Source organism: Scleropages formosus, chromosome 3 (assembly GCF_900964775.1).
Source record: "Scleropages formosus chromosome 3, fSclFor1.1, whole genome shotgun sequence".
NCBI classification, from domain to species: Eukaryota; Metazoa; Chordata; class Actinopteri; order Osteoglossiformes; family Osteoglossidae; genus Scleropages; species Scleropages formosus.
In genome coordinates this window covers 34,018,694-34,090,028 of record NC_041808.1, presented here as the reverse complement: position 1 = coordinate 34,090,028, position 71,335 = coordinate 34,018,694, and the positions used below count along the sequence as shown (strand labels likewise).

General features: G+C 43.1%; 3 protein-coding genes and 1 long non-coding RNA gene across 5 annotated transcripts; 3 read left to right on the top strand and 1 right to left on the bottom strand.

The window, feature by feature from the left end:
* Window positions 1-16,256: 16,256 nt before the first annotated feature.
* Window positions 16,257-21,274, bottom strand: LOC114910249 (uncharacterized). The gene is made up of 3 exons (XR_003797567.1): window positions 21,197-21,274; window positions 16,557-16,708; window positions 16,257-16,448 (listed from the first exon to the last, which is right to left on the bottom strand). It is a non-coding gene; the product is annotated as an uncharacterized LOC114910249 (long non-coding RNA).
* Window positions 21,275-25,734: 4,460 nt separating this feature from the next.
* On the top strand, window positions 25,735-28,749 carry LOC108940888 (centromere protein X-like). 2 transcript variants are annotated; one of them, XM_018763294.2, is made up of 5 exons: window positions 25,735-25,806; window positions 25,977-26,028; window positions 26,146-26,199; window positions 26,338-26,426; window positions 26,868-27,078. In XM_018763294.2, exons 1-5 carry the CDS (start codon window positions 25,771-25,773, stop codon window positions 26,937-26,939), a joined length of 303 nt encoding a protein of 100 aa, XP_018618810.1. In that variant the 5' UTR covers window positions 25,735-25,770; the 3' UTR covers window positions 26,940-27,078. The 2 variants fall into 2 exon arrangements, with proteins under 2 accessions (XP_018618810.1, XP_018618817.1); XM_018763301.2 differs by lacking the exon at window positions 26,868-27,078 and adding an exon at window positions 28,527-28,749 and having other exon boundaries at window positions 25,740-25,806.
* A 2,561-nt stretch (window positions 28,750-31,310) lies between these two features.
* Window positions 31,311-37,248, top strand: LOC114910258 (uncharacterized). Its single transcript, XM_029250640.1, has 5 exons — window positions 31,311-31,435; window positions 35,047-35,332; window positions 35,903-35,976; window positions 36,102-36,478; window positions 36,806-37,248. The coding sequence occupies exons 2-5, from the start codon at window positions 35,289-35,291 to the stop codon at window positions 36,932-36,934; spliced, it is 624 nt and encodes a 207-aa protein (XP_029106473.1). The 5' UTR covers window positions 31,311-31,435; window positions 35,047-35,288; the 3' UTR covers window positions 36,935-37,248.
* Window positions 37,249-46,108: 8,860 nt separating this feature from the next.
* Window positions 46,109-48,105, top strand: LOC114910267 (uncharacterized). The gene is made up of 3 exons (XM_029250689.1): window positions 46,109-46,255; window positions 46,649-46,819; window positions 46,904-48,105. Exons 1-3 carry the CDS (start codon window positions 46,148-46,150, stop codon window positions 47,459-47,461), a joined length of 837 nt encoding a protein of 278 aa, XP_029106522.1. The 5' UTR covers window positions 46,109-46,147; the 3' UTR covers window positions 47,462-48,105.
* Window positions 48,106-71,335: the final 23,230 nt, after the last annotated feature.

Genomic DNA, 71,335 nt, shown 5'->3' with positions numbered 1-71,335 from the left:
TAAGGTATTATTACGTATCGAGAACTGAACGAATACAAGTGAACACTACTAAACTGCAGGAGCTGAGGTTTATGATTATGTTAAACTGACACGGATGAAAAATATTATTTTTAGTTTCCTTTGTGGTTACTTGCTCTTGCTTTATGGCTAAATTTAATAGCTGACTGAGGTTCAGATGTCTAAAATTGATAAATATCAAAGAGGAGCGCAGAGAATTTTAGTTGGCTGTTGTTTAGTTTACTCTCTCTCCTTAAGATGTAGAGAACAGCAATGTGTTTTTTGGTAACACGTTATTCCCCTGCTACTTGTTTGGGAGGTGGCAGGGGGTAGGGTGGGTTAATGTTAAAAAGTTTAGAGTTCTTATAGGGTTGAATGTTATTGTCTGTGTATGTATTTATCAGGTTTTTTTTTTTTTTGCACTTCTCTTTTGGGAGGACACAAGGATATTCATTCGTTTATTCTACCCTCTACCATTATAGAATGTTGTTAGAAACATGAGGGGATCAGGAACTTTGAAGACACTCGATAAGACGAATGTGCAGTTCGTCACCTGGAATTGTAAAGGCCTGAACGGGGCTGTGAAGAGAGGCAATATACTGGCTCATCTCGGGAAGCTGGGGGCGGATGTTGCCTTTTTGCAAGAGACACACCTTAAAAACCAAGCACATAAACAACTATATAGAAATTGGGTTGGCCAAGTGTTTCATTCAAACTTTAATTCCAAGTCACGTGGAGTAGCTGTCATAATAAAAAAAAATATCCCTTTTACCACTTCAGATATAATTTTGGACCCGAATGGTAGATACATTATCGCAACTGGAAAACTTTATAATACTCCTGTAACTCTGGCAAATATTTATGCCCCCAACTACGATGATGAGAACTTTATAAGGTCAATATTAGCAATCCTTCCTAACCTTCATAACCATAACCTAATTCTAGCAGGAGATTTTAATTTGGTGATGGACCCAGTATTGAACAGATCATCGAGCAGGCAACAACATGTGTCTAAGTCAGCCAAATTGATCAAGAACTTTTTGAAATCTGCAAATATAATAGATATTTGGAGACATTCACACCCAATTCAGAAAAAATATTCCTTCTTCTCACATTCACACAATTCTTATTCTAGGATTGATTATTTTTTTTTGGATTCTAAATTGCTTTCGTCAGTGAATTATATTGATTATGATGCTTTTGTTGTATTGAATCATGCCCCATTAAAATTATAACTAACCTTCTCTTATAGATATACTTCCAGAACCTGGCGAATGGATAATAGCATATTATCAAATGAAACACATGTTGAGTTTATAAGGTACCAAATAGAGTCATACTTGCAAATTAATAGAACTCCACGAGTCTCTAAAAGCACGTTGTGGGAAGCTCTGAAAGCTTACTTACGTGGTCAAATTATTTCTCTTCTTGCTTATCGGACTAAGATATAGAAAGAGGAAAGACAAAAATTATTAGAACGAATTTCAGAAATCGATCACCAGTACGCAATGTTCCCTACTACTGAACTTCTGACAAAAAGGATAACATTGCAAACGGAATTTAATCTTTTATCATCGGCCGAGACTGTTAAACTAATAAATCGCTCCAGACATAAATATTATGAATATGGGGACAAAATAGGAAAATATTTGGCCCATCAGATAAGAATTTCTGAGACATCAAAATTAATAAGGGAAATCCGCACTGATTCTGGTTGTATAACAAAAGACCAATTAGAAATTAATCAAGTATTTAAGCAATTTTATGTTAAACTGTATTCAACTGAGTCAACAAAAGATGTCAAACTCTTGGACGACTTCTTTAATAATTTAGATATCCCTTCCATTTGTGAAGGAGATAGGAAGTTATTGGAGGAACCTATTACTCTGGACGAGGTTAAATTTGCTATAGGTAGTTTACAATCCTCAAAGGCACCTGGTCCAGATGTGTATACACCTGAATTTTACAAGATGTTTCTTGCAGATATTGCCTCTCTCCTTCTAGATGTGTTTAATGAATCTTCAGAGAAGAGTCTTCTTCCAGCTACATTCTACCAGGCGTCAATTTCTTTATTACATAAACAAGGAAAGGACCCACTTGATCCAGCTTCATACAGACCGGTAAGTCTGCTAAACGTAGACAACAAAATATTACCTAAAATAATGGCTATTAGGTTAGAAAATGTGCTCCCAACAATAATTCATGAAGATCAGACGGGCTTCATTAAAAATCGACAAATGGCTCATAATATCCTTAGATTTTTGATATAATCCCGTCCTGGGTGTGTCCCCTCCCCCTTCGGCCTTACGCCCCGTGTTGCCGGGTAGGCTCCGGTTCCCCGTGACTCCGTATGGGACAAGCGGTTCTGAAAGTGTGTGTGTGTGTGTGTGTGTGTGTGTGTGTGTGTGTGTGTGTGTGTGTGTGTATTTGATATAATGTACTCCTCTCATTCAAGATGTCATTCTGAGATACTTATCTCTTTGGACGCAGAAAAGGCCTTTGACAGGCTCGAGTGGGATTATCTCTTCTCGGCCCTGTCAAGGTTTGGCTTTGGCCCAACATTTATTTCATGGATAAAGCTTCTGTATGTATCACCTATGTTGTCAGTACAGACAAATAATCTCAGGTCAGATTACTTTGTGTTAACTTGCTCTACTAGACAAGGTTGCCCATTATCTCCGATGCTTTTCGCGTTAGCAATTGAGCCTCTGGCAATCTGTCTGCGAAGCTCCACTGTTTATAGTGGGGTCTCTTGAGGTGGGGGGGAGCACAAGGTATCTTTATACGCGGATGACTTATTGTTATATATTTCTGACCCGTCCAAGTCTATTCCTGGGATAGTCTTTGCTTTAAAAACATTTGGACGAATATCAGGGTACAAATTTAACATGGGAAAAAGTGTACTATTTCCAATTAACAACCTGGCTGACCAAAATTCTTTTGAAACCTTCCCCTTTAAAACTTCAACTCAGTTTAAATACTTAGGGATCAATGTCACTAAGGTCTTTGCAGATTTCTACAAAGAAAATTTTTCGAAATTACTGGATCAAACAATACGGGATTTGCAAAGATGGTCTCACATTCCCATCTCGTTAGTAGGAAGAATTAATATAATAAAAATGACCATCCTTCCTAAGTTTTTATTTTTATTTCAATGTATACCAATATATTTAAAGAAATGTTTTTTTAATGACCTAGATAAAATCATTTCAGAATTTATTTGGAATAGAAAGATTCCTAGAATAAGGAAGGCTTTCTTGCAGAGGCCCAAATCAAAAGGAGGAATGGGATTGCCAAATTTTCAGTTTTATTACTGGGCGAGTAATATAAGAATGATGGCCTACTGGCTGCAAAAACAACCCCAATTATGGGTAAACTTAGAAGGAGCATGCTGTTATCCTTCTTCACTTTCAGCTCTACTGTTTTCACCTTTACCTATTATGTGCCTTGATCCATTGGATAATCCAGTGGTTTTGCACACACTCAGGATTTGGTCTCAGATTCGAGGATTTTTCGGTTGGCAAGCTGGTTCTCTCCAAAGCCCTATTACTAAAAATCATTTATTTGTTCCCTCATTTAGAAATACTATATTTGATGATTGGGTTGGAAAAGGAATTTATAGCTTTTCAGACATGTTTATTGACAAAGTATTTCCATCATTTGAACAGCTACAAAGCAAACATACCTCGGTCAAACTTTTTTAAATATTTACAGGTACGAAATTTTATTATACAAAATAATCCATTATACCCCAACTTGCCAAATCAATCTGTAATGGAATCGATACTGACACGTGATCCTCACAAGAAAGGGGGTATTTCATATATATATGAAACACTATTCCAGTTGACAAGTATATCAACTTTAGAACACTTAAAGTCTTCCTGGGAGGAAGATTTGGGTGTAGAAATTGCAGAAGAGCAGTGGGAGGCAGCCCTTAAACAGATTCATAGCTCATCGGTGTGTGCTAGACACGGTCTCTTACAATTCAAAATAATACATCGTTTACACTGGTCTAAACAAAAACTGAACAGGATATTTCCAGATATAGACCCTTCATGTGACCGTTGTGGGCTTGCGCCAGCTTCTGATCTGATGAGGGAGGTAATGAAGCATTTGGAGTTAGAGAAAATCAGGTTCTCCTTGAAAAAGAAAGAAGAAAAATTTTATAGAATTTGGCAGTCCTTCATAGATTATTTCAAGGAGATTAATTCTACAGGTGACAGCTAAACAATACAACCCCTTAATACACAGTGATCAAACTAAGAAGTGGAATTAATGAATATATGAGGTATTTAATAGCCTAATGCCCCCCATCATTCATTACTATTATTTTTATTATTATGATTATTTTTTATTTATTTACTTGTTTATTTTTTAAGGTTTTTTTTTTTCCCTTGAATATTTTTTAACCTGTAAAGGGGACTAATGTCAGGAAAGTTTACGAATCTGCAATGTAAATTGCTTTTTGATAGATTGTCAATTATGCAGGCTACTCTGATAAATTTAGCCCTTTCTGTTGAATAAAGAATAGGTTCAGGGAGAAGGGATGCTGACACTACTATGTACAAGGAGAGGTTTTTTTTTTTTTTTGTGAGATTATTTTGTACATAGTTGTGGATGTGTTGGTTTATGTGTTGTGATGTTTTGATATATTTGATAAAAAATCAATAAATAAAGTTTCAAAAAAAAGAATTGCAGAAGCATGTGGAATGAAGATGGCCCCATACTCCTGTTGTTTATATTCTGTCTGGGTGTGCTTTGCCACCAGTTAAAAGTAGCATTCAGAAATTTCATACTGCAACAGACATTAATTAAAAAAGATGGAAGAGTGGATTAAATTTAGTGAAAAATAACCAAAAAAGTTAACATCTTTGAAAATTTTTTAACTTAAATGTTCATAACCCCGGTCGGGGAGTGCGGTGGCGCAGTGGGTTGGACCACAGTCCTGCTCTCCAGTGGGTCTGGGGTTCGAATCCCGCTTGGGGTGCCTTGCGGCGGACTGGCGTCCCGTCCTGGGTGTGTCCCCTCCCCCTCCGGCCTTACGCCCTGTGTTACCGGGTTAGGCTCCGGTTCCCCATGACCCCGTATGGGACAAGCGGTTCTAAAGATGTGTGTGTGTGTGTGTGTGTGTGTGTGTGTGTGTGTGTTCATAACCCAGGCAAACAGCTCATCTATTAGAACAAACAAGGACAGGGAAGAAACCAGACAATACTTGAATCACCATAGTCCTGGCTGTGAGAATCCACCATGTCCCTTTCCATCAGCCTTATATAAAGCTGCTATTCATGGGCTCACCATTGTGCATGGAGGCCGACTGTCCTGGCATCAGGGCACAACGGGTTACAATCCTCTAGCTCAGGGGTCGGCAACCTTCTGCATTAAAAGAGCCATTTGGGCCTGTTTCCCACCAAATAAAACTCATCTGAAGCCGCAAACCCAATTTGATCCCTAAAATGAAGAAAACACAGCACATATAGTTTCACTACACTTATGCTATGTATATAAAGACTATGATTTGTTACATTTATGAAATAAAGGAACTACAAAGAGAAAACGACTGACATTTTATTTCTAAATTATTTGTAACAACCAAAACAACAAATTCTTTTGAACTCTACAAGAAAAGACACTGGCACCTATAAGTTTATTTATCCCTTATTTGTGGATTTTTTAAAAGAAATCAAAAGAGCAAACAAAAAAATGCCAGTTTATTTTAAAGGTTGCCGTCATCGGTTGATTTCCTCAGTCGCGTAGCTACAGCAGTCAACCGCCAACCTGAATATAAAACATAACTACATCAGTTCAGGGTCCAATATAAAAATATATATTTGCAAAATAATAACTCATTAAATGATTTCATTCACTTGGTTAATGTGACTTCTGCTCCTGAACCTCACTGCACAGCTGATTAATATCAGGGCTGTAAGACGTCACTTTGATCTTCACGCAGGATTGCAAGCTGTCATCCGTGAGGGGGTCAAAAGTTTAAGACGAGTCGCTTCCCGGGTGGCGACAGGTGACGCATACAATGGTATCAACCAATACAGAGCTGGGATGCAAATTTTGATGGACAAAATATTACGTTTTATTTTAATGCTACAAGATCACCTTAATCCCCAAAATAAAAACTATTACATTAATAAAACTAACTAAATAACAAAATAATTTAAATAAAATAGCCATTTATTCACATTATTTTTTCAAAGCTGCGGGGAGCCACGGCAGAGGGATGAAAGAGCCGCAGGTTGCCGACCCCTGCTCTAGCTATTCATCCTCCATAAGCTGCAACTTAGGCTATATTAAAAGTGAAAACTACAAAAATAACACCGGTGCCCAGTGAGATCAGATGTATGCAGCACCATGTTACTGACACAGGCCAGCTTTTTTTGTGTACAGGAGTAAAGCTGTAACTTACTGTCACACCCCCAGGAACGAGCAGCGCAGCAACACCTGCGGCTAATTGTTGACACACTGGATAAAAGGAGTTCTGAAGCACACCACGACGTGGGTTCTTGCAAACGCCCTCTTGGCTTTGCAGTTTCAGCAGGTTCTTGCCTTGTGCTTACAACTTCTGTTCCCGTTTCCTGACCATCGTTTGTTTCCCCACCACTGAGTTTGTCTTTCCCCTGTTGTGACGTTCGGGCCTCGAAGACCTTCGCCTGTCCCTGACTGTGATCTTGCCTTGCCCTTCAAGCCTTGTGTAAGAATAGAAACCAATCCACAACTGGGTCCTCAATTTACATGTCTGTCTCCTGTCAGCCCGTCACTGTGACAGAAGAATCCGTCTCTATCATGGACCCAGCGGAGTTGGAGTGGCTGCACGCTACGGTGTCCGTGCAGGGAGCCCTGCTCGGCTCCCATGATCAGACCCTGTGGCAGATCCTGGAGGTGCTGGAAAAACTGGTACGTAAACCACCGGTCTCCCGACCTGCAACGGCGCCCAAATCAAGAGCCGTGAACGTGTCGGCGACCTCTTCCGCTGTTCCGCCCGCATCATCAGATGTCGCCTCGTGCCAGCCAACAAAAGGTTCCCGGTTGGCCATGCCCGAAAGGTATGACGGCTCACCTGAGAGATTCCAGTGTTTTATTATGAAATGCGAGCTGGTGTTTGCTAGTCAACCCCATGTTTATAGCTCAGATGCCAGTAAAATCACCTAGCTAATTGTGCTGTTATCCAGACCTGCACTGGACTGGGCTACGGTGGTCTGGCACAAGTGGGAACTCACCACCTATGAGCGCTTTCTTAAGCAGTTTCAGGCGCTGTTCGACCACTCGCTGTCGGCGTGTTCGGCCAGCGACCGCCTGATGGTGATCCAGCGGGGGAATCGGACCGTGGCAGCCTACCCCCTTGAATTCTGGATCCTGGTGGAAAAGAGTGGCTGGAACGAGGCAGCCCTCTTGGCCTCCTTCTGCCGTGGGCTGCACCTTCGGGTCCAAGCGGAATTGGTATTCTGAGGGAGGATTGGACCCTGGACCAGTTTATAGAGAACGCTATCATGATGGATACTCTTGCATGGGAGCATTTGCCCTGTCCCTGGCTACCCCCACAGGAGGCACTGATGCTCCCTGAGGCTCCGGAACTGAGGCATCGGGGAGCAGAGGTGAGTGCGCTGACGGTCCCCTTAGAGGCCTCCTGGGGAGGTTCTCAGGTACAGGCCCATGCTTTGGTAGATTCAGGGGCCACCAGCTCCTTTATGGACACGTCCTTTGCCGAGTACCACAACATTGTGGTACACCCATGCGTAACCACACACCAGATCTGTGCCCTGGATGGCCAGCCACTGGGCACGGGAGTGGTGGATAAGCAGACTGTGCAGCTACAAGCCCGGGTCGGGGCATGTCACACTGAGGACCTAGAATTCTATCTTTTCCGGTGCCTGGAGTCCCCTGTGATTTTGGGATTCACATGGCTGGAGAAGCACGACCCGGTCTTTTCCTGGAGCCGGGGGGAATTAGTGGTGTGGGGACCACAGTGCTCCGCCTCTTGCCTAAACCTCCCCTGTTGAGCCACCACCGTAGAGAGCCCGGAGACGGCCGAGGAGTTCATCATACCACCTGAGTATCGGGACCTAACCGAGGTGTTCAGTAGGAGTAAGGCGGCTACCTTACCCCAGCACAGGCCATGGGATTGTGCCATTGATCTGCTGCCAGGCACGACTCCCCCTAGGAGTCGGATTTACCCGCTGTCCTGCCCGAGCAGAAGGCCCTCCAGGAGTACATGAAGGAGGGTTTAGCCTCTGGCATCATTAGACCATCCACCTCTCCAGCAGCCACCAGGTTCTTCTTTATTATGAAAAGGGACGAGGGGCTGCGACCTTACATTGACTATCGGGGGCTGAACGTGGTCACGGTCAAATACCTGCATCCATTGCTACTCATCACCGCGGTGCTGGAGCAGCTCCACGGGGCTCGAGTTTTTACTAAATTGGACCTACGCAGTGCGTACAACCTCATCCGAATCCGAGAGGGTAATAAGTGGAAGACTGCGTTCCGAACCTCCTTGGGACAATACGAGTACCTGGTCATGCCGTTTGGCCTAGTTAATACACCATCCGTGTTCCAGGTATTTGCCAATCATGTGTTGGGAGACCTGATGAACAAGGGGGTGCTCGTCTACCTTGACAACATTCTCATACACTCCCAGACCATGGACCAGCATTTCTGCCTGGTGAGGCAGGTGCCACAGAGGCTGCTGGAAGATTGGCTGTACGTTAAGGGAGATAAGTATGTTTTCCATCAAAATCAGGTCTCCTTCCTCGGGTTTGTCCTCAAGGCCGATGGCGTGGCCATGGATCCGAACAAGGTCCAGGCAGTGCTGGACTGGCCCCGGCCTACATTGATCAAGGCCCTACAGCGTTTTTTGGATTTTACTAACTTTTATCGCCGCTTCATCCAGGGATTCAGCTCAGTGGCAGCCCTGCTGACAGCACTGACACGGGGAAAAGGGACGAAGCTGGCATGGACCAACGAGTCCCAGACCACCTTTCAGACCCTTAAAGAGCGGTTGATGATGGCACTGATCCTCAGCACCTGGATCCCTTGCTTCTATTCGTGGTGGAGGTGGACGCCTCGGAGGTATGAGTCGGTGCTGTCCTCTCCCAGAGACAAGATAGTCCCCTGAAACTTCACCCATGTGCCTTCTTCTCGGGGAAGCTGATTCCAGCCGAGAGTAATTATGATATTGGGGACCGGGAGCTATTAGCCATCAAATTGGCATTAGAAGAATGGCGACACTGGCTGGAGGCCAGTAACTACCCATTCCTGATGCTCACAGACCACACAAACCTAGAGTATCTGCAAAAGGCACGGCGGCTGAACCCCCGGCAGGCACGCCGGGCCTTGTTCTTTACCCGTTTTCAGTTCATGGTGTCTTACAGGCTGGGGTCCAAGAACGTCAAGGCAGATGCCCTCTCCCGCATCCATGGCTGGGACCCGGACAGGGTGTTGCCCGCTTCCATCTTGGCGGAACATTGCGTCGTGGCTCTGGTGAGGTGGCAGTTCCAGCAAGAGCTGCAGGCAGCACAAGAAGAGGACCCAGGACCTGCGGGAGGGCCAGAAGGGAAAGAGTATGTACCCGTCCGACTCCGACCGTCCCTTCTGCACTGGGTTCACGACTCTCTGGCGGCTGGACACCCAAACCACCGGACACCCAGGCCACCGAAAGGCCCTGTCCCTACTCCAAGACTATTACTGGTGGCCGTCCATGAGGGAGGATGTGCAGGAGTACATTGAGGCTTGTGATGTCAAACATGTGCCCAAGCCCAGACTCCCACTCAAAAGCCTGCAGGTCTGCTGCAGTTGCTCCCTGTCCTAACGCGGTCCTGGTCACACGTGTCCATAGATTTCCTGGTGGACCTCCCACCTTCCGAAGGTAACGCCATCATTCTCACAGTCCTCGATCAGTTCTCAAAGTCCTGTCGCTTGATACCCTTGCCGCAGCTCCCCTCAGCTTTGGAAACTGTAGAAGTCCTGTCTCACCAGGTCTTTCGCCTGTATGACCTTCCGGAGGACATAGTCTCCGACCATGGCCCACAGTTCACCTCACCGCTCTGGAAGGCCTTCTGGTGGAAGCTGGGAGCTGCGGTAAGTTTTAACATCTGGGTATCATCCACAGGCTAATGGACAGGTCAAGAGACTCCATCAGGACCTGAGATGGTTTTTGAGGTCTTATTGCAGCTGGATTCAGCAGCATTGGGCCAGGTATTTGCCGTGGGCTGAGTATGCCCACAACTCCCTGCCTCATTCCCCCACCAGAATCACACCTTTTCAGTGTGTTCTAGGGTACCAGCCTACCCTATTCCCCTGGCATCCGGAGTGCACTGAGATTCCCGCTGTTGACGCCTGGTATCAGAGGGGTGAGGAAACCTGGAGAGCGGTCACAGCCTGGCTACACCACAGCATGCAACAGTACAAGCATCAGGCGGCTCGCCACCGGAGGGTCATCTCTTTTCGTCCTGGCCAGTGGGTATGGCTGTCCACGAAGGACCTGAAGATGTGGCTCCCGTCTCGGAAACTCAGCCCCTGCTTCATAGGCCCATATCAGATCATCCGGCAAGTGAATCCAGTCACTTATCACTTGCGTCTACTCTTGTCTCTCCGGGTCCATCCCTCCTTTCATGTCTCCCTCCTGAAGCCATATCGAGTGTCGCACCTCCAGGTCCCGCAGGCTTCAGAGCCGCCCCCGCCGGTACAGGTGGATTGAGCCCCGGCGTATCAGGTTGAGAAACTCCTGGACTGCCGAAGGCGTTGCGGCCGGCTACAGTACTTGCTTGACTGGGAGGGTTAAGGCCTGGAGGAGCGCAGCTGGGTGCCAGCAAGAGACATCCTAAATCCTGACCTGATCGGGGAGTTTCACGGAGACCACCTGGATCGCCTGGCGCCCCGGCCCCGGGGACATCCGCCTCAGCGGGCAGCAGGGGCCCCCCGTAAAGGGGGGGTACTGTCACGCCTCCGGGAACAAGCGGCTCGGGAACACCTGTAGCTAATTGACACACGGGATAAAAAGAATTCCGAACCACACCACGGAGCGGATTATTACAAATGCCCTCTTGGTTTTGGAGTTTCAGCGGTTTCTTGCCTTGTGTTTACGACTCCTGTTCCAGTTTCCTCACCATTGCCTGTTTCTCGACCACTGAGTTTATCTTTCCCTTGTTGTAATGCTCGTGCCCCGAAGGCCTTCGCCTGTCCCTGACTGTGATCTTGCTTTGCCCTTCGAGCCTCGTGTAAGAATAAAAACCAACCCACAACTGGGTCCTCAACTTGCATGTCTGTCTCCTGTCAGCCCACCGCCATGACACTTCCTCATTCGAATCATACTTTGTAAGTGTATTGTTTCCAGGATGCTGCGGTAATTGGCGAGCATAGGTTTGCTTACCATTGGGCATTCCACTAATTGATGTGATTATGGAAGGTTCTGATTACTCTCTGCAACAAAAGTAATGTGTTATAGAATATTAACCATTTTTTTTCCCCCAAAATGGCAACAATGAATATGAAGGTTTGGATAAATAAATTATAATATGTGATTGAAAACAGTGGATCAAAATTCCTGTGGGACTTCAAGTTCTAGACTGACAAGCAGGTGCTGGCCAACAAGCCAGACATAGTGGTGGTTAACAAGGAGAGGATTGTGATAGATGTAGCAATCCCAGCTGATAGCAATATCAGAAAGAAGGAGCATGAGAAGACTGAGAAGTACCAAGGGCTGAAGGAAGAAATGTAACACATGTTGAAGGTGAAGTCTAGAGTGGTCCCAGTGGTAATAGGAGCACTTGGGGCAGTGCCCCAAACTGGGAGAGTGGCTCCAGCAGATTCCGGAAACAGCATCTGAAATCTCTGTCCAGAAGAGTACAGTCCTAGGAACAGCTAAGATACTGTGCAGACCCCTCAAACTCCAAGCCCTCTAGTAGAGGACCCGAGCCTGAGGAAGACACACGCTCATCACCCCATGTCAGGGTGAGAGGGAGATTTTTATTCCTGAATTCCCTTCTATTAGCCTTATTTATCTTTTGGTGTCAATATCTGAGTCACTCCCACCCCACAGCACTCTGTCCCTTATACCTGCTCCCCTTAACCAAAATATAGTTCAGTTGATCAGTCTTCAAAGTGGTTGGATGGGGTATCATGTGATCCTGGCACTTGTCATTGTCAAACAGGCTTGACTTCCCCAGGTTGCCCCCAGCCCCCTGCTCCTGATCCACCTCCTTTAATATAATTACTTCTAAATGCTCCAGGAGCCTTTGATGGGGGTGAGGGGTGCCATGCTGGCCGCACCTGATGGCAATAGGGGCCACAGGTGGGAGAGGTTAAAGACAAGGGAGAGTAAGACCAATGCTGTTCAAAGCCTCATCACTTTCATTGTGGGATCTGTTTACTTGCATTACTCATTATATACTTTAAATAAAAAACTGATCCCATAAGCACAATGACTGGTGACTGTGAAGACTCTGGGTTGTAGATTTGTTGCGCCTGTGAATTCACAGTCCCGTCTGTGTCGATGGCTCTTTGAAAGACTGGGTTTTTAATTGCTTTGTTTTTCCATCTAAATCTAACTAGGTGCAAGAGGTGGCCTTGGTAAGAGTAGGATGAGCAAGGGGTCAACTGTTGCAGTGGTGGGTGTACAGGGTATTAATAAGAATGAGTCATGATTCACACACACATTTTCAGAACCGCTTGTCCCTTACGGGGTCACGGGGAACCGGAGCCTACCCGGCAACACAGGGCGTAAGGCCAGAGGGGGAAGGGGACACACCCAGGACGGGACGCCAGTCCGCCGCAAGGCACCCCAAGCGGGACTTGAACCCCAGACCCACCGGAGAGCAGGACTGCGGTCCAACCCACTGCGCCACTGCACCCCCTGAATCATGATTCCTAGGAAGAAAAACTAGTAGTGCAAACAAATGGATTCCAAAGGTTGTAGGAATGAATCATACAGCAATGCTTCAAAATATTTTCCTTCTCTTTCATCAGGATTTCCTTGAATTTAACACACATACCTAATCCCTGCTCACTCTCACATACGGCAGTGTCTGCTCAGGACCGTTGCCACAGATGAGCCATGTCTTGGATGCAGGGGTTGCTGGTTTGAATCCCACCTCCTACTGTAACATGTTTAGGACCAAGTAGTATAGTGGTATCTGATTTGTTAATATATTATGTCTCTGCTGATTTCAAGGAGATGGCTCTAACCACCACACTACCTGGTTCCAAAGGTTTCATTAATAAATTACTACTGATTTTCAGAAAACATTATACTGCACTGATAGAAACAGAATCATAGTTGTTGAGTTGTTCTTGTAGCCATCTTAGTTTTATATCTTTATTTTATACTTGTACATTCACTAAGTGGGGGATGCAGTGGTGCAGCAGGTTGGGCTGGGTCCTGCTCTCCAGCAGGTCTGGTGTTCAAGTCCTGCTTGGGGTGCCCTCCAACAGACTAGCATCCCATCCTGGGTGTGTCCCTTCCCTCTCCAACTTTGTGCCCTGTGTTGCCGGCTTAGGCTCCGGTTTGCCACAACCCTGTTTGGGACAAGTGGTTTCAAATTGTGTGTATATTCACTAAGCCATCTTAGTTTTATATTGTAACGACACACCTTTAGGCGGGAAGATTTCCTTAACGTAAATAGTTGCATTGTGGGTAACTTATAAATAACGTGTGCAACCATTGGGGGCACTTTTGGGGAAACTGATGGGGTGACTGTGTTTGCCAGGTGGGGGTAGAGAGAGCCTAGGGATACTAACCAAGCTGGGAAGGCTGACTGGAGATACAGGTTCTGGAGGAAACAGGGTCTTTGGACCAAGAGCATTATTTTCCTGCGTGCTGGTGTTCAATAAAACTTTCGAGATGAACACTACCTCTAACGTCCTTTTTCACCCCGTTCAAACCCACAGTGCTGTATGCCACATATGTACGTACTTTCATTTTTAGGTTTTTATCGCCTCCAAGTGGTTCAAATTGGCAACAATTTAGCAAAAATTATTGGCATATTTGAGCACTGTAGCATGATTTTTAAAAACAATTTAATAATTCAGATACATCATCACAGCCTCTCAGCAGCTTAAATCAATAAATAGTCTTAATATATGACCCTATGTTAAAACAAAACCTCAGTCACTTCTCCACTATTCCTGTTAATTGAATTAAGATGAAAGACTTCTAGATCATTCTGTTTCTGTACATGCTTATTATAAAGATAATATTGACAAATCACCTCAATAGGAGAGCTGCATTTCTTTAATTTCTTTTAATGGATATTTTATGATGATGCAACTTGGGAAAATTATTAATTTCACCTGTTCCTTCCCAGTTCAGCAACCAGTCCTGACATGGGTTTGATTCCCTACTCAGTCTGTGTGTAGTTTGCATGTTCAGCCCATGTGTGTGTGGGTTTCCTTCCGCAGTCCAGATGTGTATTTTAGGTAATGTATGAGCGTTTGTTATTGCTCTGTTGTGTGAAGGGCTGGACTCATGTTAGTACCTCAGTACATTGTATCAAGCCTTCTAAGTCACTGACAGCAAAGGGGCACAATGAGTCCCACAGCACCTGGCTGGTACAAGAGGACATGGGTTTGATCCCTGCTCAGTCTGTGTGGAGTTTGCACGTTTGTCTATCTCTGTGGGTTTCTTTCCACAATTCAAAGACATGCTGTTCAGGCAGAATGGGGATTCTGAAGCCACCTGTAGTGTGTGTGTAAGTGTGTTTCACTGGTATGTGAATTAGTGACCCATTCATTGTAAGTAGTGTACATAGCAGTGTAAGTCATTGTTTAAATGTTATCAAAAATATATCACAAGTTTATTAAAAGTTATGTGTGAAAAAGCCTTTTTTTACATAGAAAGACAATGGCTATAGAACTTTATTTAAAGTAATTTTATTATTACTTTGACATTCAGTCCATAAGAAAGGAAATCATTTCAGGCACATCAAACATAGGAATTACAGGAAACATGCAACACACCAAAATACATAGAGTTCAAAATGTATAAAAAACACAATAATTTAAGAAACAGTCTTGGAATTATTTATTATTTTGTCCAAGGCAACAAAGAGTGTTAGATTTGTACGATACAAAAGTTCATAATAGGTTATAAGATAAAGGTAGTTTTCCTATTCATATTTAATTAAATTCTAAGAAATTGCTGTACTAAACTCATTCTGACTTCAGTCATAAAGTATGCACTGTACAGTTTCTTTACAAACTTTTTAGCCATGTCTTTGTGTTTGTTCTGAATTTGTATATCAACTGACTGATGTACTGACTGATGTACTATTCACATATTTAGTATATAATTTAACAACACCTGCTAAAGAAGAGTAAAATGCCTAATGTAGAAACATTTTATTGACAATTATCAATGCATTATTTACACGTATTCTTAAATGGACAACAAGTAAGTAACCCATACCAGAATCAAATAAATGAAAATTGAAGGTTCCTTGTAAATTCCAGCAGTTTGTTTTGCATTACAGTACCAATACACAGTTAAAATAATGCAGTAAAGACGAATGAAGTGCTAAAATATTCATTATATCATTCAGAATGAAACTGCTGTTCAAGAATCCCCATTAAACCTCAAATGGGGTTTTCCGCAGATTCTGATACAGTCTTTCCTTTCTTTCATGTAGTAATTCCTCAAGAGTTGGTACAGTGGGGTCAAACTCTACTCTGTCATTCACCCAGCTCTCTGCATTCAACAGTTTACTGATGGCCTCACATTCTGCACAATTGCCAGACATCCAGTATGCAGGTGTGTCATTGTTTTCGGGTGGAGGTAAGAATACTACATTTGGAAATATTTTTAAGCATTTCAAACAAGGAGGTTTTGAGTAGTACCGCTGGGTGGGTGTATTAGAGTTATTAGCGGTTCCCTGTGGTAGGTTATTGAGCATATGAAATGCTTCAGAAAACACAGACTTTGGAAGTTGTATTGACTTATTTTCGCTGTCGGCCAAACACACAGCAAATGCCACGTTCCGATTCCATGTCGTAATACAAGCCTGATCAATAAGGATACTTCTTTGGAATCTTCCCTTGCAGGCTACAGACACACCAAAATAGTTCATGGTTGTTTGCTGTGAGTCTGAGAAGTAGCGGTAGCTCACAACAGTTGATGCTAAAGTGAAATCATTTCCACACACTGCGGAAATGACCAGAACATACTAAAAACAGTATATAATACATACGTATATGTGATTTACATTTCATCATTTTTGTTTTGCATGTTTTGTATTTGTTTTTAAAATAGTTCAACATGTTGAAGATGAGCATTCTTTTACCACATCTAGCAGAATTGAGTATGGTGGTCTTGAGGGTAGTTTAGTTCTGTATATCTGAAATGCATCTGGAAATTTCTGTCTTAACTTTAAGGCAAGTTCTTCATTCAGAACATCTTCAGGGTTTATCCTTGGTCTGTTAATTAGGCCAAGGAAGAAAATGCTGTGCAGAATCTGCTCATAAAAGAAAACATGTCACATTTCATGATGGATGATACTTTTTTCTTTTAATACCTGATCTTCTGTAAGGAGTAAGATTTTTGTCATAAATGACAGACAAACCTCTTGCATGTAGCTTGTCCCTGCTGAGATGCAAGCTTTTTATTTTTCATAAGTGACGAAATGAAGTGTAAAGATTTTTCAATGAAAATTTTGCTGCTCTTCACCAGGATGGCTCTGTTCTTTTTCTCTAGAGCCATGAACATTTCCATCTTCTAATGAGAAAAAATACATCATAATTAATGAACTATTCTGTACGCAAAACTCCTATTCACTTCAATTTTAAGGCAACAGCAATATGTTATTTACACCAATAGAAAGAATGAATGATGTGTTTAAAAGAAAACCGTTGCACAGGAGAAGTATTCTTGTAGGAGACTGTACTGCATGTACACAACACCTACTCACCAGTTTATTACATTCATCCTGATTTAAGATTACCAATCTTTGACTAGTCAGGTGAGTAATGCTGTTTTAGTGATTTGAAAAGCTACGTGAAGTTGCCCCCCGACAAACAGCACAAATGAAGAAACCTTATGATCCGTAAGTGCTATGCTTGTGCTGTTTTGTGCCATAAGAATTAGAATTTGTGCCATTGCAATTGTTTATTTATTTTTTCCAGGATTCACATCACTCCAGCCCCCCTACAATGCTGCAGAAACTCAAATTCAGACTTATTCGTTTGTGCTACATTTGTGCCGTTCAAACCGCGGTTCTATCTCTGTTACTTTTGGAGATAATGGAGGTTGTTTACATGGCACATGACTTCACCAGCCCCCCTATAATGCCGCAGACGCTCGAATTCGGACTCATTCGTTGGTGCTAGGTGCATAATGTTAAGCTGAATACCGGTTATCAATATTTCCATTTTCAGGAGCTCTGGCAATCAAAAATATGTAAATTTCTAAACCAGTGTACAGTAGCTAATGGAGGTTTAAACTGACCAAATAATGACTGCCACAACTGCTGATGTACCGGTCAACAAAATAATACATGGTGAGAGACAGAGACAGATACACAGTGACACTTAACAGAATAGAAACTTTAAATGCATTAATGAGTGCCCCATTGAAAATAGTGTATCTAGCAGTGTAAGTCACCTTGGTGAATAAGGTGAATAAGAGTGATAACACTGCGTAGAGTTCATTGGAAGTCGCTTTGGAGAAAAGTATCTGCTAAATAAATAAATGTAAATGTAAATAATTAAATGAATTAATAAATCTTGTAAAATTACAATAAAATTGAATGAATTCCTACCATAACCTTTCTAGTTACCAATCTAAATATCATTGAGCCTTAAGCATAGGCTATGGAGTAAATTTTCACCTCTTTCAATTTATAAACTGGGAACTGGTCTTGAGTAATGCTCAAGTATCCCACAACATGCAGTCTAAAAGTTGTATGACAACATTCTGTGGCTCAAAAGGATCTAAAGCACTTGTCATATTATCATGTGACCATTTTCCAAAATGTCCACTTACAGTTTTGCTCCACTCTTACATTGTCCCACATTGATTCTAAGTTATTTCATTTAACAGAATTTGACATCCTGTTGCAAGCATTATCCAATTTTTTTCTTTCAACGCGCTCTCTGAAAGGGAAGGTTAAATAAACAGAGCCCCAAAAGAAAACCAACAATGAGCATGCATTCAAAGATGATTGTCAGGAATGCATCTAAATCTATTCTGTCTGCCTGATCTGTTGCTAGCCATACCAGGTCAGCTTCACAGACAGTCTTGCTAGCTTGGATGAGAGGGATGAGAGGCAAGACAAGAAATTAACAGCCACATCCTATCTGGTTAGAAGAATATGCAAGCTAAGCAAAGCTGTGTGAATATGAAATTTGCAAAGTTGTATGATCTCAGTTTCGAGCTAATAAAACACTCCTTCTCTGTTGCGGCCATGTAAATAAAATTCTTAGATTTAAATAATCTTGTGCACAGTTTTTAAAATTACATTGCCGCACTGCATTAGAGAAGATGGACAAAGCACAAGCTACATCAGTAGATGATCTGGAGTGAAGCTGAGTTGGACCAAACTAAACAAAGTATTGCATTATGGGTGACATGGTGGCACAGTGAGTGGTGTTGGCATCTTACAGCCCCTGGGTGATGCGAGAGGACATGGGTTTGATCCCCGCTCAGTCTGTGCGGAGTTTGCATGTTCTCCCCATGTCGGCGTGGGTTTCCTCCCACGGTCCAAAGACATGTTGTTCAAGTGGATTGGTGACCCATAGTGTGAGTGACAGAGAAAGTGTGTTCCACTGATGTATGGATGAGTGACCCATTGTAAGTAGTGTATCTAGCAGTGTAAGTCACCTTAGTGAATAATGTGTGTGGGCTGATAATACTACATCGAGTGCATTGGAAGTTGCTTTGGAGAAAAGTGTCTGCTAAATAAATAAATGTATAAAACTGTAATATTTGACAATTGTGGCCTGCCTGAGAATGCTAAACAGGAAATTTTTCTTAAGCAATATTTTCAAGATGAACTGCATTCCTGGGTGAGACTGCTGGCTGATTCATCTGCTGTTGAGATACATTTTGTCTACCCACTCCTTTGCCATGCTCCCTGCCCATCCAAGGAGTATTCTAGTATGATTCTTAGGTCTATCTGACAAAGAAAACATCAAAAAAGCTGCAGTGAAGATTCTTTCCTGTTTCTTCTTCATTCTTTAAAGATTCTTTTCTGTGATTTTATCCCAATCTGCCAGCTAAAATCAGGCAGAGAAGACGTGAATTCTGAGACCACCAGAGCTTTTAAGGAACCCAACTGGGGTGTCTACACGAAGGGAAGACCCCCCAGTTTGATGACCTGCTGTCTGCCAATGTGTTCCTGGCTATCTGAAGGACTGAGATTGGATCATTCAAATACTTGAAAGAACCATTTTTTTCTGTTCTGTTCTTATTTTGGCTTTTGTTTCTTCTCTGGTTTCTTGTTTTAAACCCATGTTGGTCCAGTAAGTAGCGCTGCCACCTCACAGCACCTTGGTGGTACAAGAGAATTGGGTTTAATCCCTGCTCAGTCTATGTGGAGTTGGCATGTTTCCTCATGTTTCTGTGGGTTTTTTCTGTGTATTCCAGTTTCCTCCCATAGTCCAAAGACATGCATTTCAGGTGAATTGGTGACTTCAAATTGCCCCCAGTTCCAGCGACCGGTTAGACAGTGTTGCTCCCAAGCCTGGGTAAATGATGAGGGTTGATGTCAGGACAGAAAATCTCTGCACCAATCATACCTCCAAATACTGTGGCATTTGGAGGTAAAATGACCAAAACGGTTCTCTTGGACAAGGGTGCTGTAAAACTGAATAGTAATAGTTTCTGATTTCTAGTTTTATATTGTTCTTTTAACGGGTTTGGGGAATTTACTCTTTGTATTTTACCTGTAGTGGGCTCTTGGAGGTGGAGGTGCATGAGTTAAGGAGGTTCTCTTCCTGTGTGGCACTCGTAAATAAGGCGTTGGTTGACAGATTGCGAAAGAAAGGGTGAGGAGGCTGACACACTCTGTCACATTTATGTTCACGCTCATTCTGATTTTGGCCTCTCTTTCGCCATCACTGGGTTACTTGTTTTGATAATAGAACAGACTATTACTGGGATTATATTTTGTTTCAGTGTTTTATGATTAAATTATTCCAGTTTCCTTTTAAGATCACTATCTCAGATGTTAACATAATTAAAAGTAGGAGGGTTTCAACATGATCGAATACTCTTAAATGGAGCAAGTCTTCTCAGTGAAAGATCTAAAACTTGTTGGGAATTGTTATTCTCTTTACTTTTATTCATTTAGTAATAATGTTCTGTGTTGTGATCTACTGAATATTCTCCTGTAAAACAGTACTGTATTTGCATGACGCAAGGGATGAATTTTCTTCTACTGGGATAATTAACAAATAATTTCCATTATGATTTAAACTAAGGCCGGACTCCTTTGGATAGCACAGTTTTTGTCCTTGTGTTATGTAGGCCTATGCTATGTTGCTTTTGTAAAGTTTTTTTTTTTAAAAAAAAAAGGTCTAAAGATCCTCCTTCTTCTGTACTGGCCGCTTAGAATAATGGCTGTCCACCTCTCAAAAGAAAAACATCACATTCAATTTTTTTGTTACACCCCTGCCTGCTGTAACGATCCGGCTAAGCTAATGAGTTAGCCCAGATCCTCACGTGGATTCCAGAAAGGCGTAAAATTATATAAATCCAGATGGACACGGACAAAAGGAAGCTCTTCTTTTTAATATCTTGTGGGCAACTATGGATGACATATTTCACACAGCTGTCCTTACAATAAAATAAACAACATTAAAGTAATCTCCAACACGTGCGAGGCATAAAAGGTGTACACGGCCAAGTATATCAGCCTGCGCGCCCGGGAGCGAGCATCGAGGGGGCGGAGCAACCCCTTAGTCTCCACCATGATACGTCATCATTACACTGCGCTCAATTTTAGATATGAATTCACATGGGTGGATATACTAACTGAGGAGCAAGCAATAACATGTTGAACTGTAAATTAGTTATTAGTATGTTGCTAAACCGCCATAAAAACACAGCAACGAAGACAAGCACACACATTATTATATATAATTTATGATATTTCAAAAAGGGTTTAAGAAAACTGACCAAATCACGAGAGTCGAGCGATAGTCTAGTTTATTAACGTGGCACGAAAATGTTGGTTTTCAGAAAATATTTTAAAAATAAATGTACCTTCACAGATGGGCGTACCCATCCTCGGTGCTGCGCGCTCATGGTAGTTCCTTCTTCCGCGCTTCAGTCTTTGCTGGTTTTCTTCACGGAAGCTGAACTTCAGCTGAAACGAAACTGAAAGGCGTGAAGAGCGCGGCCAGCGGGCCGTCCGTATCTCTCCACATCGTCCCGCCTGTCACATGTTTCACCGCCACTGATACAGGAACATTATAAAAAGTACACAAAATTCAAATGCATTAAAAGTCTTATGAAAACTTTTAATAATAGTTAATAGTTAATAAAACTTAGAACTTAACTTAAAAACTTAAATAGTTGATAGTAGTTAATAAAACTTTAATAAAACTTTTTATTGTTTAATAAAAGAATGAAAAGGCAAGGGGGATCTTTTTGTTTATAGCTCGAGTGGATTTCATATTACACTCTGCTTTTTATTTCACTGGGTCGCGGGTTCTACTTCTTTTGATAATATAGTGCAATAATGGGGTTAGATTCTTGTTTAATTGTAAAATTAGTTTTCGTTTCCATTTAAAATTACGACACGAAATGTTGATATAATTAAAAGTAAGAGGAGTTTAATATGTTAAAATATTCCTAAAACAAACATCAGACTGCTTAAAGATACATTTAAAAATTATAACAAGCATTATTTTTATTTCCATTAACTTAGTTTGTTAATGCAGAACTAATATTTTGTTGCGGGCCATACCTATTAAAAAGAAAGAAAGGCGAATAGTGAATATACTCCCTCTTGGATGTGAAATAAACTATTAATTGAATGCATCATAAGGGAAAGGAAATAATAACTACAGTTACGGCCTAAAAGGTCATTAAAAAAACTCATAAATGACATATAATCCATGGGGACCGTCTATTTCTGGTTACAGCAAACGGAGAAAAAAAAAACAATTTTAAAGATATATGTGATTAGATAGTGAAATAATGGCATAGAATTTAATAGAGCACAAAAATAAAATTATTAAAAATGTACAGCATGAATAGGGGGTGCGGTGGCGCAGTGGGTTGGACCACAGTCCTGCTCTCTGGTGGGTCTGGGGTTCAAGTCCTGCTGGGGGTGCCCTGTGACGGATTGGCGTCCCGTCCTGGGTGTGTTCCCTCCCCCTCCGGCCTTACGCCCTGTGTTACCAGGTAGGCTCCGGTTCCCCGCGACCCCGTATGGGACAAGCGGTTCTGAAAATGTGTGTGTGTGTGTGTACAGCATGATGATGAGAGGTTGAAATTGTAGATATTCAAGGAAAAGGACTGGACAGGTCTGTTCAATTCAATTTATTTTTGTAGAACACTCTTCTCAAGCAGTGACACAGAGCACTTGAACACAAGTGTAAGGCAAAAAAAAAAACAATAATTGTCTGTTAAACTGTACAACTGAGTAAAGTATAGATTATAATAGGGCATAACATAATAATCTAAACTGAATATCTGCATTCACCTAAAGCAAATTTAATGCAAAGAAATCCCACCCATTAGACAGTATCTGGGATACTCTGTCACAAATGTGCTTACCCAAGTTAAACACTTTACCAATGATAGCACATGATTTGCACGCAAACTTCTCAACACAGGTGGAGGAAATACATGCGCACACTAGCGGCTCAAAAACCAAAACTCAAAGGGACAAAGCACTTGAAATCACTGTGCTTGACTGAGACGTTACAGACACTCAAAAGCAGCTTCAGCCCAGCACATCATACCACATGCAACTGCGAGTTCACAAAAAACAGCAGAACATGCATACACTGTACACACATCAAGTATAGACCGTGGCCAAGTATGCAGACTTCACTCAGTTCCCTGCTCACAAAGAACACAAAACCAATTGATCATACCAAGAGTTCACTGCATTTGGATCCATTTCTCACATTTCTCTCAGTTACTATTATTCTTCATACAATGAGGTCTCACTTTTGTGTGCTGAGCTTTGAACATGTAGTGAAGAGCGATGGTCCCTTCAAGCTGATATACCTGAAAAAGGGAAATAATATTTAAATGTATAAATGTTATTTTTATGTAATTGTCTATCACATATGTCAATATTACAGGGGAATACAAAGTCACCACCCCCTATAAAAAATTCAGCTTTTGTTTCCTTAAAGCCCGAAAAAAGTAAAATCTAACTTTGAGTTTTATTTACAGATTGTACTGTGCAGCATAAAGCTGAGGAAAAGGCTTTTTATTAAAGTACAATGACAGGGTTGGATAAGGGAACACCCCACTGAGTTTAAATAGCTGGTGGGAGTAATTTTTTGCTTAAATTACAGCCTTGAGTCTGTTTGATATACCTCTACCAACATTGCACACCTAGAAAGGAAGATTTGCCCATTTACTTCTTACAGAAGTGTACAAGCTGAAACTGCATGGTGGCTGTTGATGGACTGCCCCTTTCAAATCATTCCAAAGATTATGAAGGGATTAAGTTGGAGCTACGTGTAGATCACTGAGGGTCAGTTCCTCTTCCTGTCCTTCACCCACTGAACAGTTGCTTTTGTGGTGCTCTTTGAACAAATGTCATCTTGAAAGGTAAACAATCTCATTTCAACGTGGCTTAGGGCTGCGATCAGTTAAATGCAGTATGTTATTAAGTTTTTAGTTTTTTTGTCAGACAGCATTGCTATCTGTATCTTATGGAACACTGAGCTCTGTGAGGATTCCTGTTACAGATGAGTTTAGACAAGGTAATGCCATGTGATCACCTGCAATGCTGCTTACCTGCTTCTCCTGGTGAAACTCACCTAACAGTGCATTTTATCCACTGCTGAATGCCCCTAGGCTGATCTCTCAGACTGCAGAGAAAGCCAGAATTTGACATTCTCTTCCATTCAGGAGCTCATATGGCCAGACTCTCATTTGATAAATATACCTCATCAGTGTTGGTGTTTTGCTCAGGACTTCCACAGCAGGTCCATGTGTGCGCTGGTGTTTGTTCCCATCACACACACATACACACACACTTATTCAGCAGAAACTTTTTCTCCAAAGAAACTTCCAATGAACTCTATGTAGTGTTATCAACCCACACACCTTATTTACCAAGGTAACTTACACTGCTAGATACGCTACTTACACTGGGTCACTCATCCATACATCAGTGGAACACACTCTTTATGTCACTCATACACTATGGGTGAACCTGAACAGCGTGTCTTCAGACTGTGGGAGGAAAACGGCGCACCTGGAGGAAACCCACCCAGACACGGGGAGAACATGTAAACTCTACACATACCGAGCAGGGATTGAACCCATGTCCTCTCACACCACCCAGGTGCTATGAGACACTATTTAAAATTAACACTGAAGTTCAGCATTCTTGAGTTCATTGGAAGTTGCTTAGAGAAAAGCATCTGCTAAATAAATAAATGTAAATGTAATTGTCTGCCTGGTTCAGTCCTTCCTGAAGACTGCGTGGGCCTGTGGAAAGGTCGAGGAACTGGCTGTGGTCTGCGGCACTTGTCCTTTCCAGCAGGTGTCCTTCTAAACCTGTCTCGTGCCTCAACTCCAAGGCATCAGTCCAGGATTTGTTGTCTTAGTCCTACTACTTTGGTGCTTCCACAAAATGCCAAACAACCACCCGCTGATCCCAAAACTAGTAACACTCAGAATTCTTGTATAAATTTTAATGAGCTATACATTTTGTGGAGGTGCCTTTCGTGAGCGGTGGTTCTTTGTCTGGGTCCATGTCCCTGACCAAAAACCCCCTCCATCCAATTTCAATAACCGCTGGTGCTGAGCAGGGTTGCGGTGATCTGGAGCCTATCCTGGAAGCATAAGGCTGAGGGGGAGAGGTAGCCACACGTGCATGCACACACTCACTCACGGATATATTATCTGCATATTTTACCAAAATGGACAGAATCAATAAATGAATATTTAGGCTAGAGGTGGCACGGTGGCACAGCGAGTAGTGCTGCTGTCTCACAGTGCCTGGGTATTGTGAGAGGGCATGGGTTTGATCATTGCTCACTCTCTGTGGAGTTTGCATGTTCTCTTTGTGTCTGCATCAGTGTGCTCCTGTTTCCTCCCACAGTCCGAAGACATGCTGTTCAGGTCCCCCATAGTGTGTGAGTGACATCGAGAGTGTGTCCCACTGATGTATGGTTGAGTGACCCATTATAAGTAGTGTATCTAGCAGTGTAAGTCACCTTGGTGAATAAGGTGTGTAGAGTGATAACACTACATAGAGTTCATTAGAAGTTGCTTTAGTGTCTGCTAAATAAGTAAATGTAGTCTAGAAGGAAAAACATATTTTGTAATATCTTAGAAATTACAATGAATGACAGAATCAAATATGTACACAGATTTCTTATTAAAAACATAAGTATTTTCTTCTGCATAAATAAATGTAACTTTGGAAATATGATTTGACAGTGCAATGCAGAGTATATATACATAATTACGCCTTCCTCCGGCTTAAACATTTCTACGAACCGACACGACTAGATTTTTAAAAGTATTCTGTTAGTCCTCTCTTACTTCCGGTCGGTTGAGAAAACACCGGAACGTGCGCGTGCCCATTCCATCCAATCACCGCACAGCGCGCGTTTGCTGAACGACTCAGAAGAATGGAGGAAAGGACGACTGAAGTTGTTTTTAAAAAGGTGATAGAAACATTCAACTTAGTGCAATTTCCTCGTTAGAAAAATTTAAAATAAACTGTCGTCCCGCTTTTTTTTAAAAAAAAACTGGTTACATTGTTGAATTTAAGTTTTGTGTCAGCAGCTCGACGTATTTTTAACTAGTTAATATATTCGCTGCTTATTATTCTCAGGAGACTGTCGGCAAACTACTGTCACTCTTTTTCAAGGATGAAAAAACTAAAGGTGAATGACTTCGCGAACCCCATTGTTTTTAGCCTTTTAAATGAAAAGGTGCGTAGTAAGTGGCAAATTACTGAAAAATAATATTAGACGTCGCTAAACTCATGTTCTCTTTTATAGTCAGTGGTGACGCTGTCATCCTAATGGCCGAGATGTTGAAGATCTTTGTGGAAGGTGAGTGCGGATTCTCAGGACATGATCGGTGGGACGGCAGACCCACAGGATCTTCTCCTGGCTGTGGCGTCTGGGACGGTGCCGCGTGCCTCCCGAGGTCACGTGGTGCTAATAACTTCATCATGTGTCGTTGTCCAGAAGCAGCCCGGAGGTCTCAGAAGCAGGCGGCTGCGGAGGATTGTGACGTTGTGGACATTGAGCACTTTGAAAAGATCCTGCCCCAACTGGTGAGCACTCACAGCACCATTCCTGTGACTGAATTTCATTCTAGGAGTCTCTTCACTTTCTTCATTCCATAACCATATGTCTTATGTTTCCCCAGTATAATTCAAATTTCAAGATTTCAAGTACCCTGCTTTCACATTTTCTGCCAGTTCCGAACATACAAATAGCTGCTGATTTAAATGCTTTAAAAAAATGAGGGATGTAAATTATATACAGGTGTGGTCTTTGACAAACGGAATTGTCATGCTATCATGTTTATATATTTTTAAAAAAAATGTAAGGTCTTACAAAAGCTCTGCTCAGACACAGTTGCTTATGTTGACTGTTGTGGCTTGCAGAAGAGATCTCAGGCTTTGAAACAGGATTTATTGCCGGTGTACATTAGGCAGGAGTATCAGTAACTTAGACTGCTGTGATAGGACAAAACTTGATTATCCATGCAGCAAAAATTCACACGCAACGGCTCAAGACGGCACACAACAGACATGACACGTAACAAATTACGACAAAAATAACAGCTTGCTGATGTTCTACAAGGGACAGTGAGCATGGAGATATTTGTATAGAAGTTGCAAAGAAGAATATGAGGAACAGCTGTGGACAAAAGTAGAAAATCATCATCTGATGTGTCTGTCTCTTTGAATTTCAAAATCAGTGCACCACAGAATCGTTTGATTGTAAATGTTTCTTTATTTAAGGAAGCAGTATGTACTTTAACCAAGAACAGTCTGCCAACAGCCTCATACAGGTGGATGCTGGGTTGCAGACCGTAAACCCTTTATTACACATAAAAATGCACTTTTGTCATTAACATGATGCAGTGAATACAATCTGTGGTCAGCAGAGCAGTGTAATGTGTGAGTGTTCCTTCACTTTGCCGTCAACAAGTAGAGGAGCACATCTGACACATACTATAAGAGGTCTGCAGGCCAAAATGTTTATTTTCCGCAATCAAGGGACATGGAGTCTTTCTTACTTCGAGGGGTAGATTTTATGTGTGTGCTTTTGGTCCTCTTAAGTCCCTGAGTGGGAGAGGTCAGTGGCAATAATTACGAAGGAATTCTGAGTGGTTACGTTCATTCTGCGGTGACGTATTTCTGTTGTCCTGGATGGGTGGAGGTGTCGAGTTGCATCCAACTAATAAGTGCATTTGTGGATTCCAAGGCAAGGAAAGAACGGAAGTGATTTTTCCGGGGTCTTCCATGCATACCTGGAGATGCAAACACAGGGATGAACATAGAAACATCCTTATATTACATGTTCTACACACTTGCAGAATATGTGCCATAGTACACAGAAACTGTTCTTGTAGCTTGTGGTGATCCAAAGTCCTGACACTTTGTCAGATTGTCATTTATTTTGTAAGTTACCTCTGCATAAAGCTTTATTTTTACCCATCTACCCATGAGGTACAAATATTACTGTCTACAGCTGAAAAGAAATGTAAGGCATCTACAGTTGACCCTTGAACAACATGGGTTTGAACTGCGTAGGTCCACTTATACACGGATATTTTTCAATAAATATACTGGAAAATTTTTTTGGAGATTAGCTACAATTTTAAAAAAAACTTCCAGACGAACCGCATGGCCTAGAAATAATTAGGTATGTCATGAATGTATAAAATATGTAGATACTAGTCTATTTTATCATTTACTACCATAAATATACACGTAATACGTATAACATCTACAGCGTATTGTATCATATGACATGATTGATGTAGGTACTGACAGACAGAAGATTAGTCTTGTAAACAGATGACATAAATTTACGGTATCGATAAATACAGTAGGGTACTGTAAAAGTATTTTCCCTTATGATTTTCTTAGCCTTTCTTTTCTCTAGCCTACTTTATTGTAAGAATACAGTATATAATACATATAACATACAAAATATATGTTAATCAACTGTTTATGTTCTCGGTAAGGCTTCCAGTCAACACTAGGCTATTAGTAGTTAAGTCTTTGGAGTCAGAAGTTATACCTGGATTTTCGACTACGTGGGGGGGTCAGCACCCCTCACCCCCGTGTTGTTCCAGGGTCAACTGTACTTTTTATTTCAAGATCAACATGTCACTTTTTTTGTGTTCCTCTTCACAGCTCCTGGATTTCTGATAGTTTTTGGCTGTCCAAGAAAAGTTTACTTTTGATATTACTAAGGTCTAAATACAGTGTGCTCTACATTGCTGTTCATAGTTTATACTTCTGCAATAAATGTTGAACATTTTCTGCACTTGAGTGAATGTTCAAGGGGTTCAGTGGTGATAAATATGGGAAAAGCCAAAGTGTTTGTATGTAAGTATCCCTCAGCATGCGCTTCAAAATGGGCTCTCAGTTGTGATGTTTCGAGGGTTTTTTTGGGTATATTTATTTTAAATAAATGATTTGGCAAACCTGTTGCCTGCTGAATTTTTGTATGTGTCCAGTTTTTTTTAAAGAATACGTAAGTTCTTTGTGTTACAAACATTTGAGTAAAATGACAAATTAGGAAAAAAATTGGAGCTGCCTTTCTTTGTTCCACATGTTTCTGCAGTGCTTAAGTATTTTCCAACTGGTGTCTGGTGTTCCTGAGTGTAGCTGATCAATAACAAGATGAGACACGTTGAACGTGCTTGTGAAATGTATCAATGAGCAGTTGCTCCTCCACAGGGGTTAGTGAAATGTGTATTTTTACAAACTGCTACATAGAGCTGCTTAGTTTGAATGTAACTTGAAGTTAGTGTTTACAAGAAAACTATTACAAAGTATTCTTCTTTAATATAAGAATATTAAAGATTTTTACCAAGCCTTAGCCATAAATGAATAACAGGATAATGCGTTTCATTAAACTTTTATTATTCTGTAGTTGAAAGTGGCCTGAAGCTGACAAACTTCAGAAGTGTTAATAGGATTTTTGTGCCTTGTTTTTTTTTTTTTTTTTTTTTAAAAAAAAGAAAAAACTGCAAAGAGCTAAGATGAAAAAAAGATCTGGGTATTTTACTTTTTTAAAACATTCTTGGAGAAGGCCTATGATCGTGTTCCCGGGAAATTCTGTGGGAGGTGCTTCGGGAGTATGGGGTACCGGGGCCACTACTGCGGGCCATTCGGTCCTTGTACATACGGAGCGAAAGCTGCGTCCGCATACTCGGCATTAAGTCAGGCCTGTTCACTGTGGGTGTTGGACTCCGCCAAGGTTGCGCCTTGTCTCCACTCCTGTTTGTGGTTTTCATGGACAGGATATCAAGGCGCAGTCGAGGTCAGGAGGGCATTCTGTGTGGGAATCGGAAGGTGACGTCTCTGCTTTTTGCAGATGATGATGTCCTTTTGGCACCATCACATGGCTGCCTCCAGCACGCACTGGAGCTGTTCGCAGCTGAGAGTGAAGCGGTGAGGATGAGGATCGGCACCTCAAAGTCTGAGTCCATGGTTCTCTCACGGAAAAGGATGGTATGCCCCCTCCAGGTAAGGGGAGAGTTTCTGCCCCAGGTGGAGGAGTTCAAGTATCCTGGGGTCTTGTTCACGAGTGAGGGAAGAAGGGAGCGTGAGATCGGCCACAGACTGGGAGCAGCGGCAGCAGTAATGCGGTCGCTGTTCCGGACTGTAGTGGTGAAGGGGGAGCTGAGCCATAAGGCGAAGCTCTCCATTTTTACCGGTCGATCTACGTCCCTACCCTCACCTATGGTCATCAACTCTGGGTGATGACCGAAAGAATAAGATCGTGGATCAAAAGGCCGAAATGAGTTTTCTCCGCAGGGTGCTGGGACTCACTCTCCGTGACAGGGTGTGGAGTTCGGACATCCGGGAGGAGCTCGGAGTAGAGCCGCTACTCCTTCACATTGAGAGGAGCTAGTTGAGGTGGTTCGGGCATCTGATAAGGATGCCTCCTGGGCGCCTCCTTTTGGAGGTATACCAGGCACGGCCAACTGGGACGAGGCCCCGAGGTCGGCCCAGGACCCGCTGGAGGGATTATGTCTCACAGTTGGCCTGGGAACGACGGGGGATCCCCTGGGCTGAGCTGGAGCAAGTTGCGGGGGACAGGGGCAGCTGGGCCTCTCTGCTCTCCCTGCTGCCACCGCGACCCTTTTAGGACAAGCGAGACAGAAGATGGATGGATGGAAGGTTACGTTCCAGTTTTCAAAAGCTTCACTTGTAGTATTTAAGCACTGTCAGAGCTCATCACAAAAGGGGTAAGACAACAGAAGCAGTTCTCACACTTTTGGGATTTTTAGAAAGTAGAACAACGTTCTTTTAATGTTTTACATTACATTTACTTATTTAGCAGATGCTTTTCTCCAAAGTGACTTTCAACTAACTATGTAGTGTTATCAGCCCACACACTTATTCACCAAGGTGACTTACACTGCTAGATACACTACTTATACTGGATCACTCATCCATACATCAGTGGAACACACTCTGTGACACTCGCACACTATGGGGGAATCTGAACAGCATGTCTTTGGACTGTGGGAGGAAACCAGGGCACCTGAGAAAACCTAAACTGACACGGAGAGAACATGCAAACTCCACACACTGAGTGGAGTTCGAACCCATGTCCTCTCCCACACAGGCGCTGTGCCACCGTGCCGCCCCGTTTTCTTCCTTAAATAAACAGGGGGAAGAAAGACTTACAAAATTTACACTTGCGTATAAAATATTTTGCTAAGAAGAAAATAAGGTTATTGAATCTAATATTTGTAAAATCCAAGCAATACATGTTTGAAGAAGAAATGAAACGAAAACCAGCTTTCAGCTGCATTAAAGATTCGAGCGGAATTTCTGCGCGCATCGCCGCAACCTAAGTGACCTCGTACACGCCCACCGCGCGAGCTTCTGTCCTCCTCGCACTTGGCGCGTGCAGAAAACCAGGAAGTTGCGTGCGCCACGACACCAAGCCCAGAAAACGCCTTGTTGAAAAAAACAAGGAAACGACAGACTTCCGTGGCTAGTCGAGAAGGGCAGCACGGTATTTCGGAGTCCGAGGAAATAGAGACTTGGTGTCCTTTGGGCACAGAAAAGGGAGTAAACAGGTAAATATCTGTCAAATGTAGCTGCTTTGGCCAGTATAATTAAGAAAGAGTTAGTATCGAGCTTTTGTTGTTGTTTAGAACGGCAATTAGTTTTGAATTTGAGATGACGTCCGCCATTTTGTGTGACGCATAAAATAAAACAGTATAAATAAGGCCTGTTTAAAAACGTTACATTTAATTCTTTTTCTGTTTATTTTTTTAAAACATTCTGGATATTGACTTGTACAAAATAGTTAACTTAATTTAGACAGCATTGTAGTAAAGTTTTAAACGGCGATGACTCACCGCCTCGTGGCACTAAGCCAGGTGCGGGCGTAGGCTTAAGCCAGTTTTATTTGTGAGTTATTGAAATAATATTTGATGTTTTTGGTAGTAGAATTCGAGTGGTTTATGAATAAAAACCTTGTGGTTAATGTTATTTTAGAAAAATTGGTTGAGTGGTTCAAAAATTTATAAACTAGTGTTTGTCTGCTGCTCAGCATTTTTAACACTTGTGCTTTTTATTCAAACAGCAAATATGTTTTTTGCTGTGCTAAATGTTGATATCCAGAACTACTACCTCAACAGGGCTGTCTCTCGTCCTAAAGGGCTGTACCTGTTAACCTGCTAAAGGCCACCACAGAAAGACTTAGTACGTTGTCAGATGTCAAAATGACAATGTTACGTGGTCTTCTGTGGTTGAAACCTTCAGCAGCTACAGGTCACATGTTTTTTTAGGAACAGTAACAGAATAGCCTGTTGAAGGTTTGAGCCTGGTACTACATTTAAGTAGCAGCAGAGAAGACAGGACCCAGAGAAGTAGCAGCGCCCGCATTCTTTGGGTTTTCTGCCAGGAAAGGGATGTCTGCCAGGGTGACCAGTGAGTCTTGTTTTTGTTAAAGGGTTAAGATATTGAATTAGATGACGAATGTTTGAAAGATACGATACTGACTTGCTGTGCTTTTAAAAAGTACTGTTGGACTTTGTACTCCCTGAATCCAAGAAATGTATGTAAATGCAACATTGTGTGTTTCTGGTAATAGTTCTTTATTTCTCAATAATTACCTTATGTTAATATTGTGGCTTCAAAATTGTATATCCATCCATCGTCAACAACCGCTTGTCCCGAGCGGGGTCATGGCAAGATTGAATCTACCCAGCAACGCGGGGCAAAAGGCCGAAGAGGGAGGGGACACACCCAGAACGGGACGCCAGTCCATCGCAAGGCACCCCAAGCAGGGCTCGAACCCCAACCTCTGCCACACAGCAGGCAGTGGCTGAAGCTGCCGCACCACCTCGACCCCCTCAAAATTTTATAATGCTGTATTTATTTTTTAAAAAATCCAACGTGGTCAAAGTAGTGTGATGTTGTGTGAAGATGCTTTGTTCCTGGACCTGGACAGTTTGCCAAAATTGTTGCAACTGAGAATTGTGCTCTATTGAAGAGGAGACTTGATCATCTGTCTACAAACTGAAGCTGAAGCACAGTTGAGTCATGCAGCAAGACAGTAATAGAAATTACAGAAGCAAGTACACAACAGAATGGCTGAAGAGAAGGAACATTTTGGAGTGGTCTAGTCAAAGTCGAGACCGAAACCCACTAGCAGTTCTGCAAGGAAGAGTGGACTAAAATTGCTCCGCAGTGGTGTAAAGGAATGATATTGAATTGATGGTTGCAACCATTGCAGCTGAAGGTGGCACAAACAGTCAGGTGTAAGGGACAATTCCTTCTTCACACAGTGTCAGTTAGTGTTGGTGAATAACTGTGTTTATTAAATAAATGTAAAACTTTTTTTTTTTTTTAAAAAGAGGGGGGGGGGGGTGTTTTTTCATTCAGGTTCCCTTTCTATTATTACGTTTTGACCATCTATGAACTTTGGCAAAAAAATTTGTAACAGGAAATCAGAAATGGGAAAATACTTTTTCACACGACTGTGAGATGTGTGATACTGAGCATAAACTTTGGTAACAATGGCAAAATGGCCTGTTTTGGTGTCAGACATTTTAGTGGCAGCATGGAAGACTGGGAACTGAGAAGAAGCTCCAGCATTTCAACCACAGCAAACCATGAGTCTGCCAGGTTAACCCAGTGAGTTTTGTTAAGTGTTAAGAAGTTTTTCTCTTTCTGAAGCAACAGGAAACTGGATTGAGATTAATACTTTGTCAGATTTAGTGTTTTAAATATTAATACTTAGACATTTTGAAGCCTTTCTGAAATGCACAATGTGCCTTTGTATACCAGCCAAGTTCAAGAAGTTTTAATTTCTAAAAAAAAAAAAAAAAAAAAAACCCTTTCTGCAGAAAGCATAGTTAGGATTACATACTTCCGCTGAAGATTGACAAAAGCTATGTCTTAACCTCTACGCTTCTAAATATTATTCATCTTTAAGAATGCCTATGTAGTCATTCACATTTTCCGACCAGTGTTTGTATACACAGCAGTTGCTGTAGTAGTTTCATAATCAACAGACCCTTCAAGAAGAAAAGTTAGTAACCGACCATAGCGCCACAGTGCTGTGAAAAATCCTTTTGGAGAAAGGGCTGCAGAAGTTACCTTGGTCACGTGGAGGTCCCAGCGCAACCACAAACCCAACTTGCGAAGGCACCCAACTTGCGAAGGCACCCACTTCTGCCAGTGCTAAAACTACATTTCTTGACACTATGGACATGACCATTGATGTCAGATGTGCACATAACATCAGTCTTCCTTGGCAGGGAAAAACAACAATGAAAACTAAGCCTAAACTTATTATAAACAGAACTTACATGGTGTGAAACAAAAAGGAAGAACTAAAACTCTCCAGCATGGTTATCAACACAACCAGCGCAGAATTTGGAAGAGGCACTTGCACTTTTCCTTAGCTTTTTTTTTTACGTGGTCATCAACACGACACATTCTGCTAGGGATGGCAATGCTTTTTACACCAGTGCTTGAATGTGTTGGGTATAGACCTTTTGTGTGTGATTCCAGTTTGTTCTGCAGCTTGTGGGGTGTTTGCTGCAGCTGCCCAACCTATCCTCGTGCTTCGTGGCGGGATTACATGAATGGAGAAGCGAACACTGAGTCTTCTGCAAGTGAGAGCTGCCAGACAGTCTGCTAGTCAGGACTGAGACAAATGAATAATAAAGCTGTGAGCTTGCAACACGGAGGAAGACGGGAAGGGGCAATAAAAGAGGGGGAAAAGGAAAGTGATTCCATTAAAAAGCTTCCATGATGGCTTGGTTTCAGGACCAATTTCTCCAGTTTTATCCATAACAAGGAATTTTATTGTACAGAGCAAGATTTTTACTGGAGAAACTCCCATTAAGGAAGTTGCTGAGCGATATTGAAGAATCACCCAACTTGGATTTGAATTTGCAACCTTGACTTTTCCAGGCATTGTTCTTAGCCCTTTGCTTCTTCCAGCTTTTCTTACAAGTTCATTTTACTTTCACTGGGTATTTCTTTTCAAAATACAAATATTTTGGTTTGTTTTCTGCAGTCCTACCAGATTTTTTTTTATTTTTAAATGTCTGGTTTCAAATACCTTGTGTTTCTTTTTTGTTGTGAAACCATTTGCCAGCTAAGAGGAAGTTTATTTGATACAGTACAAAAGTGTGTGAATGTTAAACGTCTTTGATTTTTGTTTTAGGACAGCAAGTTGGACGTGCCCCGAAGGACATAAATTTACTTCAAATTTGATTATTGGCTGCAGTGAAGCCACATTACAGCATCTCTTGTAGCATACACACAGTATTTTATTTGTATATATACAGACACACACGTATACGTATAAGCGTGTGTCTGTATATATACAAATAAATATATACACAAAAATAAAATTTGTGTTTGTGGATTGTAATAGTCTTTATTGTGCCAGAAGTTGAATTCAAGATGGTGACAATCATCAATGGAAATGGATTTCGCTTCAACAAGGGGTGAGTTTCAGATCTATGGTCTAATGGTCTTTGAAATACTGAATACCTGAAGTTTTGTTGTAACCTTCAAAGAAGAGACTTCATGTTTTTATAAACAAGTGTCTTATTTGAAATGGTGTGCATTAAAAAAACCTTTGACAGGATTTTTTTTTAAAATTTTTTTCAAGCAATATACAATGTTGTGATGTCCTGAACAGACTTTTACAGTAATGATTTGAAAATATTATCTAGCTTGTAGTGCTGAGGAGAGGAAGATATGTCGTAAGAGATATAACTAAATTGCACAGAGCATGTCTCCCCTGTGTATATGTGGTTTTCTTTCCACAGCCCAAAGAGATGATATTTGGATAGATTTGTGATTCTAAATAAGCTGTATTGTGTGAGTGATGGGCGGAAAGTGTGTTTTACTGTTAGTTGAATGTGTGAGTCATTGCAAGTAGTGTATCTAGCAGTGTATATCACCTTGGGTGAATAAGGTGTGGGCTGATAACACTACATAATGTTGATTGGTAGTTGCTTTTGAAAAGAGCATCTGCTTACTGCAGTATGTTTGTCTTTTGCTTTTCAAAGATTAGAGCAACCTAAAGAAAATGGCAACTGTAATGGAAGCAATCTGGATTTTTTTGATGAAGTCTGCAAACAATGTAAGTCCTTTTAAACTCATAAAACTTTCTAGTATAATAGAACCATCTAGCCTTCTTGGCACCCATATGTGGCATTTAATTTTCCTCTACTGCGTGTGATTGATAAAGTCTGCTGCTTTGTACAGCCTTTGAAACGATTCCGGCGCTTGTGGAAAAGTACAGGGGGATGGAAGTCGATCTAGAATCTCCAAAAGGCTTTGCAGTGAGGATCACAGATCTGGATGGTACCGTCTACTGGGGCAGAAACTGGATGCTGAAGATGTGGAGTGAGCTGTACCTGCCTGAGCCTGAGGAGATGGTTGTTATTGGTGCCATCGATAACTTCCCTTCGCTCGCAGAAGGACTGCAGCTGATCGTGCTGCTCGACCGCCAGGGCAGAGTCTACTTTTACGAGAATGAGGAGCTGCATCGTGTGCAGGACAGTGTCGGAGGATTTTTTGACAAAGGTGCTGTGTGGCCTCCCATTGAGACACACTACTATGGACAGTACACAGCACCAGAGGTAAATATGTTTAAAAAAACTGTATGTGGAAAATTCTTTGTGTTCCCCCCCCCCAGACACAACATTTGATCTAGTGTTATGTTGCGAGTTTTCAGAGGAAGCATCAAAGACACTAGAGTACCTGTTTTTGCTGAGTCATTTTAGAGCACAGTTCTGTATCAGTGGAGTCAGTCTTATTTTGGGATGAATTTAAAGTAATTTTTGACCCATTCAGTTTGTCTCCTGTGTCTCTGGAGTCCTAAAACTGCTGCCTGAACTCCAAAGATGACTATACCTTCAATACCTATTTAGAAAATGTGTTCTAATTGTTTCTCGTTTGTGTTTTAGACTGAAGAGGAATACTTGCAAATCCTGGAAGAGACTGGAATCCCAAGAATAGATGATGAGACAAAAGAATTTGTCCAGAGCAAGAACAGGGAGATGACAGAATTGTTGGATTTTCTCAAAGATTTGTAGGTAGGTAATTATGTCAGGTGGCATTAGGTGTTAAAAATAAAAATAAATAAAAATTTTCATGAGCACAGGAAGTTTGACCCTGCAGCTTTTAATCAATCATAAAGTTGTTACAAATACCAAGTTTGTACAATGTTGAATAATGGAAGAGACCAAAGCAGAAATCTGTAAATACACGGTGTACCACCTGACTTCTGTGTATGCCTGTAAAAGTGTAAAATGTAGCTTTTTTAAGCAGTGCTGTGCTTATATAAATATATTCTTCATTTGGGCAGGTTTAAGAACTGTGTATAGTACGACTATGAACAGCATTTTTTTTTTTTTTAAAAACACTATATATTTTTATACACACACACACACAGCCTGAAACCGCTTGTCCCAAGTGGGGTCGCGGCAAATCGGAGCCTAACCCAGCAACACAAGGCGCGCAGCTGGAGGGGGAGAGGGACGCACCCAGGACGGGACACCAGTCCGTCACAAGACACTCCAAGCAGGACTGGAACCCCAGACCTGCTTGAGAGTGGGAACTGGATAAACCCGCTGTGCCACCGTGCCTCCCCATATATTTTTATATTTAAATATAAATTTGTACAGTAAATGGAACTTGTAAAATGGAAAGTCGACAGGTGTTAAGTTTGGAGATTTGGGGGCTTTGTAATGGCACTATACCTGTCGATTTAGTTGTAACCATTGTAATATCATGAGGGATTCTTGAGACCGACTGAAAGAAATTGGTTGTGCCTGGATTTGGTTCTGGATGCAATGTGTGGTGTGAACTGCTGTTTTTCAATATGTTTTGCTATCAGTCTGTGGTGATGAGTCAAAAAAAAAAAAAAAAAAAGTTCCTGTTACATGTTGAGACATAAGTTGTTGGGTATTTGCAAATGGACCTAATTATATGGAAAAAATTAACAAGTGTGAGTGTGCAGCCACTTGGCCCAGATGCAGTCATCCCTCTTCTGTAAGATGGAGACAAGATACCAGAGTGGAGCTTTTAACCATATCTTCTTGTGCTGAGAATTGTAGATTTTGAGTTTTGTTTTTTTGTCTTGTTTTCTTTGCTTATGTAGTTACAGAATCCCTAAATTTGTTTATGGTGCTTAGTGTATTACCTCAATAAACCTACGCTGGTGAACAATAAAAGTCCAGGAAACCACAAGTGTGAAGGCTCTGTATGTACTGTTGTAATTGATTTTTTTTTTCCCCCCAGAAGATTCAACATCTGTTTGAGTCTTTAAGTTTTACTACTACTTTATTACAGAATTTCAAGAGGTGTTCTTCACAGATTAACAGCAGCAGCTATGGCTGTGCTGAAGTTAACGTGCTGCACACAGGGGCGCTTATGTCTTTTGATACCACCAGAAACTCGGTATGTTCTACAAACAAAGCTCCTCAAGACATTTTAGTCTTTGTTCTGTGGAAAATAAGCACGTTGTCCAATATGCAGTTTGCAGTAAGTAAAGAAAAGGAGATCAAAAGAGGTGACAGATATGTATTGAACAGTGGTAAATGAAGTGAAATGGCTTAAAAAAAAAAAAAAAAAGTAAGGTACACTCCAGCAGTACTTTGTCATTCTTTAAACCAAAATGCACCACAAGACAAAATCCCCCATTATAACAATGTGTCGCACAGTGCTCTGGGTTTGTGTGGGGCGAAGAAGGACACGCAAGCAGCGTTCATAATGAACGTTTTATTACAACATTGGCACACGGAAATAATGCTCTAGGTCCGAGGACACTGTTTCCCCAAGGACCTGTGCTTCAAGCCAGTGTGCTTAGTGCGCCTGGCCTTTTTTCCTTTTACTAGCCAACACCATCACCCCTTTATTTCACCTGTAAGTCCCCCCCAGTGATTGCACACTTTGTTCACAGTTTTCCTATCATGCAACAATTCACAATAGACCCATTTCCTGCCCGAACTCTTGGGAACGTGCGTCGTTACAATAGTCTTCCTGTACAGTTGGGTCTTAAACACAATTCGTGATGATACTCGGCATCGTCTTGGTACAACTAGGGTTTGGGCGACCAAAGCTGGGCTGCTCTGCGCCGTTACTTGATACACTTGTTGAACTCTTCGTTTCTGCAAAGGTGCGCGCATGCACAGAACATTGAGCAGCCCATTAAGCATCGGTTTTCCAGTCAAACATTTTACCGTAGTAGTCAGGGTAAGTAGTCAGCAGTCGGCTGCCTGTTCCCGTGAGGCCGCTTATTGTGTTCGCTTGCTCTTTTCACCGATGCATTTTCATTTTAGTTTTTTTATGTGTAACATTACAATCCTTCTGATGTAATGCGCTCATTGTATTTTTCTCTGAGTTCTATGTCGCTTTGGAGAAATAGTTTAAATGCGTAAATGTAAATGTACTGGCATGGTGGCACAGCGAGTAGCACTGCTGTTTCATAGTGCCTGGGTGGTGTGAGAGGATGTGGGTTTGATCCCTGCTCAGTCTGTGTGGGGTTTGCATGTTTTCCCTGTGTCTGTGTGGGTTTTCTCTGGCTGCTCTGGTTTCCTCCCACAGTCCAAAGACATGCTGTTCACTCATAGTGTGTGAGTGACAGAGAGTGTGTTCCACTGATGTATAGATAAGTGACCCATTGTAGGTAGGGCATCTATCTGTGTAAGTCACCTTGGTGAATGAGGTGTGTAGGTTCATAACACTACGTAGAGTTCACTGGAAGTCGCTTTGGAGGGAAGTGTCTGTTAATATATGTAAATATCAGATTAGTTTTTTCATCATGGCACAAATACCAGCGACGGCTAAATATCATGTAGAACAACAGTTCATTGCGCAGACAGACTCGTAAAAACGAGAGGGGACATTAACTGGAACCTTATTAAAACCACCCACGGAAGTATTGATGAGACACAGAAGAAGTGACAGATCAGAGGGACACCCCCCCCCCCCCCCCCCCGATACACCCCCAATAGAATGACTTTGCGCACTGGTCTTACTGTAGCATTTCACTACAAGTTTTATAAAACGACAGCACAAACGTGTTAAAATATTACAATGAACATTTTTTTTTCTGTATTTCCATCTCGAAATACTGTGACAGAGACTCTATGTGAAGTTAAAATGAGCCTAATCGTAGCTGAAGCACGAAAGTCGAAACGTCTCAGTCTGCGTAACAGCGGCGGGACAGAAAGGAAGCCGAAGCACGAAGACAAATGCGAGTTGTGTCGTCTGTAACACTAAGATTTTAATGTTTTCTCGCTCAGAAGTGATGCGACACAGTAACTTACTATGGAAAACATTTCGTGTCAAAAAGCTGAAGCCTTGACGAGCTCTGAAGTACAGGAAACGGGAGTCGGTTTCGTTTCACTGTAAACTGCAAACCCTCCTCCCTGTCCCGAGAAGATTAAAAAGGAATCGCCTCGTAGCCGTTTGTAGAAACAAGAAGTGAGAACAACAAGCGCCTCATTTTTACTGGGAATTCAGGGTAAGTAGGTCGATCAAACGGGTCCTACAGCTGGAATCTCTTCTTCCCAGTACGTCTTCTTACTTTTTTACCGTACTTTGTTTTAATGCAACTAAAGCTTTTAGCGAGCGAAGCGGAGAATAATAATAGTTTTAAACAGTAAGATGATGACAGATTTAAAAGATGAGATCAAACAAGTTATGGATCGTTCTCAGTGGGATAAACACCAGCTATAATAACTTATCGTAGATGAGAAAATATCATTTATGGTCATACTCATACTGCCAATAATAAGTGACCACGGTTTTTGTTCTCCAAAAGTGAGCACGAATGACTTTCTTATCATGCATCGTCGCACAATAAATATGTATGTTATAATAATGATCATAAGTTTAGGCCGATTTTAGTCTTCACTACATCTTTACACCTTATTCGTACCATGGTGGGCCAGAGGGTCGTGTCCCTCTATTTTATGACTCCTGCCTTAAGTTAAATTGTCAATATTTTTGCCCCAACATGAGACAAGTGGTCTCTCTCTCCAATAGTGTTCGCTCTTCTATTGTTGTTTTTCATACCAAAACTGGTATGTGAATATTCCTGATAATCTCTTCTTCCACAATCATATTTTTTTATTTTATATAATTGCAGTTTGAGCAACATTTAGTTACAATATAATATTACATTTACATTATTCATTTAGCAGACGCTTTTGTTCAAAGCGATGTACATCTCAGCAAAAGTAGTATGCGTTACATTAAGAGAAGGAGACATAGTTGCAGACATGATGTGACTCAAGAAACTTAGTTTGTAACCTACCACTTGCTGCACCAAGGTTCATTGTTCAAGTAGGTGCATAAGACATAGGATAGACAAATCCTGATACCCTTCCACCAATTTTTTTTTTTTTTTTTAAATATTATAAGATACACAAATGAGCAGAACAATACCAGAGTAATGGCTGAATAAAGGTTGTATCTGGGGATGCTTCCGGAGTTACTATGCGTGAACAGTTACACCATAGACGATCTGAAGAGATCTTGGGCGAAGTGGATCTGGAAAAGGTGGGTTTTCAGACCCTTCTTGAAAACATACAGAGTTTCCACAGTTCTGAGTGACAGGGGGAAGGTCATTCCACCACAACGGACCCAGAACCAAGAACCTCCGAGCTTTGCCTTTCGTGCGCGGGACCACCAAGCGAGCAGAAGTAGATGAGCGAAGGAGCCTGGCTGGGGTGTATCGGTTGATCAAGTCCTGTAAATAGCCTGGAGCAGTTCTATTGATGCATTTGTACACAGTAACCAGGGTTTTGAATTTGATACGCAAAAACAGGTCCGTAAAAACCCTGTTGTAGAAACAATACATGAACAAAATTGCAATACTCACTGTGGTAAAACAATGATATTCGGAGCTTTTGGCCTTCGTGAAGAACTTATTAGTGGCTGTTTTAATATCTAGAACTATTTAGTAAGAGTGTTATATTTAACATTGTTACTTTTTCCTTTATTTACTGGGAATATTTTATTATGCCTACTGTAATGATTACGTATTATGGTGGAGACTAAGGGGTTGCTCCTCCCCTCGGTCCTCTCTCCCGCGCGCGCGCAGGCTGATATACTTGGCAGTGTATACATTTTGTGCCTCGCACGTTTTGGAGTTTACTTTAATGTTGTTTATTTTATCGTAAAGACAGCTGTGTGAAATATGTCATCCATAGTTGCCTACAAGATATTAAAAAGAAGAGCTTCCTTTTTTCCGTGTCTGTCTGGGTTTATATAATTATACGCCATTCTGGAATCCACGTGAGGATCTGGGCTAACTCATTAGCCAGATCGTTACACTACGCCCTGTGTTGCCGGGTCGGCTCCGGTTCCCCGCGACGCCCTATGGGACAAGTGGTTCAGAAAATGTGTGTGTGTGTATTTTATTATGATGAGCGTGCTGCCTTGTGAGAATAAAAAAACAGTCTATGCCCTATACTGATTTGTAAAGCCACGTGCAAACACCACAGCCTTCATGTTCATCTCACCTGTCCTGTTTGTGATGTTGTCTTTGTATGGCAAAACAGTGACACTTATTACTGTCCCATCGAACAGGAGTAAGGCTCCTCGAGTCTTTTTAGCGTTGGCCCAAAAATGTTTGACTCAGTCAATTATAGACAGGCCTACAATTCTCATACTTGGCTATGTCAATACATACTTTCTCTTCTGCCCCTATTATGTCTATGTGATTATAACTGTTTCCGATTACGAACATTTATTTGACATGACAAGTTAGAAATAAGCATTCAGCTGGGTCATTTTGTGGCAAGCAGCCCACTGAGCAGCTTGGTGTCACCGTGGTCCACTGCAGAACCCTACCAGTCATCACATTTATTACTTACATAGTATTTACTGTACAAAAGACCTTTTCAAGAACCAGCTGCTGAAACAAGTTTCTTCGGGCCAGGAAAGAACTACCACACACAAAGCCAAGCATCACTGGGAGAATTGTTGCTTCATTCCTTCCTTCTATCCAAGAGCTATTCATTTTCAGTTCAGCCCATATGTGCACTGCAGTAGCATTAAGGTGAAGTACCACATTCAGCAGCAGGACCCTTTCTCCAACATGTACCTTAAGTCTCGTGTCTGTGTCCTTAATCACATGCTCTTGTCTGTCTCATGAGTCAGTCGCCTCTTAAATTTTTATCTGTATTCGTTTTAACTGTATTAATTACACTGGTAAACAAAATTTTAACTTTTTTTTGTGCCACGAACTAAAATAGGTTTACTTTGTAATACTTTTTATCATGAATTTAGATCTTTTTTCAGGATTTTTCTACCAGGCAGGGTTTAAAAGTTACAAACAAATTACATTTTGAAAAAAATGTGTATTATTTATTCATAAATAAGGCTGTTACTATACCTAAATATGTACAAACTTACTTGTAAAACATACGATTGTATGCTTTTCAATGGGGGGTGCGGTGGCGCAGTGGGTTGGACCACAGTCCTGCTCTCCGGTGGGTCTGGGGTTCAAGTCCCGCTTGGGGTGCCTTGCGGCGGACTGGTGTCCCGTCCTGGGTGTGTCCCCTTCCCCCTCCGGCCTTACGCCCTGTGTTGCCGGGTAGGCTCCGTGACCCCGTATGGGACAAGCGGTTCTGAAAATGTGTGTGTGTGTGTATGCTTTTCAGCTGTATTTGGCCTCAGGAGCATCCCTGTTCAGTTTCCAGCCAACACGTTTGGACTCCACTTGCCTTGGTACCGTTTTTCCATATCCAAAGTGTCTTGGTGAAATCTTTCGCCATGCTCATCACTGACTTTCCCAAGACTGTCTGGGAAAAAGTCCAAGTGTGAGTTCACAAACTAGATTTTCAGACTTATATTGCACCCCATAGCTTTGTATGAAGTCAAGAGGTCGTTCACAACTTCTATTGGACCTGTCCATATTGTCATCTACTTGCACCACGTTCTCATCAACAGACTCATCGTCACTCAGTGTCATGTTTTTTTGGAGACTCTGGCACGGGTAACTCCTGACTGTGAGGTACTGGCATCAAAGCAGATGGTAAATTGGGATATTAAACAGTATGTTTGGATTTTGATGTTATACCAGTTGCATTTGTCAGGCAGAAGTAGCAATCTGAAGCATCTTTTGATTCTCTCCAAATCATAGGAATGGCAAAAGGCATATGGCGTGAACCTTTTGCCCATTCTGTGAGAGGTCTGACACATGTCACACAGCAAGCATGGAGGGACCAGTTTTTAGCCTGGTCACCCACTATACAGCCAAAATACGCCAATCAGCCAAAACATTAAAACCACTGACAGGTGATATAAATAACATTGATAATTTTGTTACAATGGCACCTGTCAAGGGGTAGGCTGTATTAGGCAGCAAATGAACAGTTAGTTCTTGAATCTGATGTGTTGGAAGCAGGAAAAATGGGCAAGTGTAAGGATTTGAGCGACTCTGATCGGGGGCAACTGTGAAGGCTAGACAACTGGGTCAGAGCATCTCCATGGCGGGTCTTGTGGGATGTTCCCGGTATGCAGTGGTTATTACCAACCTAATGTGATCCAAAGAAGGACAATCAGTAAACCAGCGACAGAGTCATGGGCACCCAAGGCTCAGTAATTGCACTTGGGGAACGAAGGCTAGCCTATCTGGTCCGATCCCACAGAAGAGCTACTGTAGCACAAATTGCTGAAAACTTTAAAAAACTATGGGTGATAGAGAAATACTGAAAACATATTTGAATTCAGCGTGCAAAAATACATAGAAAAGAAGTATTTTTTCATGGGTCAAAAAAAACCTGTTCACCAGTGTTATTCTTTTTTAGCTTTAAATGTTCTGTGTAAGGGGGGTGCAGTGGCACGGTGGGTTGGACCGGGTCCTGTTCTCCAGTGGGTCTGGGGTTCGAGTCCCGCTTGGGGTGCCTTGCGACGGACTGGCGTCCCGTCCTGGGTGTGTCCCCTCCCCCTCCGGCCTTACGCCCTCTGTTACCGGGTTAGGCTCCGGTTCCCCGCGACCCCGTAAGGGACAAGCAGTTCTGAAATGTTCTGTGTAATTTGCATTTTCATTCCATCTTTTTATTTTACCAGAACAAATATCAGGATCATGAATTGGACCAACATAAAGATGTGATCTGATGAAGACTCCACTTAACCTGCCAAATGAAACAGTGACCTCAGAAGCATTTAGAGAAAGAGGTACAGAACTTTATATGGAGAAGTAAATTTACATTATCTAACTTTTTCCAATTTCCTCTTACATGTATCTAACATTGAGCATGTTATTGGCAAAAACAGTTTTTCTTAATCTTTCACTCACTTCTTGTGAAGCAGAATTAATTTTAACTGCTTTTAATATCCCAACATATGATCTACAATCAATATTTACTATATAGAATACTTAATAGCTGCATCTGTATCTAATGCATGTTTTGCAGATCATTAAAGGTCACTGTCTTATATGAGCCATTACAAAAGGCCAGGATTCATGGAAAACAATCCAGGTGACTTTAAAACTATGTTCTAATAATCTAATAGTGACTCATGATGGGGTCCAGACAAAACCCCCCTAGGACAAAAACCCCTCCTGCACTCAACTCATGATAGTACAGCAATTAACAAGGATCTATGTGAAAGGACTGATTAATATGTATTTAATCTAAAGATAATTCCAGGATTAATTTAAATGACATATTTTACAAAGTAAAAGAGACATCTGAATATGTGTATACGCTTTGTCACTTTAAAAGCAGTATCTCACACACACACACATTTTCGGAACCGCTTGTCCCATACGGGGTCGCGGGGAACCGGAGCCTACCCGGCAACACAGGGCGTAAGGCCGGAGGGGGAGGGGACACACTCAGGACGGGACGCCAGTCCGTCGCAAGGCACCCCAAGCGGGACTTGAACCCCAGACCCACTGCAGAACAGGACCCGGTCCAACCCACTACACCACTGCACCCTCCTAAAGCAATATCAAATCTTTGTAATTATTTACAGTTAAAATTTCAATTAAAGCACAAATTTTCATAATTTTTTTTCACATATCACCATGCCCTGTTCTCTGTTTTTTACAGTTTGCACAAAGGAAGTAAGGTAAATCAGTTTTTAATTTACTTTAAGCAATGAATGGTGTGTAAAACAAAGTAGCATCTGAAATGCATTAGTTATTAGAGCAGTATTGAAACCTGTCTGAGAACATTGCCAAGAATGATTTTCGTATCCACTTTACACTCCCTCCCGTGATCTTTTTCAGGCATGAGGGAAAGAGAAGGCACACTGAGTTGGAAACTCCAGACAGAGGGATCATGGTGAGAAGCAGTACTGCCTTCATCACTGTGATGCTGAAATACATCAGGTCCACTGTGTCATGTGGAAAGCTTTCAAGAGAAAAGGCATCATTCTATCTGAAAGAGGTTTGACAATCTATGTTTTATATTTAGTTTTTTTTGCACGAGGTTTGTATTATTTAGTTGAATTTGTGATGAAAAGATGTAAACATAAATATCCAAAAATTGAGAAAATGTTATTTCTTCATCATACTTCCCTGGTAAAAATGACACATATTCAGATGTTTTCCCCACACTTTTTCCTCAAAGATCCTCAGAAGATCTGTGCCAGATTCAGACTACAGGAGATTTAAAATGTTATGGCTGAAATTAACAGCAGCTTGAAATTGTCATCAGCAAGTGTTACCTGCACATCTGTGACCATGACTTTGAGAGCATTTTGGAGGTTGTGTCTTGCATTTAGTGCTGCTTTCTCCTGTTTTTTCCTGTCAAATCATTTCTGTTTTCTTGTGTATCTAGATTCTGCACAGCATCTTCTTTCTTGGCTACATTAACAGACCACGGTTTTATCCTGAAGATGTTCTGTCTGAGGAAAATGCCTTAAATCTGAGAGAAACATTTCCAGATATGTTCCAGACATACATGACTCACCTGCCCTCAAGACCACCCTACTCAGCTTTACTGGATGTGGTACAGAAACCGAAATTACTTTTGCTCAAAACATTCAGTACTTTGTTTTGCAGAGTTTCTCAAATTGTTTTATTCCTCTCCAAGGTTGTTGAAACTACTGGAACATCTGATTCTGCTGCGGATCAAGACGAATATGAAGTGCTTGATAAACTGTTGGACTTGAATAAGGAAATGTATGTGCCTCAACACCAGAATACGTCAATGGCGAGTGAAAACGCATTTTGTTTAGCATCAGCTGTGGTGAGTTACTGCTTTTTCCTAGATTTTCTTACCGGTCAAAAGACCAAGAAGTACTTTGGAGCACCCATAGCCTGCAAGGGAAAAGCTCAGCGGGAGATCTTTATTGACCTATCCTGCATCAAGACGTGGAATCGGAACGTGGCCTTGTCCGTGTGTTTGATGGCCAGTGGGTACCCTCCAATCTTACTTCCTCAGTTTGTGCACTCTGCTGCATTTCGTATACTCAGCAGCAGGGAGGAGAAGCAGGCGAGTGCCATACCATGCATTTCTGAAAAACAGCAGTCTTGTGGTCAAAGGTTTGAAGGAAATGCGAGCAGTGGCTTTAGCTGTCAGCGCTCCACCTCTGACACAGTTGAACACATGTCATCTCAGGCACCAAACAGAGAGCTGAGCTTCAGGTAACTCCCCGTGCAAAGCTCCCAAACAGACATGTTAGTGTTTCACTACCATCCAAAACCTCCATGTTTCAGATGTTTGAAGATCTTCCCAAACGTAGTATTTTCATCCCTGCCACATGTTTTACCTGTTCCATATTGGGAGTATGGGAACTGTGCGGAATGTGAAGCTCTAAGTAAACTGCTGAACGCGGAGCAAAGTGTTAATATGAGAGTGTTAATGCCTTCTATAATTATGGGACTGGAGTTTCTGCACTTCAGTCCATCTTTGTCTCCCTTTGAGTTCATACTTCTCCCAAGAAAATGTCGACTGGCAGACAATCTTACAGCAGCCAGGTTTGAGTTTAGGGGATATTTCCAATTTTATGATCCTCAGCTGTGAAGTTGCTGTTAAAGAACTGCAGCTCTTGGTTAAGCCTGTTACAAGAACTACGCATGTCCAGGCTTTCTATGCCATTCTCCTGGGTTATAAAATCATTACCAGTCATTATTTCTTGCAAATAAGGTAAAAACCTGACTAAAATATGGGTCTCCGGTCCCACCTTTATCACGTTTACCTGATACAGTCATATAAATCTGTGATGTGTGTTACTGTTGACACATTTTTTAGCTACAGTGTCCAGGAGGGGTGGGCAGCTGCTGGCACTTGGACCCCCAGCAGTTTATTTTTCTCTTCCGTTTCGGTGGGGAGTTTTTTGCTTTCTTTTTCTTTGTGGCCAGTTGGCTTACTTTGTAGCTTTACTAGCTAGTATAGTTTTTATAGTCATTTAATGCATAGCTAACATTTTACTACTGCCTCTTGATCAGAAGATTGTATAAGAATATTTAATAATTCAATGGAATAGCATTGTGCTTGGTGAAGGTTTGCCTGTCTTTTTCCATGTCTCGTAGTCTGTATAATTTTCATCAGTTATTTATATTTTTATATACACTTTTCACACTCTTGTTTTTATATTTGGCCTTTTACTGTTCATACTGTGTAAAACTGTGTTCTGTGTTTAATAAAAACTGCTAAGTAAATGAGAGCAAGTAAATGTTCTAGTGTTTGTTATCATTATTACCATCACTGTATTGTTAGTCTAATAAAGTTTCAAGTTCACTGATAAAGATATTTTGCTTACAGCAAGTTGTTTCCAAAATAAGTTGATCTACTTTACAATGTGTAATTGTCACAACATGCATCCGAAATGCTGGAATCAGCCTACATTTTCCTGTTACACACAGCACTGAGCCAGTATTGTGAAGTTTTGCTTATCATCCTAGCCAACTTGTATTCTGAATTTGGATTATTACTTTGGTAATTCCTTTCATGGTCTAAGTGCTCCGTGGCTGCTGTTTGCTCATGAAAAATGGAAAGGTAGCTATAAAATCTTTCCTACTTCTTCAACTGAAAAAATCCAATGAATTCCCATAGGCTGTCTGGCACTGCATTCATGCAATAAAAATCATGAAAAAGAAGCAACAATGCTATAAGAATGGAAGCCTAGGTGTAGCAATGGGGGGCTGTCCCACACAACTCAAGGAAGCCTCTGTAGGGGTTTGCACCCAAGTGCGGGTACGTTTATTTTGGTGCAGTCACGGGTTGAGACAGAGAATGGAGGTGGGGGACAGGCGTGGGTTTTCCGAGGCACAGATGTCATTAACCAGGGCGAAGCAGATCTCAGTAACCGGGTGAGCGAGCAGGGATCAGAAGCGGTGGGGACTGGGAACGTCAGCATCATAAGATTCCACAAGCTGGTGTGGTGATCGCGTTCCTTTTATACCTGGTCATGCTAATCAGCAGCAGGTGCAGTCATTTGCTGACGAGGGCGTGTCGTGACAATCACTCTATTGAGTGCTATATTTGGGACTGTCCCACACAACTCAAGGAAGCCTCTGTATCACTCTATTGAGTGCTAAATTTGATATTTTTGGTCACCACAGTACTTGACTAGTCGATACATCAACGTTAGAAGGCCGTAATCCGACTTAGGAGTCAAATACACTTTTATGCAAAGTGTGATTTTCAGCTCTGTAAACTGTGGCACACTGGGTAACGCAGCTCCTTGGTTGTTTGCTGATATGTATCCTCAAACCCTGCTCAAGGAGTATACGTTTAGAAAGCTCTCTCTGCACTGACACTCTGGGGATAATGAAAGTAATGGTAAATCACTTCCATTTTCCCCCCCAGTAAGAAAAATGAAGCTGAAAGTGACACGTTGCACAAATGACCAACAGGTAACAACATTTGTAAAATTATTTTCATGAAGTTTTCATCAAGTTGTTTTTTTTTTCCCCATAGCAGCCAGTACCTTGCAATCTGCTTTGTCAGTACTGTGTACCTCAGCGGCCCACTGGAAAAACTCCCAAACCTCCCCATGGCCACACTGGCATTTTGTCTGCTTCTGGTCACTGTCAATTTCCTCATGTGTATATTCTACAAAACCTGAACAAAAAAAGATGCCTCTTGATTTATTTAAGAATAAGGTTCTGTTAAAAATGATTTAGCTAAATTAAAAATGCTTTGTAACACTATTTAAGACTTCAATTAACCTTGTATTATGTGGAGCTCATGGGAGTCGAGGTGGACTCAAGCGCGAATGCTTTTCTTTGTGGGGAATCCAGGAAGAATGGTCGGGGACAGCCGAGGATCAGGCGATTCGTATGTGTTGTTAACAGGGCTAGACAAGAGACAGAATCAAAGTACAAGCAAGAAGTCAGGGGGGATTGCAAACAGGGAACTATGCGTAAGGTAAAACCAGGCACAGGGCCAGTAGCACAGGGTAGCAGTTGCCCATGCTCGGCTGGGTCCTTTTATACCGGGCTGTCCGAGTTGCCCGCAGGTGTAGAAGTGGGGTAACTGGCTGTGGGCGTGACACTTTGTGCTGCTTTAAAATTAGAACTAATTTAAAAGTCTGAAAATAAAAATACATATTCTCCACAGATCCTTATTAAATGCCAAGTATTAATTGATTCTTTCATTTTACTGATCAGTGACACTCAGCTACTGTATACCATGTAAAAATTGCAGATGCATGTGGAATGAAGATGGCCCCCATACTCCTATTGTTTATGTTCTGTCTGGGTGTGTTTGGCCACCAGCTAAGAGTAGCATTCAGAAATGCACATAATTTTCATACTGCAACAAATTAAAGATGGAAGGGTGAATCAAATTTGGTTAAAAATGAACAAAAACATTAACGTCTTTGAAAATTAACTGAAACGTTCATAACCCAGGCAAACAGCGCAACTATCAGAACATACAAGGATAGGGTAGAAACCAGACAATACTTGAATCACCACAGTACTGGCTGTGAGAATCCACCATGCCCCTTTCCATCAGCCTTTATATAAAGCTGCTCTTCATGGGCTCATGAGCTACCATTGTGCATGGAGGAAACTGTCCTGGCATTAGGGCACAGCTGGTTACAGTCCTCCAGCTATTCATCCTCCATAAGCTGCCATTTAGGCTACATCAGAAGTGAAAACTAGAAAAACACTGGTTCCCAGTGAGACCAGATGTATGCAGCACCATGCGTGGCACCAGTTTGCACAGCTATTTTTGCTAACTTTATTTTGTTTGACATATTAACATCAACACAGATAAATCAATTATATTTATTCAAAGTGTACGTGTTACTGACACAGGCCAACTTTTTTGTTTACAGGAAGTGAAGCTGTAACTTCCTCATTCGAATCATTCTTTGTAAGCGTATTGTTTCCAGGATGCTGTGGTAATGGGGGAGGATAGGTTTGCTTACCGTTGGGCATTCCACTAATGGGAATGGGTTGGACCGTGTCCTGACCTTAGGTGGGGCTGGGGTTCAAGTCCTGCTTGGGTGCCTTGCGGTGGACTGGCATGCCGTCCTGGGTGTATCCCCTCTCCCTCCAGCTTTTCGCCCTGTGTTGCTGGGTTAGGTTCCAGCTCCCTGTGACCCTGTTTAGGAGAAGTGGTTTCAGATGGTGTGTGTGTGTCTGTTTAGCTAAACCTTTTATCCTGTAATCTTGAGCAAAAATATTCAGAAGCGCACACTGGCTGAAAGCAGTTGTCCTGAGCAGGGTCCCAGCCTAGCCCAACCCAGCAGTATGGGGCACAGGGGACACACCCAAGATGGGACACCTGTCTGCTGCAAAGAAACCCCAGCAGGACTCAAACCCCAGACCCAGTAGATAGCAAGACCTGACAAAACCCACTGTGCCACTGCACCCCATGAGCTTCAACAGCTCAGAGTTAAAAATCCAGGCATAATACAGAACATCCATCCATCCATCTTCCTCCGCTTTTATCCGGGGCCGGGTCGCGGGGGCAGCAGTCCGAGCAGAGTACTCCAGACCTCCCTCTCCCCGCACACCTCCTCCAGTTCCTCTGGGGGAACCCCAAGGCGTTCCCAGGCCAGCCGGGAGACATAGTCTCTCCAACGTGTCCTGGGTCTGCCCCGAGGCCTCCTCCCAGTGGGACAAGCCCGGAGCACCTCCCCAGGGAGGCGTCCAGGAGGCATCCGAAACAGATGCCCGAGCCACCTCAACTGGCTCCTCTCGATGCGGAGGAGCAGCGGCTCTACTCCGAGCTCCTCCCGGGTGACTGAGCTCCTCACCCTATCCCTAAGGGTGCGCCCAGCCACTCTGCGGAGGAAACTCATTTCTGCCGCTTGTATCCGCGATCTCATTCTTTCGGTCATGATCCAGAGTTCATGACCATAGGTGAGGGTAGGAACGTAGATCGACCGGTAAATTGAGAGCTTCGCCTTACGACTCAGCTCCCTCTTCACCACAACAGACCGGTACAATGACCGCATTACTGCAGACGCCGCACCGATCCGTCTGTCGACCTGCCGCTCCATTTTTCCCTCACTCGTGAACAAGACCCCAAGATACTTAAACTCCTCCACTTGAGGGAGCAACTCCCCCCTAACCCGGAGGGAGCAATCCACCTTTTTCCGACTGAGAACCATGGCCTCGGATTTGGAGGTGCTGATTCTCATCCCCGCCGCTTCGCACTCGGCTGCAAACCTCCCCAGTGCACGCTGCAAGTCTTGACTTGATGAAGCCAACAGGACCACATCGTCCGCAAAAAGCAGAGACGAGATCTCGCGGCCACCAAAACAGACACCCTCCGTTCCCTGACTGCGCCTAGAAATTCTGTCCATAAAAATAATGAACAGAATCGGTGACAAAGGGCAGCCCTGGCGGAGTCCAACATGCACCGGGAACAGGTCTGACTTACTGCCGGCAATGCGAACCAAGCTCCTGCTCCGGTCATACAGGGAACGAACAGCCCGTAGCAACGAGCCCCGAACCCCATAATCCCGAAGCACCCCCCACAGGATGCCACGAGGGACACGGTCGAATGCCTTCTCCAGGTCCACAAAACACATATGGACTGGTTGGGCAAACTCCCACGAACCCTCCAACACCCTAGTGAGGGTATAGAGCTGGTCCAGTGTTCCACGGCCAGGGCGAAAACCGCATTGCTCCTCCTGAATCCGAGGTTCGACTATCGGTCGGATTCTCCTTTCCAGTACCCTGGCATAGACTTTCCCAGGGAGGCTAAGGAGTGTGATCCCCCTGTAGTTGGAACACAATCTCCGGTCCCCCTTCTTAAAAAGAGGGACCACCACCCCGGTCTGCCAGTCCAGAGGCACCGTTCCCGAACTCCACGCGATGCTGCAGAGGCGTGTCAGCCAAGACAGCCCCACAACATCCAGAGACTTGAGAAACTCGGGGCGGATCTCATCCACCCCCGGAGCCTTGCCACCGAGGAGTTTTTTGACTACCTCAGCAACTTCAGCCAGGGTAATGGACGAGTCCCCCTCCGAGTCCCCAGCCTCAGCTTCCTCTACGGAAGGCGTGTCGGAGGGATTGAGGAGATCCTCAAAGTACTCCTTCCACCGCCCGAGAACATCCTCAGCTGAGGTCAGCAGCGCACCACTTCCACTGTAAACAGTGTTCGTGGAACACCGCTTCCCCCCTCTGAGTCGCCGGACGGTTTGCCAGAATCTCTTTGAGGCCGACCGAAAGTCTTCCTCCATGGCCCCACCGAACTCCTCCCAAGCCCGAGTTTTTGCCACGGCGACTGCCAGAGCCGCGCTCCGTTTGGCCCGTCGGTACCTGTCAGCTGCTTCAGGAGTCCCATGAGCCAGCCAGGCCCGATAGAACTCCTTCTTCAGCTTGACGGCATCCCTTACTTCCGGTGTCCACCACCGTGTTCGGGGATTGCCGCCGCGACAGGCACCGGAGACCTTATGGCCGCAGCTCCGAACAGCCGCACCGACAATGGAGGAGCGGAACATAGTCCATTCAGACTCAATGTCCCCCACCTCCCTCGGGACCTGGTTGAAGCTCTGTCGGAGGTGGGAGTTGAAGACCTCTCTGACAGGGGCCTCCGCCAAACGTTCCCAACAGACCCTCACTATGCGTTTGGGCCTGCCAGGTCTGTCCAGCTTTTTCCCCCGCCATCGAATCCAACTCACCACCAGGTGGTGATCAGTTGACAGCTCAGCCCCTCTCTTCACCCGAGTGTCCAAGACATATGGCCGAAGGTCAGAAGAAACGACTACAAAGTCGATCATCGACCTCCGACCTAGGGTGTCCTGGTGCCAAGTGCACTGGTGGACACCCTTATGCATGAACATGGTGTTCGTTATGGATAAACCGCGACTAGCACAGAAATCCAATAACAACTCACCGCTCGGGTTCAGATCAGGGAGGCCGTTCCTCCCAATCACGCCCCTCCAGGTATCACTGTCGCTGCCCACGTGGGCGTTAAAGTCCCCCAGTAGAACGACAGAGTCCCCAGTGGGAGCGCTTTCCAGCACGCCCCCCAGGGACTCTAAAAAGGCCGGGTACTCTACACTGCCGCTAGGCGCATAAGCACAAACGACAGTGAGAGACCGTTCCCTGACCCGAAGGCGTAGGGAGATGACCCTCTCATTCACCGGGGATAATACAGAACATGTCATGGTTATAGGTAAATATTACAAATCTGTCTTGTGTCTTTTTTCTAAATCTTTCAGTTTCACTTTTACTCCTTCACTATTACACCTTTCTTAGCACGTTTGGCTCTTACTTCATAACAATGCTTGAACTGGTGAAAGCTGAAAGACACATTGAAAGTCACTTAAAAATGGTCATTATTCTCTTAACCACAGTAATGCAAGCAACAGAGCTGAAGTTCAGTTCTAAACCAGTTAGTCATCTTTTCCATTTCCTGAGAAAAACAGTACAACAGCAAGACCTAACTGGCAGAAAAGCTATAAACTTCCTATGTAAACAGGGTGCTTCCTCCTCTAGGTAAAGGTCTGTTCTTTCTTCACTTGTCCACTGAGGCTCAGGCTAAAAGGTCCAGCAATCTCATGGCGTGGCAACACTGTACAAGGGAGCCCTAGCAGGACAGCTGGTGGTGTAGTGGTTAAAACTACTACTGTTGGATCTGATGATCACAGATTCAATCCCCACCTCTGGCTGTAGTACCCTTGAACAAGGTACTCACCCTAAATTGCTCCAGTGAAAACTACCCAGCTGGCTGAATGGGTAATAAGTGTAAATACCTTCACATTGTCGCTTTGGAGAGAAACATCAGCTAAATGAATACATGTACTGTGTCCAACAGATGGACACAAACTCAAGCAAGAGCAGAGAATAAAAACTCATCTGGATGTGGCTGGGTCTATAAGGGAATAACAAACCCAACACTAAACAACTTCCTCAGGAGTATCTTAAATCAAAGGCAACTGGACTTGCTTGAGTTTCCTTGAAGATGTTTCACCACTCATCCAAGTGGCTTCTTCACTTCTAAATGACTGGTGGGGAGTTTGGATTTTTAATTTCATTTGGGTTTTTTTTAAATTTTACCATGACCTGGATAACTGAGAATCTTCACAGACATTTTCCCCAGGAATACTCACATTTTCGATCTGCTCCTCTAAAAGGCTGATAATCTTCCTTTGACCGCCTACTACTTGGGTGTGAAAATAAATTATAACTAAAATCGTAAGAGAAGAACATTTTTAAATGTTAGTTACACTTACACACACCATCTGAACCACTTGTCCCATACGGGGTCGCGAGGAGCCGGAGCCTAACCCGGCAACACAGGGCGCAAGGCTGAAGGGGGAGGGGACACATCCAGGATGGGACGCCAGTCCATCGCAAGGCACCCCAAGCCGGACTCAAACCCCAGACCCACTGAAGAGCAGGACAAGGGCCGACCCACTGCGCCACCACACCCCCCACTGAATGTTAGTTATTTTCCCTATAATCAGCAAGCACGATACTCAGTTCGACTTTCAAAAACGGATTCCATTCCATTCCATTCATGGTGTATGGTTGATGCACCATGTAAGCTGCTGTGTTTCTCTGAAGACTGACTCACAAGAAAATTCTCCCAAAGAGGAAGAGGGTTTTTTTCATCAGGTACATGTAGGCCCAGCTGAGCCCAGGGTTGGTGATCTTCAGCCTTTTGATCCATTGGTTTAATGACTGAGACATGGTGACCAGGTTACTGAACGGCCCACAGGCTACTGAGGGCTTCTGGCCGGGGGTTCAGATTCACACACGTACAACATATGAAGACTTGAGAAAGTGTTTGAACGTGAGTGCACTGAATAAAGAGCAGAGCTCAAGGATTAGAGTCACACACTCACGTCGACATGGCATAGATGACATATACAAGAGCCCCCGAGAAGAAAGGAAACATAGCACTGAGAGAAAGAAAGAAGTAATCTTTTTGCAATTCCAGGGTGTCCAGGGAACTTGGAAGTTCCTCATCAGACTGGTCTAAGAGCAAGACACAGAGTCTATAAGTGACAAGGCACACGGAGCCAGTCAAAGAACTTCCACAAAATGTATAGCTCATTAAAATGATCTTTCTACGAGAAGTCTGAAGAGGGATGTGGTGTTACTAGTTTTGGGATCAGCAGGTTGTTGTTCACCAAAGTAGCAGGACTAAGACAACAAATACTGGGCTGATGCCTTGGAGTTGAGGCACGAGACGGGTTTAGAAGGACATCTGCTGGAAAGGACAAGTGCTGCAGATGACAGCCAGTTCCTCGACCTTTCCACAGGCCCACGCAGTCCTCAGGAAGGACTGAAGCAGGCAGACACACACACACACACACACACACATCTTCTGAACCACTTGTCCCATACAGGGTCGCGGGGAACCGGAGCCTACCCGGCAACTCAGGGCGTAAGGCCGGAGGGGGAGGGGACACACCCAGGACAGGCAGACAGTATTTGAAATTTACACTGGAGTTGTTGAAATTAATAAAAACAAAAACACTCTTCACTTCTTCATTTGGCGATTTTTTTCAACACTTCCGCTGTCAGAATCCAAAGCCATTATTATTTTTTGGTGAAGATGATGAAAAGCTCCTTGGCGTACAATGGTCTGAACAACAATGGCAGATGTCAGCATAACAGTATACTGGGACTGTGTGTTAAAAATTCGATTATGAAAAGCTGTCTCACAGCACGCAGCCGGTGGACTTTCGTACCTTTTTAATGTAGAAAATCATGAGCAGCTTGACGATTTGGGCTGCAGGAAGTAATGGTGAGAACAGAAGACCCAGGCTGAAAGCGGGAGAGGTTCTGCAAGTTGTTATTTCCTCTTATTTATGATCCCAACCTCAGATGCAATCGATGACATTTCAATAACTACTTTGGTTTTAAATTCAAATAATTTACTGAAATAAATCTGTTCAATGAGTAATTTGTCTTTAAAATATGCATATTTATTTGTTCTACACTGCAGGTAGGGTAGTGGTTAGAGCCACCGACATACATGTCAGTTATAAATAATAAATGAATTTTAATATCATGCTAAAGTCTCACACCATTACACACATATCACTACAGCGTTTGCCTAGGCGATTTATAATACTTAGACAGCTGACGAGGAACAGACTCACAGTCCTTTTGTGATTTTTTCCAAACTTCAATGAACAGACACAAATTCAAAAAAATGTGAAATTTGCATCAGTGAAAAGGCACATGCTTTGTTTGATAAGCTTAACTTTTCTTTAAGCACAGCAACTGAATGAAAGTAGACCACATTTCACACATTTTTATGAAAAGCACAAACAAAAGTGCAATATTCTGTCCGGTTAAAGTGCAAAGAAAAAAAGTTCCTTCTCGTTCCTTCTTTTTAGGTCCTCCTCATTTTTTCACTGAGTACTTCCCACTTCTCGTAAGACTGATCAAAAAGGAGCTGAGAGCAGCCAGTTCAGTTCTGCATCAGGCGAGTGATTGAACAACGTAGCAACGCCCAATCACAGTCGGACTCAGGCGGGCGGGGCAGGGCGGGGCAGGCGGGGCTGGGTTGGGTTGGGCTGGGCGGGGCGCAAGCTTCGAGATACTTCTGGAAGAAGGGTGTGGTCTCGTAGCATCTGAAGGTGTGAGGGGAAGGGAGTTAGTCAGTGAGCTTTGTGCGCAGTTTGTACGTGGTTCGCGGCAAAAGAAAACCGTTAGTATGCAATTTGGGGCTGTGTAAAGTTCAGTAGGAGGAGAGCGGGAAACTCCGTGACGAAAAGAAAAAAAAAAAAAAAAACGTTGGAAGAAGGCTGGGGAGTTCATACTTTTTGGTTGCTCGAAAGCAACCAAAGAAAGAGAAAGAAAATATCGTTTTATTTTGATTAAAGACAGGTAGTAGTAGTGTGTTCTGGTGTTTGGAGAGTTGATTTGAAGGTACTGTAGTCGTTTCTGTCTAACGAGTCAAATTGTTTTAGAAAACGGAGGGTTTTCAGCCCGTCACGTCGTCGAGTCGAGCGGCCACGAACGAAGAAGGAGAAGCCGAGAGCGCTTCGTGCTACCCGGCAACGCACAAGTTCCCCGGACCTCGCTGGACTTCTCATGATGATGCGCTCCCGAAACGCGAGTGAGACGATCCCGACTCTTCCTGGTTGTTGCATGGACAGCAGACGAGGTAAACTGGGGTTTTTTTCCCCCCCCTTCGCTCCTGAGAGTGAAGCGGCTATTATTTTTGGCCTCAACGTGCTCAAGCTCCGATCAGGCCTGCAACGACGTAGGGTTTTAAGTTCAAATTAAATACTCCTATCACAATTGCGTTTAAGGTTTATTTAAGAAACTTCCAGACTGTTTTGTGTGAGGTCTTGTGGTGTTACGTTGTGAAGCCGTTTTATTTTGTTACTGTTTTCTTTTTGCATTTATTTCAGTAATCTGTTATTGGGGTTTGGTTTGGGTTAACTTCAGTTTAAACGATATGTCTATTGAACAACAACACAGGGTGAATTAATACTTTTTTGTTTTTTTTTCTATTCTGAAGTTGGTGGTGATTGTTCATTCTCTGTACAAGTTGTACCAAAGCTATGATTTCCATGGGCCTCTCAACATAACAGCCATGGAATTTCTAGCAGGGGAGTGTGAAAACAGGCTGTTCTCATGCAGACAATAGGACAAAAGGAGAAGATGATCTGAGGCTGTGACTGAACAATGCATCCAGATAAGAACAAAGGACAGGATCATGTTAAAGAATGAGAAGCCCCCAGTTTGATCAAGCCTTGGCATTGAAAAGCATAAGTGGATGAAAATGTCTCAACAATGTAGTTTACACATTAGTCAAGTCAAGCTTTATTGTCATTCCACTACATGTGTGGACATACAGTGGGACGAAATGTCGTGTCTCGCAGGGCCACGGTGCTGTGTAAAATAAGCATAAATATAAACATGCAATACTAGACCTAAGGACAGCTTTTAGACCTACATAACTAATTTACTAAGTCGATAATCTGAAATTAGTGCAAATATACATATACTATAAACAGTTAACTATACAAGTACTTACATAATAACTGTGCAGTAGAGGTATTTAAGAAGGAATAGTGCAATATGATTTGTAGTGCATTCACAAGTACATGATATTGTGCAACAGAGGTATTTAAGAAGTAATAGTACAATATGATTTGTAGTGCATTCACAAGTACATGATATTGTGCAACAGAGGTATTTAAGAAGTAATAGTACAATATGATTTGTAGTGCATTCACAGTAAACATTTGTGTTATCTTGTTAAGTCCTTGTAACATCGGAGGTTTTATAAGAAAGTGTCTGGTGCATATAGAGAAAAGAAAAAACAGTTGGTTTGCTTATGGAAAGGAAAAGAGTGTGTTTCCACAGGAGGTATCCAACAGTTTACATGTGGTGCGTGTGATGTGGTGGTTTGGGGGGGGGGAGTGGATCCTGGTTTCAGGAGCTAAGGTTGTGGATGAGGTTTCAGAGGGTGGCAAGGTGATTGCAATTGAGGGCTCTCACAGCCTGGGGGAAAAAGCTGTTGAGCAGTCTGGCAGAGCGGGCTCTGATGCTCCGATACCGTCTTCCTGATGGCAAGAGCTGGAAGAGACTGTGAGAGGGATGAGTGGGGTCTTTCACGATACTGGTGGCCTTTCTGGAGCATCGTGCAAGGAAAATGTCCAGAATGGAGGGGAGAGGGGCACCGATGATCTTTGCAGCTGTGTTCACTGACCGCAATGCAGTTCCCGTACCAGACAGTGATGCAGCTGGTTAGCACACTCTCAATTGTTCCCCTATAGAATGTGGTGAGGATTGGAGGAGGGAGACTTGCTCTTTTAAGTCGGCGCAGGAAGTGGAGCCGCTGTTGCGCCTTCTTGGAGAGTGATGTAGTGTTGGTGGTCCAGGTGAGGTCTTCTGTAATGTGCACTCCCAGAAATTTAGTGCTGCTGACTCTCTCCACAGTCGAGCTGTCGATGGTCAGTGGGGGGTGGTCAACAGAGTTCTTCCTGAAGTCCATCACAACCTCCTTTGTCTTACTCACATTGAGGGACAGGTTGTTTGCACCATACCATTCAACTAGTTGTACCACTTCCTCTCTGTAGGGTGTTTCATCATTGTTGCTGATGAGACCTACCACCGTTGTCATCAGCAAACTTGATGATGTGGTTGGAGCTGAACTTGGCAGTGCAGTCGTGGGTCAGCAGCGTAAAGAGCAGCGGGCTGAGCACACAGCCTTGTGGGGCACCTGTGCTCATTGTGGTAGTGCTGGAGGTGTTGTGGCCGACACGGACTGACTGAGGTCTTCCGGTTAGAAAGTCCAGGATCCAATTACAGAGGGAGGCATTTAGGCCCAGCAGGTTTAGTTTGCTGATGAGCTGTTGTGGGATTATTGTGTTGAATGCTGAGCTGAAGTCGATGAACAGCAATCTAACATAAGAGTCTTTATTTTCCAAATGGGTAAGAGCCAGGTGGAGAGTGGAGGAGATGGCATCGTCCGTAGAGCGGTTTGGACGGTATGCAAATTGGAGCGGGTCAAGTGTGTTGGGGAGGTTGGATTTGATATGGTGCATGACTAACCTCTCAAAGCACTTCATCATGATTGGGGTCAGTGCTATGGGACGATAGTCATTCAGGCAGGACACAGGTGACTTCTTTGGTACTGGGATGATGGTGGTGGACTTGAGACATGTGGGGACAACTGCTTGGCTTAATGAGATGTTAAAGATGTCTGTTAAGACATCAGTCAGCTGTTCAGCACAGCCCCTCGGTACTCGGCCTGGTATGTTGTCAGGACCTGCAGCCTTGCGTGGGTTAACCCTAGATAGGGTCTTCCTAACATCGACTGGAGACAGAGCACCTGGTCATTGGGAGGTGTGGGTAGTTTGTGTGCAGACTTGTCATTCTGCATTTCAAACCGTGCATAGAACTCATTGAGTGCATCTGGGAGGGATGTGTCGTCATCACAGCCCTGTGGCAGGGGCTTGTAGTCTGTGATGGTCTGAATAGCTTGCCACAGACTCCGTGTGTCTTTGCTGTCACTGAAGTGGTTATTGATTTTTAGTGCATATAACCGTTTTGCTTTCTTGATGCCACAGGACAGGTTAGCTCTTGCTGTTTTGAGGACTGCTTTGTCTCCCGATCTGAAAGCGTCATCACGGGTCTTTAGCAGCCCACGGACCTCTGCTGTCATCCATGGCTTCTGGTTGGCACGTGTGGTGATGGTCTTGGTGACTGTCACATCATCAATGCACTTTTTGATGTAAGCAGTCACTGTTTCAGTGTATTCTTGCAGGTCTGTGTGGTCATGGTAGGTGGCTGCCTCTTTAAACATGTTCCAGTCTGTGTCCTGGAAGCAGTCCTGTAGTGCTGAGGTAGCATCGTCTGGCCATACTGTGATAAGCTTTTGGACTGGTTTGGCAAGTTTGAGAAGTGGTTTGTATGCTGGAATTAGCATAACAGAGATGTGGTCTGAGTACCCGAAATGGGGGCGGGGTGCAGCTTTGTACGCATTTTTTACTGTTGTATAAACCAAGTCCAATGTGTTGTTTTCTCTTGTTGCAAAGTTCACGTGTTGGTAGAACTTTGGCAAGACTGTCTTTAAGTTTGCGTGATTAAAGTCACCGGATATTATGAAAAAACCGTCAGGGTTATTTGTCTGTTGCTCGCTGATAGCGCTGTAAAGTTCGCGAAGCGCGTCCTTAGCGTTTGCACAAGGGGGTATGTACACAGCAACGATGACAATGGCTGTGAACTCCCTCGGCAGATAGAAGGGTCGGCACTTGACAATTATAAACTCCACCAGCGACGAGCAGTGTTTTGACACTAACACAGCATTGTTACACCATTCCTTGTTAATATATACACACAAGCCGCCACCGCGAGTCTTACCAGACAGTGCTGTATCTCTGTCCGCTCAGTAGCATGTTAGCCCGTGCAGCTGAATGGCGGAGTCTGGGATGTTGTTGTTTAGCCACGTTTCGGTAAGAACGAACACGCAGCACTCCCTTGTCTCACGCTGTGTTGTCCGGCAGAGTCGAATTAGGTCCAGTTTATTTTCTAGTGAGCGTACATTTGACAGCAAGATTGTTGGAAGAGCTGGTCTTGTGGGGTTAGCCTTTAGCCTAGCTCGTATGCCTCCGCGCTTGCCGCGTTTGCGTCTCCTCTCACACCGCTTGCGGCACCTCCTCGTGCGGGTAGCAGCCTTAGGCGAGTCCGCGGTCTCGGGGTCTGGCTTCCGCAGTAAACAAAGGCCTCTTAGCTTCTCAGTAGTCGTTGGTGATGGATGATGGTTATCTGCATTGCCGATTTCCAGAAGACGCTGGCGATCGTAGACATATTGCAGTATAGCTTTCTGATGTTTCTGTTGTATTTCCTCTGGTTTTGAAGACGAGGGGACAAGACTAACTGACATTAAAACACCGTTTTTAGGACCCGGAGCAGCCGCTGCGTCTGACCGCGCCGCCATCTTGTTTTTCCAACAGTGCAGACCTCAGAACAAGTCCTGTATGCTCATCATCATTTCAATGGTTGTTGTTGTTCAGCAACTAAGAAATTACTTCAGTTATTCATGCGCAGGGCAACATCGCCATTTTGCTGTTTTCTCCCTGCAAAATCCAAAGACACGGATGGAGACAAACTGAATGAACACCAAGAGGCTCAGTACGGTAGAAGTCGTTTTATGAAATTTTAAGTTAACAAAGCTAGAAAAACAAAAACAATGCAAAACACTTCCACAAGTTTAAAGCTAAGCTAAGCCAAGTAAGCCAACTGGCCAGTGTGGAAAGGAACAAACTCCTGAGAAAGTCAAAGGAGAAAAAACCTCTGGGGGCCCAAGTGCCAATGGCTGCCCACCCCTCCTGGGCATTCTACATGTAATAACACATCTAAACTACTTGACAACTCTAATTAACACATTGCTGCAGTATGGTCTTCATTTCCCTGTTCAGCACGTCTCGTCCATCATGCCATGGGAGGTGGTCGTCATCTGCATGGGCTGCGTCTGACTGCCGGCCATCCTCCTCAGCTCTTACTCTAGGGACAAAGTGCTCAACAGGAACAAAGTGTTAGTGAATTAAGACTGGAACAAACAAATGCTTTTGTAAAGAGGAAAACGTACTCGCACCAAATCCGAAGAACTTTCCATGGTGAAAATCCACACAAACTGGGCTTAATCTGCTGGTCCTTCCTGCCTAGTCAGAGAATTTTAGGTCCTCATACAAAAAGTCGACTGCTACGGCATACGCTGACATTAGAAAGTCCGTTCCATCATCTTGCTCTTGTTCTTCCGTCCAGTAAGTTATTTTGTATTTCTTCGTGCTTCCATATAGTTTTATCATGCCACAGTATGGTACTATTTCGTCGTTGAGCAGCTATAGGTGGCAAATTGTTTTCCCAACCACTCTTCCTTCCAGGATCTCCGAGACGCGGTCCAGGTGGCTATAATTTAATGCGGGGAATACCTTTCTTGTTGCTTCCAGTCCTTGCTGCTTTAGGGTCTTCTCAACTTTCTTCCTCTCTGCGTCGTTTCTCTTTTGTTCTTTATCCCTTTGCCGCTTCATCAGCTCCTGCCTAAGTTCCTTCTCTGTCGCCCTCTTACTGTCCCTCTGCAGTCGTCCCAGTCTTATTGCTTTTTCCAACACATGTTCTCTTCTTTCGTCATCCAGTTCCTCCAAATAATCCACGGTCTTGTTTTTGGATGCTCTCATTCTAGCTGAGAGGAAACTGACCGTGGCATTAAGCGTTTTGCTCTGTAGAGGACTAAACATTCCTATTAACTCCTCGGCATCCATGTTGTGGCATTTCACCGAAGCAGTTTCCTCACGAAGCTTTTCAGTAATATCCATTGAGAAATACCTCTCATATTGCCGCTCAAGGACAGCAACGGTCGCTTGCAAACAGGACGACATCATGGGGACAAACGAATGATGAGAAGGAACAGCCCTCAACTTTTCTGAAGTTCTGTCCAATTGAATTGCCTGGCCAAAGAAATCTTCCGTACTGGATAAGATAGTAGTCGGGTCCTTCGAAGTATTCTTCAGTCTGCCAATGACCTGCTTCACAATGTCAATGGCATCGATGTGACTAATGTCTGAATCATGCGCTGTGTAGAATTTAGCCATCCATGGTCCTGTGAGGTGTTTTCCTATGAGCCCTAGTACCTGTAGTTCAATTATAAGTCTGTCGCTGGAGAAATCCGTCTGAAGGCTTGCTCTCAGGCCACCAAGCGATGGGCTGTCTTTCAGAAACTCTGAGAAGATGTCATGGTGCTCTATTAGTATTGCCGCATTGTGGAAAAGGATGTGTAGCCTGTTGCCTCGATAGCGAGGTAGAATTCCCCGAGGGAGTTTCTTCCTCTCCAGAAAAGTAACGAAACCCCGTGGATCTCCTTTTCCATCCTTGTATCTCAGCTTGTTGAAGCTAAGTATTACATTTGCTGCCATGCAGTCCCTCCCATACACATGACCGCCAGTTTCCTCCACAGTTTTTTCAGTTCAGACCTGCATGCTGTTGCAACTGTATCGAGAGGGTGTAGGTGACAGGTCATTTCATTTAGGGTTTTTCCCCAACGGCTGCTTAGTAGGCGAATGGTGGCATGATTTGTTGCACACCGGTCTGTCATTGTGTTACTGATGTTTCCGATCAATTTCGCCCTCGTCTCTTGGAAATCCGTGCCCTGTGTGAAGTAAACATAGGTGTGGGCCAAGCTGTCTACAACTTGGCAAATATGATTGCAGTAATCCTCTGCTGTCCCACCTGGCAACTCATCCACTGCAGCAGATACACTTTTGCTTTCAGTGGTGAAATGTATTTCGTTAATGTGGGCCCCTTCCCGTGTGGTAGCATCAAAGCCGAGTGTGACGCTTTTACTGGCCAATATGATTTCTGATGTTTGTAGCTGAGAAATTACTCCTAGTTCCTGTGCCATTAACTCCACAGTACTCCTCTGGGGCACATCGCTGAGGTCGATTCCATCACGTTGAGCTAGTCTCTTTATTACGGTTGGCACATTCATGGTGGGGACTTTATTACTGATGCAATCAAAAACTTTCATCCTCATCGATGAGGAGTATTTCTTACCTGCTTTTGCCTCCTTGGGACCCGCGGTGGCAGAAGTGAGTTCCTCAATTCTTTCCTTAAGTAGTAGGTTCTCGTGTTGAAGTTGCGAAATCCAGTTGTCTCGATCTTTCAATTTGCTAAGGACTTCCTCATGAGTTGCTGCTGAAACAGTCTCCGTGCTTCTAATCTTCCTCAGAAGTTTCCCATGAGAATGCTTCAATTTCCTGTTGCGACTTCATTGTAGAGAGCACTGCCATGTAGCATAGTCTTCAGCTTTTTGATTTCCGTTTTTCTTTTTTCAACTCGTAACTTTTTGCCGCTGGACAGCTTGAGTAAGGCACCTTTTTGGGGTCCGTAGTTGTCCTTTCAATTCGCTCACCTTTTCTTCGTATCTCTGTTTCATCGTCTTGTAGTTTGTAGTGATAACATGTAACCGTTGCTTCATCTTGGCCTTCCGTGGGGTGAGTGGGTCCCCTCGATGACTCCTTGTGCTGGTGGAGGACCCTGGCTCTGATTGAATTTCAGGCTGGCTGACTGGAGTGGTGGGAATTGTGGCAGGCTCTGCTTGAACTGTTATTCCCTTTGATGTGCTGGGTAAAACTGGAGAACCTGGCATCTGGGCCACAGGAGCTGTCAACTCCGGCTCAACAGCCTGAAAGAGGTGGAACTGCTCAGCACATATGGTTGTGAACCTACCAAATTCTTCTGGGTCCGTAAGCTTCCTGAACTTCACCCAGCCATTTGCCACCAGCCTTTTAATATCTGCATTTAAGGAACTGCAGAAAGACGATCCCTCCGATGAGAAATGTGTCTTCAACTGCCTCTCTGTCTCTGTTACACTGCTTCTTGCTTCAGACACGTACAGCCTTAGTACATGTCCGTTTAGCAAGTCGCCACCGACAGAAGGAAGTGTGGAGAAGTTTTCATTCAGGTGTTTTCTTCCTACACCCAGTTGGGCATGTGGACTCTCAACCCTGGCTCTCTTCTTTTGGAGGCATGTTGAGTGCTATAAAAATGAAAAGGTTTGGTATATTAGGAGATTTTCAAGAGAACTATCAGGTTAGAAATCTTGCAGTCCTTACTCTTTTTCCGGTATTATTGCAAGCCTCTGATATTACAGTTACACATGACTAGAAGGAGCTTTTAAACTGTGCAACTTGAATAAATTCGTGGCCGCCCATTGTTCCTTGGCGCTGTCCAAGGTACCAATCTGAATAGCGATTCATTGCCTAAGGCTAGCGCCCCTCCCCATTTGTACAGTCCCGGTCCGAACTAGTGTGTGACGGTGTACATAATGATTGATATGATGAAACTGTTATTCCTTTGTGAGACAGGGTGATTAGTTATAAGCATTGATTCGATTGCTTTTTTTTATATTTTTTTTAGAAAAATTAACACAAACGAATCAAAGCAAATTTGCATTGATTCGATTGTGTTTTTATAATATATCAAATTGTGTTTATAATCTAATGCATTGATTCGATTGTGTCTCTTCTAATATTATTTTTCATTTTTTTATATTTTATTCTTTTTAATATTTTCTTGATATAATATTTTCCTATAAAAATATTTCTTGTAATATTATATCAAATTATAAACACAATCGAATCAATGCAAATTGATCCGATTGTGTTCCTAATATATATTTTTTAATTTTATTTCTTATTTTTTAATACAATATTAATTTCTATAAAATTCTTTCTTATAATATTACTATATAAAATTATAAACATAAACGAATCAATGCAAATTGATTCGATTTTCTTTTTAATTTTTTAATTAAAAATTATACATTGATTCGATTGTGTCTATTAAATTTTTTTATTCGTCTTTTTATATTCTTAATCTTTTTTCTTTAATTTTTTTAGAGAAAATTATTCCTTTTAATATTTTTATATAAAATTATAAACAGTCAACTCACTGCAAATAATCACCCTGTCTCACAAAGGAATAACACTGTTTCATCATATTCAGATTGATTTGGTACCTTGGACAGCGCCAAGGAACAATGGGCGGCCACGTGCTTGTCGCCGGCATGAATTTTTTTCAAGTTTCACAGTTCAAAAGCTACTTACTAAAACGAAACTTCATCAACATGTAGTTGCCACATAAAAATAGTTATATGAACCTCCTAGTATTAACAGAAAGACAGATCACAGTGTTTTGTAAGCATAAACCAGTTTTCGATTGCGCCGGCCGGCCGCGACGCTAGAAGAACAAGAAGCAACTTTCTGCATCTCACAGATATCAAACTTCATCAACATGCATCTAACACATTATTCCACATTCCCACTTAGCTCAGAATAAAGTAGTAAGATCGATCTCACAGTGACAGTGAGTGTCTTCACGTAGTAGAAAATCTCTGACCAAGTTTTTCCGAATGCGCCGCACACGTGGTGAGGTTCTCCCGGAGAAAGTTTGACCAAAATGGATGAACGGACGGAGCGCAGGCAAAGTCATTGGAAGACATCCGGGACATGGTTGTTCTTAACACCTTCGTGAAAAGATTTTCGCACCTTGAGCGTACAGTGAGCCAATCACACGCAGTTGCCATGGTTTCGTCAACAACGGCAGTCGGCCATTTTGGTTCTCGCCGCCATGATGGAAAGGACGCTTTTCGCACCTCATCTCCCGGTGCTAAAAAAAGTACCTCCGGAAATAATGGCTTTCATGAAACTTCACCAGAATGTTCTTGAGACATTAAAGAATACCGCTATCCCTGCCTGTAGAACCGCTATAGCCTCTGAGGAGATCGTCAGCGCGGCAAAATCGAACATGTTTTTATAACACGTCGTATCCAAGATCAGGAAGGCGACATCTTGAATGGCCGGGACGGGGGGGAGGGGGTATGTGTGCAGAACGTCACTGCCGCCTTGGTTTTACGTTGAGCACACGGAAGTACCATGAAAAACACAGTTTTAGTGAGGTAGGGCCTGCACACCCGAAAAAACGCGATGATAACTCCGCGTTCCACGTGACGTCACGACGCCCCCGGTTTGTCGCAAGCCTAGCGCCGGCCCGTGTGTTCCGTTCCAGTTTACTGATAGCCTCACATTCCCCACAACTGCCATACCCCCCAGAATGCAGGTTTGCCCTTCGAGTTGACCCTTGAACAACGTGGCGTGGGATAGGAGCGCAGTCGAAAAGCCGTGTATAACTTTTGACTCTCTGAGTGAAAACTTTATTATAGGTTTTCAGTTGCTAAGAGTGTTCACCTGGAATGAGACAGAAGATTAGTAAGATTAAGTAGTACTTTCCCCAGCACATGTTCCCTCTGCTGTTCATCCATGCTCTCATCCTGGCTGAAAGAAAGCCAACAGTGGCATGTGGAAGGTCTGTGGCTGAACTGAGCTCCTCCAGTTTCTCCTCAAGCAGCAGATTCTTGTGCTGAAGTTCTGCAATCAGGGTGTCCTTCTCCTTCAGTTTCCTAACAACCTCTTCATACATCTCTGATGAAACTTTCCCAGGGCTTTGACTTCTCTGTCGAAGTTTCCTGTGTGTGTCCTTTAGCTTACGGTTACGCCTTCTCTCTTTCTGTAACTCGTTGTAAAGGGCATTTTCCTGTAGCATGTCCTTGAGCTTCTTTATCTCTTTATTTTTCCTCTCTGCCTCCGAATAGCTTGATTAATGACACGTCTTGGGGTCCGAAGCTGTCCTTTCAACGCTACCACTTTTCCAACGTATTGCTCCCTCAGTGTTCTGTACCTCAAAGACATGAATTCCAGTCATCGCTTCATCTTTGCCTTTCGAGGAGTGAGTGGGTCACCTCGATGCCCCCTCGAACTGCCAGAGGACCCTGGCTCTGAGTGGACTTCATGGTGGCTGACAGGGGTACTGGTCATCGTGGCAGAATGTAGAAGTGCTAATGTCTCCTTCGATGTGCTGGGTGACACGTCGTCAGGATCTTCAGGAGCTGGTAACTGGGCCACAGGAGCTGTGACCTCAGGATCAACAGCCTGCTGTAAGAGTTGAAACTGCTCCTCACATATTGCTGTGAATTTCGCAAATTCCTGTGGGTTTGTGAGTCGCTGGAACTTTTCCAATGAATTTCTCACAATCCTTTTAATATCAGCTGCTAGGGAATTACAGAAAGACGAGCCCTCGGATGAGAAATGTGCTTTCAGTTGTCTCTCTGTTTCAGCCCCGCTACTTCTTGCTGCACAGACGTACAATTGCAGAACATGACCATTTTTGAGGTCACTGCTGGTCAAAGGAATTGTTGAGAGATTCTCAATTAGGTACTTCCTCCCCACACCAGGTTCAGCCTGTGGATTCATGACCCTTGCTCTTTTCTTAAGAGGCATGATGATGCTGTGTTGTGTTCAAACCGAGTAATCAGCCTAAGGAAATGAGAAGATTGTATTAGCTGACTTCTCCACCATGAATTAAGTTCTAAAGCAACGCACCAACGAGAAACTTCACAACATGCACAAACCACATAACACAGCATTTACAGAGGTTTACACCTGTAGTACATGTCTGTTTTTCAAGTCACTGCTGGTAGAAGGAAGTGTGGAGAATTGCTTGTTCAGGTGCTTTCTTCCCACACCCGGTTGGGCATGTGGATTGACAACCCTGGCTCTTTTTCTGGGAGGCATGATGTGTTCTATGAAAGAAGTGAAAGGGTTTGGTGATTTTCAAGAAAACTGTCAGGTTAAAAATGTGGGATCTGGTTGACCTTCAAAATAATGTCCAGATATTGGGGACAGGATTTGAAGCATGATCATTGTTTCATGGATACGTTGTCAAGGAACAGTGACCGGCCGTTTGCTTGTCGCTGCCATGAATTGCCGAAGTTCCCAAGTGCGAAAGCTACTGACCAATACAAAACTTCATTAGCATGTAGTTACCACATAAGAATACATTTATATGAACCTTCAAATAAAAAGACCGATCACCGTGTTCTGGTTAGCAGGAGAAGTGGACCAACCAGTTTTCAGATTGCGCCGGCGATGCATTGTCGTGTAACGCCCAAAAGCAACTTTCTGAATCTATGATATCAAACTTGATAAACATCTATTGAACACAATACTACATTCTTTCTTACCCCAGAATAAGTAAGATGACCGATCAGTGTTTTGGTTAGCAGAAGTTGCGCAAGGGACGCATTTTCATGCATAATGCTTGGCTAAAAGGAACTTTCTGAATCTCCCTGATATGAAACTTCATCAACCTGTATTGAACACATAATACTACACGTGTAGAAACCTCACAATGAAGTCCCTGCTTAAAATCCAAGGACATGGATGGAGAAGAACTGAGTGAAAATCAAGAGGTGCAGTATAGTAGTGTTTAATGCAAATCTGAGTCACCAAAGCCAGCAATTAAATAATTTATCAAGTAACAAATAATCAGTTAACAGAGTTTACTGCAAAAAACACAAACTCTGTACAATACACTTCAACTTCAAAGCTTAGGTAAGTGCGCCAACTGGCCACAGAGGAGAAGAACGAAAAACTCGTGAAAGTCGATGGGGGGGACCTCTGGGGTTCCGAGTGCCAGTGGCTGCCCACCCCTCCTGGGCATTCTACACGTAACGAGACTTCTAAACTACTTTACAACTGTAGTAATGATATTGGTGCTACATGGTTGCTTCATTTCTCAGTTCGACACATCTCCTCCATCATGATAGTTGGTCATTATCGGCATGGAATGCGCCTGTGACCGCCGGCCATCCTCCTCAGGTCTTACTGTAGGGTGACAATGCTCAGTCAGAAGACAGTGTTAGTAATTCATAACTTTAACAGATAGAGAAACAGGCTGGGAAACATATAGGTGGGGAAAAACAGAAACACTGATCGAGATGAAATATCTGAGTAGTATGCAATTCCTTTTACGATAATCCGTTACCTGAAAAGACCTCATCTGCTGTCTGATACTCATGACATTTGTAAAGGTTGGTTTCTAATCCAAAAACACGTGGTCTTCATATAGTCTACTGCTAGTGCATATATAGACATCCGGAAATCTGTTGCATCATCCTGTCCTTGCTCTTCTGTCCAATATGTTATCTTGTATTTTTGTTGTTATATTTCTTTTAATAATGCTACTGTATGGCACAATTTCATTTCCTACGATCCACATGTGGCAAATGGGCTTC

What these genes read in the sequence shown, in the direction of transcription:
- LOC114910267 (XM_029250689.1), top strand. Translation starts at nt 46,148, where the DNA reads ATGGTGAGAAGCAGTACTGCCTTCATCACTGTGATGCTGAAATACATC. An exon ending in CATCATTCTATCTGAAAGAG is followed by an intron (nt 46,256 to 46,648) that starts GTTTGACAATCT and finishes TTGTGTATCTAG; the next exon opens with ATTCTGCACAGCATCTTCTT. An exon ending in ACTCAGCTTTACTGGATGTG is followed by an intron (nt 46,820 to 46,903) that starts GTACAGAAACCG and finishes TTCCTCTCCAAG; the next exon opens with GTTGTTGAAACTACTGGAAC.
- LOC108940888 (XM_018763294.2), top strand. Translation starts at nt 25,771, where the DNA reads ATGGAGGAAAGGACGACTGAAGTTGTTTTTAAAAAG. An exon ending in CTGAAGTTGTTTTTAAAAAG is followed by an intron (nt 25,807 to 25,976) that starts GTGATAGAAACA and finishes TATTATTCTCAG; the next exon opens with GAGACTGTCGGCAAACTACT. An exon ending in AAAAGATCCTGCCCCAACTG is followed by an intron (nt 26,427 to 26,867) that starts GTGAGCACTCAC and finishes TTATCCATGCAG; the next exon opens with CAAAAATTCACACGCAACGG.
- LOC114910258 (XM_029250640.1), top strand. Translation starts at nt 35,289, where the DNA reads ATGGTGACAATCATCAATGGAAATGGATTTCGCTTCAACAAGGG. An exon ending in GGATTTCGCTTCAACAAGGG is followed by an intron (nt 35,333 to 35,902) that starts GTGAGTTTCAGA and finishes TGCTTTTCAAAG; the next exon opens with ATTAGAGCAACCTAAAGAAA. An exon ending in TGATGAAGTCTGCAAACAAT is followed by an intron (nt 35,977 to 36,101) that starts GTAAGTCCTTTT and finishes TGCTTTGTACAG; the next exon opens with CCTTTGAAACGATTCCGGCG.